Below are 72,089 nucleotides of genomic sequence, written 5' to 3'. Positions count from 1 at the left end.
TGCATCCGTATACATACCCAATATAGACTACAATATAGGCAATAGAATACAGAAGATGACGTAGATATAGTTTTATTAATATTAATTTATGTTAGACCGTGATCCTGATGATGACTCTCAAGGCGAGTCAATTAAAAATTTTATGTAATGCAAGAGGAAATTCCGTTCTAATAGAAGAATTATCGCCTTCTTTCAATCAAGCTGAATCTTACTTAATTTTCTTGATGCGGATATCGGCAAATATCAATCATCTGTAATATTTTGAAGCATCTACTGACTTAATTATCATGTGTAGTTTTTTGAAGCATCTACTGACTTAATTATCCAGTACAATTTTTGGACTGAAAGTATTAGGAATTAAACACTCTCACTCTGAACTCGGATGTTAATAGAAGGTTTTAAAGAGGACAAGTAATGGATATTTGTTGGTATTCAAGCAGCTCAATGGCCAGCTTAAGAATTCATTTGATAAAATTTTTAAACCCTTCTTTCATTGCTTGAATTTAAATATTACCTCACTTAGAAGACACAAAACCCCTGTCTACATAAAATATAAAACCATAATAAAGTACTTATATCAGTCTGTTGATATACAGACTACAGTCTGTTGGCCACTATGATTTCATGGAACGTGAAGTGAACATGTTCCAAATATTTATTATTCCGTTTTCACAAATTTGGAAAACTAAAAGATAAATGTTCTATATGCGTTATTAGTTTTAACTTTATATTAAAAAATTTAGTTACATATCAATTTGTTTATAAACTTTTGCTTAAAACTTTAGATGGAAACACACAGCATGAATAACAAAGTTCATATGAATTTAGTTGCCAAAAGAGACACTAGTATCCTGCGGAATACGAAATATTAATTGGAATACTGGTCATACATAAAACTAATTTTTAAAACATCCTGAACTGCAATGAATTAAATATTATTTGCTACTCTAACGAATAAACTTTTTCCACCTGATCTGCGCGGCTAGAAAAATTTTCGTTTGATATCAAAACTTTTAATGTTCTCAACTTCGATGCCCGAAAAATTCATCAAATAGCAAAAATATTGAAATAACATTTTCCAAAGTGAATTAAATATAATAGAGTTATATTTTCAGGATTGCAGTATTAATTAAGTTTCAATTGTATAAAACAATTATCAATAATTTACTATTTTAATAAACAAATTGGCATTTCAAAATATGTAAAATGTTTTTTAATAATACTAAAATGAATAATATATGTCATGTATTATATATAATATATATTATGATATTATGATATTATAATTCTAATTATTTAAACATATACTTTATATAAAAGAAAATATTTAAGTATATATTTACATTGTAAGGGGTCTTAAATCTTTGTATAAAAAGTATTTTCTTTCCACTTCGTATCTGTATCTCTTCTTCAGTCACCTGTATTAAAGACTATTATCACGTTTGAGAAGTAAACAATATATAAATTAAAAAGGGAAGAACTAATACATTAGTGACTATATTTATATAAGTAAAAAGCAAAATCCGAACTCTATTGTGCTTATTATCTTAAATACCATTTTACACAATATTTTTAATTTGACTGCTTTTTCGTGAAAACTTTTATGTTCTTTTAACACATCACACCATAAAATTTATATTTTATTAACCATTAAATAAACCGACAAGTTAGTTTGCGCACTAAAACACAAAACCAATGTTTTTACTACAATTTCATCGCCAGTTCTCAAAGGACATCGCATATCGCACATCGCACGTTGGAACTACTGACATTGACTGCACACCAGTCAGATCCTGAAGTTCGCAATACATTTTCTTGAAAATGTAGTGGTGTAGTGGTGGTGGGCTTGTGGACTTGTGGGCAATAGAACTGAATTCGAAAGAAGTCATAGTGGGATTGGTGTAATATATTACATACCAAATAGTGTGATACGAATCTATACCGTGTAGTGGTATTGTAAGTAATGTAGGGAAAATGCTGCTGTGCTGCTGCTACTTTTCAGAAGAAAAAGCGTTGTGTGCTGTCATAATAATAAAAATGCCAATTTGTTTTATGGGCTTTTTAACGACATTGTTTACATTGAGCTGTGTCAAAACATTGATTCTGCGTATTGATTAAATTTTTAAACTTTCTAACATATTATACTCACAAGCACAATGGTTTTAAAAACTTTTTAAAATCCACTTCACTATATCAGTTAAAAAAATATAATAAAATCAGTGATGAAATGAAATTGAAAGAATAAACTTACCATTGATGCATTCTCGACACTCTATTGATTAATAAATGATAAAAGAACTAAAGTGCAGCCTTCTATACTCGTATTTTATATCCTTAAAGGATTTCCAAAGTTATTCCTGTCTATATTACTTTATTCTATTCAAAATATGTAGAGATTACGTTTTTTTTATAATATTTTTTTCATTCCAGTATAAATATATCTGCTTTAAACTTTATCTACATGATTAAAATTTTGTGCAGAGAACATATTCAGAAGCCAACCGTCATGTTGTATGTCTTCTAGCATTCTTTCTGTATGAATGCAGTTTTGTAATATAAATGAAATGTAGAATTTTAAAAATTTTGTTAAAAAGTAAAATATTTTTCAATATACTATTGTACTCGCTTAGATAAAAAAGCGGAACGCTTTATTTAAAAACAATAATAATGAAAAAAAAACATTTTGAACACATGAGACCAATAAATTCATATTAAACTTCGGAATATTTATATTTATTGTTTATATTGCAACATATATATTCACATGATGCTCTTTATATTGCTTTCAGAAAAAACTCGAATTAAAAATTGAATGGTCATTTATTATATTTTGTTGTACTCGAAGGCATGCCCGTCATATACCTTCATTCACAATTTTTTATCTGTCAGATTTCTCTCATGTTACTTCCTGCAGTGCGATGCGATGTTGCACTACGGATATTAAAAAAAATTGAAATCAATTTAATTTTCTCTTAAAGCATAAACGTTACTAATCATAAAGAAGGGCTGTTCATTTTTAACATTGAAAATATATAATCAGAGTCCCTATTCCGGTTTTTAGTGCAGCGCTTTTTTATTATTTACTTACTATTATTTTTATTTTTAATTATTTCCCACTTTTTATTGCTGAAATTAAATTTTCTTTTATATGATTTAATTAGTTTAGTAAATGAATTTAAGGATTGTTTGATTTATTTTGCTACTCAAGTACTCATATCAAGATACGACAGCAAAAAAGTTTATTTATAATCTACTCTAAATTTAAAATTAGTGAGTTTTGGTTGAGCTATGCAAATATAGTGTAAATGCGATTCAAAGAAAAAATTCAAACCTTATTTTGTTATTTTTATATTCCGTATATAAAATTAATATTTAATATGACTATTGTTAATTACAAAAATAAGCAACTATATTGTTGCTTATATAGTACCAACTGCAGCATAAGGTATGCCCTATTCACACATGCCTAATCCTCTTCTATTAATCATTTATAATTAGCGCATTGTGTTACCCAATGTGCTTCAATTGCATTCTAAAACGTTACTTAAGACGCTCTATTAGGAAAGTAGCAAACTATCACCTCATACTATCCTCTTGACTAAGCCCATAAAAGCCCATAAGCCCATTTGCAGTTTCTCTAAATTTTTAAACCAATTTTCGATGTGATCTAAAAATTATTTTTTGTCAAGTAACTACTTAATTAATCCAAATTTTACTGAATGATTAAAAAACTGAATGGTTTCTAATACAAACTTTTCTTTGAATTTAGTATTAAAATGCATTTATAAAGAAGACACTTTTATAACTTATTGGAATTATTTATTTAAAATTGCACTTCCGTGTTTTTTCAAAAATAAAAAAAGCTTTATTATTCATCATAATAATCATTATTATCAAATATATGTATTAGAATTGAATAAATGAAATGTTGAAAAAAATTTTTGAAATTACACATACTCATTTTGTAGCAAGAAAAATTTTCAAGCTCTAGGGAACTCAAAAAAAGTTCTATTTTATTCAACTTAATATTTAAGAATTCATCCAAAACCGACTACATAAGAAACTTCAACTGATATAAGGAAATGAGAATACAAAAATTACTTCAAATACTTAATGAGTATGTAATTCCAAAAAATGTTTCCCAGCATTTCATTTCTTTTTAGCACATATTAATGGGGTAGGCCAACGATATCCTTCATGTCCTTGACTGTGCAACATTGTGATATGTTTGACGAGCCACTGAGCTCATTAATTAATTCTATAACTGTTCGAAATCCGGTCATGTATTTTTGCCTTAATTAAAAATATTTTGACTTTGTTGGGATTTATGCCGAAATTTTGGCTTCTGTGGTGATGTGCCGTGCCTTTTTGGTTCGCAAAATTTTTGGCTTGAACATTTCATTTTTACTGACTAAATTTGAAAATGGAAAACTTTCATTGATAATCAGAAAATCACAGAAACGAGGTATATAAACGGCTTAAGTCGAAACACGCACAATGTGTCGCTTATATGGTTTCATATATATTACGAGCATTTAATAAAATCACTGAAGTATGTTTTAATCTTATAAAAGCCAAAACGTATCCTCAATAACATTATTTTATTATATTTAAAAATAAACTTCTACAAATAAATTTGATCTTGATGTGCAACAAAACTTTCTAATAATATTTAAATCAATATTTTCCACTTAAAGTGAATATTTATCTTTTAAGCACTGCACGATGTATAAAACAGTTGCAAAGGAGTTTCCACATTTTCCAACAGCGGTTTTTTTGTTGGATGCAGTTGTCGTTTTGAAAATCCTTTTCCGAAGTTTTTGACATTTACATGTTTTGAAACAAAATTATTTTTCTCAAACTTTCACTGCAAACTGAATTTGTTGAAAATTTTTTGACATTATGTTAGAGTCAAATTGTTAAAACTATTTTTACAAAATTCAGACTATATTTTTAGTTTCTTAACAGCTTCCATGGGATATCATCTTACATACCATTTCAATACAAATATTTATGAGAATGACTTAGTTTTGAGATTGTAACTCTAACGTACTGTGAATACAAATAATTATTATTCTTATGTTGGGGCTAGTTGAGTCGGTGCACTTGAGCAGTGATTGTTTATCACTTCATCAAACTAAACAATAATTGACCTAAGATCTGCATACCTCCCCGAGGAGCCTGTAAACAATCTGAGATTCGATAACACAGTATTGGTAAGCCTCAGTTTTCGTAGATAATTTTAGGGCTCTTTCTAAATACAAATAATAAAAACTATTTATCAAAAGCATGCATTAACAAATTTAAAAAAAAATAGTCAAAATTAAGTCCTTATTGTTTAACACATAAGAAACTAAAAATTGAAATCATTGTATTGATTATAACGAGATTCTAAAGGATATACATGATAATGATATGTTAAAAAACTCAGTTATTCATACATTTATTAATACTTATTTTTACTGACAAACCCAATACCTTAGATTAAAGTACTTTTTAACTCATATGATTATAAAGCTTTATAACATTTATCTTGAATAATAAAACCTAGATTAGATTAGATTATCTTGGAAAGATGCATATATATCAATAGTTTCACTTGTATACATCTTTTGCCAATAGTGACGCCCTCAAAGTTGTGCGCGGGAGGCAAGCTACACTAACCGAAGGTGTGAAAGGGTTTTTGTAAAAAACCTGGATAAATTAAGACTGCATCAAACTGATATACTCTACTTTCACTGTAGTTAGGTGTTGACAGACCATGAAGAAGTGCAATAACACTTGATCTAACCTATAATGGATTTTGTCGTGGCTGTGGCTGCTCAGAAGAGGAGGAAACTGTCTCATGTGGTTAGTAGTATGTGGTTAGAACTTATCAATCTTATAAAGCTGTCATTCTTCAAAATAAGACACATAACATAACTTGACAGACCAATAACTTAATATTTTTTGATACACTTTCAGTCGTATGGGTGATTTTGATAGTCTTCTTGGTGGTGTGTTTTATCCGTATCACATTATGGTGTTTGTGTTCAAGTGGGCTTTGATGTGGAAGGCCGCTACTCTAACCTGACCTAACCTAACCTTATAAGTGTCGATACGTTCTTAATTAAATGAAAAATTAACAGCAGATAATATTAAGGGTACTCTTTAGTCACGATACTAAATTTGTTTTGTTTATCTGTTACTTAAAGCAATTTTGTAATAGTTCCCAATATTATTCCCAATAAATTGGCAATTATCACCGAGCTATTACCGAAGTGCATTTAATATAAATTTTTATTAATGCCGCCACTTCAGCAACTATAATAAATAAAAACTTTTGCGTTAGATTGCGTCGAACTCCTTCAACTGCTAAGAGTACCTCACTAGGAGGGGGGGCGGGTGGTGATATCTGAAATCTGATCCTGTGTTTTGTTGTGCATTACGCGCACTCTTAACTTTTATGCTGATTTTGTTAGATGGAATTCGGTTTATAACCAAATAAAGTGCTTGCATGCTTGCCAACTTTATTGTCTTCACTTGGCGCATTCTTGGCGTACACTTGGCCTGTGTGTGTGTGTATGTGTGTGTGTGTGCTTGCTTTTAGTATTATTGGGTGGTAATAAATAATTAGTGTCAATAATTGCCAGTCATTTGCAGTTAAAGTATTTAATGCGGTATTAAAAAGGATATAATTTACTTCTCCTTTTTGGTTACATTCTCAGTTTATGAATTTGTCTCCTCGCCCCCTTTCGAGTTGACTTCTTGGGTTGAAATTTTTAATGACATTCCTCCTATACACTACGTACCACATTGCCGTATGGCTGTGTATGTGTGTTTGTGTGTGCGCTTAGTAGATACTTCAAACAATTTGCGTGTATGTAATTATGTATATTCTTGTGCAAATGTATGTATATGTGTAGGTGTATATGCATGTTTGTTTTGTTTAATGTGATTTTTCGCTCCTTTTTTGATGTTAAAAATTACTGCTGATGACATGCTAATAAAATGACGAATTTTCTTCGTTTTTTATTTTGTGTGATGTTCGTGTCGTTGCCATCTAATAAAATTGACATATCACTGCGTATGAGTAATTTAATTTCGACATTTAATTTGATTATGCGCTATTGCTCGAGGAAGATTCGTACGTTTTTTAATGTTTAGGTGTACGTGACGTATGAGTGATATTTGTTATAATGGCACGTTTTCTACTAAATTCATTGGTATCAACGACTTTTTTGAAGTGCAAATTTATTTGTGGCAAATGACAGGATTTTGTTAATATTCCTTCAATGTAACTATGAGTGGGTGGCTGCTTTATGTACAGAATTGTGAAATATTACTTTAAATTGTTTATTATGACTTATTATTATAAATTCTATTAGAATACTTAAATTATTTTCAGCTACAAATTGTCTTAAGTTATGTTATAGTTCAAGAGATTACTGAAAACTACTCAATTTTATAAATTGAGTTGCATACAATATTTAAAAAATAATACCTTCTAAATTTTACTTAATAGAAATTATTGTCATTTATATGGAGGTTTCGAACAGTACTGAATTATAACAACAAAATTCTTTCTTTATTTTTAATTAATTGAATTTTTGGCTAACCATACAGTTGTTTCGAGTATTGTGAAATGCTCATGATCAGTGGTCTTGGAACTATTTTTTATATTAAATTATTTGTAAATAATTCTTTAAGATTGCAAGTTATAAGGGTTAATCTAGTATAGTACCAATTTTTAATAGTTTGAAGTTTTAAAGTCAACTAACAAGCCTAGTTTAACAGATAGAATTATAATTGTAATTAAATAGAAACAACTGATACAAGTTTGTAAACTTTGCTCGCACTTTATATATTCTTAACATATATATATATTTCATAATTACAAAAAACTATTAAAATTTTTTTAACAAATACGACCATCTGATAACGTCTGTTGAACCATTTTATTTTAAGACCTCTACCATAATCGAATACCAGTTGAAATTTTACAAGACTGAAAATACAACTTCCGATTCGCATACATTCTAATACGCCATTCAAAACGGAAATAGCAGCTTTCAAACATTTGAGTTAGACAAAAATGTAAGTTAAATTAACGTTGCCAAACATGCAAAGCTAGCCAGTATAACTATACATACACTAATAAGTTGGTTAAATATTTCAGCTTACATATTTAGATTATTTAAACCCACTAGTTTATAATAGGTATATTCACTACAGCACACTTGCATGCATTTGTCGAAATAGAAAAAAAAACATTTATTTTGACTGTTTAAAGTGTACTGACCTCGTTTCTTTACTGAAAGGCTCTACATTTGACATACGTGGGTGCCACCTACTCATATCCTCCAGTAATGATAGACATTATTTTGGCTGTATAAAAACCCAACACGTAAATTTCAACTATACACATATTACCAAACTGGATCATATATATTTTTAACCGACACAAGTTTTCAGCACTCCTTCACCTGCTAGTTAAGCAGGTTGGGGAAGGCTAACTTGTTAAGTTATTGCCTACTCGTTATAGTTTTAGTTTCAATTTCGAGTTATTTTCGGTATTATTATTGTTGTTTATAGTCATTCGTTCTGACATGTTCTAATATTTTTTTCCGTAGAAAATTTCGAACTACACCGAGTAGTTATAAATATTTATGAGCTCGCCAGGAGCGTTTAATTGTTGCTCTTCGGCATTTATTTAGCTTGTTGCATACTATTAGATGGAAACGAGCTGCAAAAGCTGCTTTCATGAAAATTTATATGAACAGGAAATATCTTAACTAGCATGAAATTTGTAGTACTAAACATTTATGAAAGAATTTATGCAGAATTTTAGATAACAGTACATAATTTCTATCTAGATTAAGTTACTTTAAATGAGCTTCGTACAAAGATTATTAAAACTTATTTTTTTAGAATATTTTAATTGGTTTTAGTAATTAATTTCTACATAACGTTTTTAAATCCTATTACAGCAGATGCTCAGTTTAACAAACGATATAATATCAGGACCTTAATTAAATGGAATGCATTTTATATACAATATTTGTTAATCAGCAGTGTTTTGGTATCGTTTTTTAATTACAAGAAATTCGTTGTTTTTTAATGAAAGGTTTCAGTTCGTCGGGTATTAATTAAACCTAGCATCTACTGTATTTTTCGAAACTATTGAAAATGTAATTAAATTTCAAGTAATAGCATATTTTATTCTCTACTTGCACAAGTCTACATATTAAATTTGAATCAAATACGAGTACCTATATGTCTTTCTGTATGACATTTGAGCAAAATGAAGAGGCAGAAAATATTAAATAATTCTGGTATGAGTTCCTTGTAATTCCTTGTCATTAATTGTTTTTCGAATTACAGTTTTGTTATTTTATTCTCCATTATCCATTGTTGTTGTTTTGTTGCCTTTAAAAGATAAAGTGTCATTTAATTGCTATGCAATGAGTATTGTTTCGGCTTAAGAGTGTCGGCATCGTATTTCAGCTTTTATTCCGAGTTCGCATTGCAGATATGTATTTTTTTAGGACTATGATATCCTCTCTGTGAATCCAACAACACGAGCAGCAGAAAAAAACTTTTGCAAAATAATGAAAATTAATTTGTGTATTTTCACTTCAATGCGATATTGTTATGTATTCAGATTACTGAATGTGAAATGCAGTACGTGTAAATGTCTCGAAACACTTAATTCTGATAATTATTTTAAGGCGAAGTAAGATGCACATTTGACAATTTATATAAATATTTGTAATACTATATATATAATTATAATGGCTTTTACATAAGAAGAAGAATAATTTGTATTTCCTAAGTAATTATTAATGACTTAAAATTTAATTGAATGAATAGGAAGAAATTATTTAAATTATGAAGTGATAAAGGTATTTATCAAATCCTTTTTTTTATGTAAAATTTACTAAATTCTAATTTAATTCATATTAAGTTTTATATAAAATTTATATTTGCATGTATGGAAAAACATAAAACAAAGAATGTCAACACTAACTCCGCTTACTGCCTGCACTTAAAATATTAATTTTATATTCGCTTGCTCATTAATATCCTGTGCTGTTATTATTTTATATGGTTTCATATCATAATTAATTTTGTTACAAAACTTTTATATTAAATCCACTAAAAACTCCTGTGCAATAACAAAGCACACTAACTACATCCAAGCCAATTTAAATGTGACCAACAAACTTTACACAATAAAGTCCACCCAACTTCCGCTCCAGCCACACGCCAGCTACCAAATAATTTATGTTCAGTCAGTTAAGCTCTCGCCACCGCTGCTCATTAGTATCTGTGTCTATGCATATAAGAAATATTAGAATGTGTGTAATAGTGTGGCGATCCTGAGGATGGGGGCCTTTATTAGTATTTACACAGTGCCGTGGTGCTTCCCTATGCCGGCTTCGGTATGTTTGAGCGGCTATACATAGTGCGTTTTGACGTGAGGTGTGGTCAACCGGAAACATAAAATTTAAGTGTGAGTTTTATTGTTGTTGTTTATACTTCATGTTCCTGCTTAGTAAGCTGTGGACGAGCGTATATATTTATTGCATACTTTTTGGCGTTTTATCATGAAAACTTCAATACTAAACGCTAGCCAAACAACATAAACAACAACTATAACTCGAAATATAGAATATAAAAAACAGGAAACACAAACAAGACAGTAAAATGGTAATGGCAAAAAGACGAGGAAAAACTCAACTTTGTTTTAAGCCAAAATTTCACTTAAGCTTTTTGTTAATCAACCGAAATGCCAGTTTTGTGGTTTTCATGTTATTTGGATTGCTACGCGTATTAAAGGAACCGTTTTTTGCTTCTGGATCATATTCTACTTTTTCCATGCCATTTTATTATTAAATTTAATTATATATTTTTGCTTTTGTTTGAGTTTTTGTGACATGTTATGGTTGCCATCCGCATGCTTGACACGCATAGCTTGGTGCTTTTCCAGATAAAAAAAAGCTTGATATAAATAAAAGCATTCAACATTTTCTGGTTGAAGTTAAAACAAGCAATTGCATGTTCTTTTTAAATTTTATTAACTCTTCTTCATTTTATAGTGAAATACTTTGATTATTCTTCTTCATCAGAAAAAAGTGCTAACCTCTTCAAATTAATAGAAACAATTATCCGGAAGATCATGGATGATGGAAAATCATACAGATTATGGATGAGAAATATTTAAAATTCTTATTTATAATATAAGCAATTATACAATAATGTGTGGTGTCAGTATAGGATTAGTGTATTCAATAGTTCTGGATCCTAGATATATATATGAAAGATATAATAAATCTCCCTCTTAAGTATAAGAGGGATATATATAGTACTGATGTATTTTAATGAAATTCTAGCGTTCTGTTTTGGTTAATGAATGTAAAATAAACCCATTTTCATACTAGAGTAATAAATTATTTAAAATTTAAAGAAGATCCCAAGAAGGCGCACGTACTCATACATCTTCCCAACTCTAGCGTTTGCTTCTATACATTACATATTGATATTTTCATTTAATATATAAATTTCATGGTAATATTGCAAACTCATCTTAATGCATATAAAGCAAGCTCAATTTGTAATGTGAAAGAAATTATATTACCTCAACTTTGCTTATTCCAATTCAATGCGTACCACTTTTTTCCTGTGATATACACAGCGTAATGCAGCTATTTAAAGAAAGCTTCCCTCGGTTGTGTAAATATCTCAGCTGTAAGAAATTACGTTAATATTTTCCTTAAGTTTTGCGTTCTCTCAAAGAATTTCTTATCACTGAATTTCACACTTTGACGCTTGCATATTTTTAAAAGCGCAAAATGTGGAAAAAGTTTTCCGGAGAAAGTGAAAGAAATTTACGCAAAATAAATAGAAAATTATTACTCGTTTATACACTGTTACCATACATTTCATATGGAACTCAGAAATAAAACGCACATCTCTCTATTAGTTAATATATGGAATAGTTTGAAACTTCTGAATTTAAGATAACAGTTTCGAAACTTAAACTCAAATATCTTTACGTGCAAATATTCTGAAAGTATTTAAAATAAAATGAAAGTGCATATATTCAAAATGACCCAGTTCGTGAAAAGTGCCGGAAAAGTGTCACACTGTGAATAAAACTACAACAACCATATTTGTTATTGTTTTGAATACGTTTCTATTATAAAATAATAACGCGTAGAAAATTAATGATACATTGCAGTGTTATATTTTTCTAGCTAATAACTCACATACAAGAATCACATCAACATCAAACTGATAAACAATCATGAATTTAAGATTGTCAGACTTTTTGAGATGGTCAAGTTTTCAAACAGCCCCAAAGCATTAATATTGAGGAATGTATGTATTTTCAAAACTAATTAGAATACCATAATGATGACTTCTAATTTAAATTTCAAAAATATAATAAATTTTAACTACAATAATAGTTCAAATATTGTATTATATCCTATTTTAGGAACATTTCTTTGTGCTAGTCTAATAAGTCATGAGATACTTACACCCACTGTGTGTTGCAGCCTTAGAATGTATGGTATGCGCTCAGCTCAATAGCTCAAATAATTCCACAAAAATATTATATGCGGACATACATCACACAATCTAACAAACCATAATACAGTTACGCTGATCCACATATAATCTTCGAACACTTTCTGTAATAAATCATGGGTTTCTCTGACAGTCTATGGTAACATGTAGCACTGTCTCTTTGAAGTAGAAGCCGTTGTAGTGCACAGCATTTTCAACTATACGTACAAAAATTGTGCATCGTTTTCATGGCTCACTGCGGTACGGCACGAATAATAAGCCCTTATTTTTCATGAAGTATGACCCTATTCTTCAGAATGCATAGATAGATAATGAATCACTATTGGGTCTTAACTACTATTGGGTCTTTACTGAACATATTTTTTGGATACACGAGTAGATATATATTTGTACGCGTTAGTTCTAATAAATGTTGCGTGAACATATGCTTTTCAATGATGATTTATCATATATATCATAATAAGAAGATAGTACAGTTATATTAAAAAAAATAGTTACCAAAAGAAAAATCTTGTGCCTTTTATGTGATATACACGTTTGGGAAATTCAAGCCACAGAAGTCGATCTTAAATTTTGTACAATTTATCTTACGTATCTTTCCAAAAGAATTGGGTACTTTTCTTAAATGAATTTTAAAATTTTTCTATATATTTAAAAGAATTTTCTTTATCAAAAATATGAAATATAAAATATGAAATTCATACAACCACGTACTGCATTCTTCCTTAACCAATCATTTACTGTACTCGAATATTTTTTAAATTCTACTTAAGTTTCTGGTGCATTGTGTTTCCTACTTGGACGAAGATTTAATTTACATACACGAATGGAAAATTTTTTTTCTACGAAATTCATTTTCATTTCCTTAAAATCCAAGGGTCTTAACATTTAACGGAGTTCCCTGAAGTGCACGTAACTGTAATTTGCATTTGTGGAAATATTTTTGAAATACTGCGACATTTAATATTGTCAAGAAGTACAAGAAGGAAAAGAAATCGTTCTGCATTCACGTGAACTCTCTACCTTAACAAATACAAATAAACAAGACTCTCAGAACTCAAAATGTTAAGATTTGCAAATTTCAAGTGGATGATAATGTATCTGCACACATGAGAAATAACAAGTGATTTCTCTTTATTTATGGATGTAAATGCAGTATAAATGACATATTAAAAATATTGTACTTACCTCCATATATTGTATTTTTACTTCGTTCTTAAACCTCTCTTCTTGACAACATCATTATATTGAACGAAACAAATTGTCGTGTTCCATGCCAGGTATACTATACCGTATATGAGTACACTAATAGAGTCATAAATATTCGTTGAAAATAACTATATTGCTTATTCAGATGATACTTCTAACATTTTAACATTTAAAATGTTATACGTATTGTATGAATAAAACGAGCTGTTTGTACAACATTCTTACGTTCTTTAGTGCAGTTAGCTAGCGTTTTTGTGAAATTATTCCATTTCACATGTCTGTTCATTTCCATGTCATGTTGAACATCGATTGCATGCTTAAGTGAAGTGGAGAGCTTTAGTTCGAAAAAAGAAATCAATTTGAAAAAGCAGATTACATGTCATATTTGCAGTTTTAGAAATGAATGGATAACTTATTGTTATCATTATTGATAACAAAATCACTGATAAATAAAATTTTAACGACGAATAAAATGAGAATTAAATGAAAATACTGACAACACAACTCCATAAAGCCTTTTCTGAAGATTTCCTTAATTAAATTCATGGAATTGCCTCACTCAAAAACCATTACCGAATGTGTTTGATTACAAAATACCATTAAAATAAAACAAATATCACAGTAACAATATCGAAACTGAAGTATTCAATTACTTAAAGATAAAATATGTTTTCCAATTTAAAAAATTGCCCATTGCTGATGAAATTCATTTAAATTGATGAAATATTAAATTAATAAATAAAATATTTGCATTCCTTGAATTCATTTTTGCCAACTTTTATACAGATGCAATGAATTCTAATATCTAATATTTTTATTTCTAAGAAATCCTTAATTTCTTACATATTTGCCTAAATCCGTTTCGATTGTATAGTATAAGTATATAAAGTAATTAATACTCATAACTATTATAAAGGATTAATTTTTGGTTCGGTTTTAGTTTTCTATTTTCTAAGGAAGTAAATGAATAAAATATTTTTCGTAATATAAAATTCAGATTCAATAAAAATTTAATAATTATTTATTATTATTAAATTTAATAATTATTTGGATTATTTAATTTCTTTAAGGATTTATATACCTAATTGCTTCGGATGACCTAATATAATAGTTGGCTTATTTATGTACGAAACATTTTTTAATTTTTTACTAAAAATAAAATAAATTTAAGTGCATTTAGCAAATATTCGATAGGCACTCCATATATGTGATAATAATAGTATTCTTTATGTACCTCTCTTAGAATTGGCTTGACGCCCGACAATTTTAGGCAGCATTTCAGCTTTTGCTGCCATTAATGGTTAAGAATATTTTATCGAAAAATACTATTTTCTGCTTTAATTTTCTGAATTTGAAACACAAAAATGCTAGTTTTTCATAGCACTAATTATTCTCGCCTTAGAACTCGCAATATATAAAATAGACTATCGATAATTTTTTATAATGCCTAGAATTTAGTAAATATAAAATTATAGTCCCATTGATGAATCTACCTCTAAGTATAATTCAGTCATCTGTGAACGCCTCTATTAATATTTATAACATCGTGAGGGTACTTGTTATGTTTTTGTATTTCTTCCTTATACATGTCCATATATTGCGTTCTCTCTATCCGTTATTTGTTTAATGTATTAAAATTTATTTCTTGCTCTATTATTCCTCCAAAACTCTGTAAAGTTTCTTAAGCGTTAAATAGTTCGTCTTCTTAATTACTATAGAAGCTAGTTCCATACTACTTAAAACTGTAAGCTAGTTAGTTTGTTTATAGCAGCTGTTAATGTGAGACTACCTCAAGTGCATTTAGCGTTTTTTACTATGGAAAATTCTTGTTGTACGCGTTTTTTTGACCAAACACGACACCACTGTCATCACTCAGGCACCATATTCGACAGATCTGGATCCGTGCGACATTTTCCTGTTCCCGAAACACAAATTGCCCCTTCGTGGTAAGCGTTTTGAGTCGATTGAATCGGTAAAAGAGAATTCGCCGAAGGAAAAACCATATCTGCATGGGCCTACGAAAAGTGTATGGAAGATTGGGTTAAGCGTTGGCATATGTGTATCGCTTCAGAAGGAGCATATTTTGAAGGATATAAAATAAATTTGGAATAAAATTTAAATACTTTTTGAGCAAAAGGTACTTTTCCAAAGAAATTGAAACTTCTTTAGAAACAAGAGTTTTTAAACATTGTTTTATTCCAATTACTTAACATATTTTTGGAAGTATCTATGAAAATAAATTTACTAATGTGATTTACTCCAAAAATGTGATTTACTCATAATGAATGATATTCCGTTATAAACATTTGGATTCCATTTGAAGTTTACTTTCTGCTTTATTGGAACTACAAATAAATACTTTTGACTAACTTATATTTTCATTAAAAAAAAGAAATTTAGCGTATACCGATTATTGGCTAAATATTAGCCCATCTATTTTCGGCATGGTGCTTTGTGACTTTGGCATGCAAAATAACAATTGTGCTAAAAATATGGAAAAAAAATATTAAGTAATCATTACTTCAGCTTTATGCTTTTTACGGAATTTATTCGGTATTTTTATGGCATGTGCGTTCGACCTGAGCTCATGAATAATTCAACTTAGGTAATCAAATTATTTGAGGTAGAAAAAATTATATACACTCGCAGAGATATTTAAATTTAGATGAAACATGTAAACATATTTTTATGGTATTTATCATATCTTGACGACATATTGAGCATAAGATACGGGTATTTAAAAGAAAAACCTAGAGAATCACTTTCAATATCATTTTATGTTTATTTATATAAAGCCATTAAGCTAATTACGTTTTATGTTAATTAAATCTTTTCATGCATTGAAAGTCAAAACCCCAATACTCCTGAGTGTGGGGAACGAAAGCCTTTCATCAATTTTTGTTGCGTGAAGTTGCGAGGCAATCTCTTATTTTCTTACTTTCCTTATTTTACGTTAAGTAAATGTATTAAATATTAATTTGCATATAAGCAATTTTATGACTTTGACACCTGCTCACGTAAATTCTTCAAGTTACACCATTTCACCATTTGATATCTACTCATAGAACATGGGGAGGTGAGTGCCTGTAAATAAATTATACGAACTTGCTTCACAAAAAGCTTTCCTATTCATGTTGAAGGATTTAAAGGCGTACTATTGAATTTGGTCTGAATACTGAAATTTTCATTGAATGTGTAATTTTCATATTTCCACGTAAGTACAACACCGAACTAACGACTGTTACTTTACGAGCTTCACAATATTGCATTCGAGTACGAGATGTACTGAGTTTGAGAGCAATTCACATATTTTCACTTCAAACAAAATATTCTGTGAAATGTATTTCATTTTCGGGCTTTTGGCAATTTTGTTTGGCATCGAGCCGGCAACATATGTTCTTCTTAATATGGCTGTCAGCCTTTCATTTTGTCACATTTATCAAAAGACGAAAAACATTGACACTTTCCTCATTCCTGATTTCCATATGGTAGTCGCAACTGGTAATATGTACTATGTTCCGGAGGGAAAAAACAGAGCAGCGATTTCATTGTATCCCTACATATTATATATATACGTTCATTTTTTTATTATATTCCTAATAAAAAGAATATACTTGAATGGTTACTTATATATATGAGGCGAATATATACCTGAATTTACTATTAATTTTTAAAAGACATGGAATGGTGTACGAATATTTCCTTTATCTTACAAAAACTTTTATATTAATTGCAAATATGCTAAAAAACTAGATTAATGTTTTAATCAATTGACTTAATAAAAAAGGTTCGAACTTTATAGTTCTAACAGAAATGTTAGAAACTATCCCACTCGTCGAGCAGAGCAAATTTACTTTATGATACGTTTTTATTTTTACTAACTACACTTTTTACCTCTGAAATTGATGTGGTTTTGTCAAAGAAAGTGGATGCATAAATTACTTTCGAATCCAAATTACTTGTCCTTTATAAAAAAATGGAAAACAAACTGTTTGATGAGTGATCAGTTCACAGCTTACTTTTTAGTCAAGGATAGTTACTTCAAAAGCTTCGGATGGTTGCTTTATTTAGTTCCACGACCACCTCGATTTCAACATTCTCCTGCCACATAAAATCATACAGTACCAAGCATTATCTGAGTCCAAGTAATATGATGTGTCAGTCTATCTTTCACATATATAAAGTCAACGAGAGGTATTTCCTTTTCTTTCTACCAACTCTATCTGGAATTGCTCTATACGCCTCCGACGATAATAGGCTTTTTGTAGTCAGAATAAAAAGTACAAGCATTAATCTTGGCTCATTGACTGACATTGATGGCTTTATGTAGTTTTTCGATTCCTTAAAACGTTTTTGTGATATCACTTAGCACTACAGATCTACCATTTGACGATCGGCTACTACCATCTGTCATTTATCTAGCTTCATTTGTATTTGAAATGATATTATAAAATAATTTAGATAAAAGTATTTACTCGTAATGTTCGAATATTTATCGAATTATCTGATGTATGCAAATACTCTCAAAGAGAGTACGAATACTTTGCGGGTATTCGAACTATACGAACTATACTGTATTCGATATATCTGAAAGAGAATAGCACTTGCACTCACACTTACACATATGAAGAATATATATATAATTTTTATAAAAATATATAATTCGAACACTTAAATGAAATTAAAATAAAATAATGAGCTGTCGTGGCCACTTCCGAAAGCAAAAGCAATTGTGTTTTAAAATGAAAAAGATTTTATTTATATATTTAAAAAATTAACTTTAATTATGTTAATGACAATATGCCCATTAAAGAAGAATGAAATAATAAAGTTATTAAATGGCAAATTGTTTTTGTACTCGTTTTAAAAATATTAATTTCAAGCAAATTTAATTGGCTTTGGTATGCAAGAGGAAATTGGCATTAAATGGCAGTTGTGACATAGGGACATAATGCTGAAGCTGCGGCTAAGTGGGTTAAATGCACAAAGAATGCAAGCCACTTAGTGTAAAGAACGATGTGAAATGAATGAATATATTTTACTTAAGTTTTTTTATTTAAATTTTTAATTTCTTGCTAACATACGTACATACACATAGGAGTTCTGTCCATTCATAAATCACATTTATTATATCACTGCTCCTGCACTCATGGCCCTTTCAACAAAAAAATAAGCAACGAAATTAATATCTATAGTAACTTTTGAGAAGATTCTTATTTTGCATCAGAAGTATTTACTAAATGATTACGCTTTGAGTGAAGGTTATAAAAACAATATTAAAATGTACCCTATTGTGTCCACGTGGAAAACTTCGGAAGAGCACCACTTACAGTTTTTATGACAATAATTGTAAAAAAAGCGCAGAAGATAAAAAGTGAATGTACTTATATAAATGAAAGGCGACTCCCCCACCGCAACACTTTCTTACAGCGAAGACAAACAGGATATAATGATTTTCTTGTAGCACTTATAATCAAAATAAGTACTGGAAATATTGCTCGAGGCCATGCTAAAAAGCCTATTAAGTTTGATAAAGACAAAACGCATTTGTTTAACGCAATTTCATTATTTTACAGACGATAAGCAATTTGGTTGAGTTTCAAGTGATAATGCGGCGTTAACTAAGCGCTGATTAGTTTAAGTTACTTTCACTTTCACTCACTTTCACCCAACTACAGTACAAAGGAAAGTTGAGGTTCAGTAGCGCGTGTTTGCACATCGGCAGCACTTGCCTTGCCGTACCACAGTTTGACATGCCGAACCATTTGCGCTTACATTAAAACCTCAGCCTTAACCGCGGCATACAAAATGAACGCCCACAACCAATTTAAGTTCATAATTTTCACTTCACTGTTCGCTGTTTTTTACGCAGCCGAAAGCTAAGATATCTGTGCCTTCTTATCCTTTTTCGAGCCACAATCAAGTCGATGGCTTTCCTGCTCTTCTTATTTCTTTAATTTTTGCTCCTTTCATATTGTATAGGGTTCTTTTTGTTCCCTTTTTGAAGTTCTTTATCTTGTTTAATAATTTTCTTCGGGTTTGTTTTTTTTGTTTTATTTCTTAAGATTAAAATGAGAAATTTTGGGTGTCGGATGTTGTACGTATATCATTGGGTTTAAGTAAAATTTGATTAATTACAAGGAAAAATATTTTATTTTATTTTTATTTTTCTTTTTATTTTGCTTAACTTTTCATACTCTTCACTTCACACACTTTCCTTTAGACTTTAAGGTGTTTTAAAGGATATAAGTAAAATTTATAACTGAATCACAGCTGTAAGATTATTATATTCTTCCGCATAATTTTGGAAAAAACTAATGCATTCACTGTATAACATTTTAATTACCTAATTAATTGCCAGCGGTATGAGTTAACAACTATTTCATGGAGTTGTTTAATTAATGATCTTTAATGTTTTTTAAAATGAGTCCTATGATGAGCTTCACTTTGCTTTCCAATTCCCTGTATACTGTTCTGTGCCACATCTTGGTTAGAAAGTCAAGCCGTTAAGGTCCCTCAGCATTCTAACGCAACATCTATTTTGCTATGGTCCTATATTTTAATATATATTTGATTAGAAATTTAATAAGAACTGAAGCATATGAGAACTGAAAAGGTATTTGAATATCTAGATGTTGGTTAGTTGTTTTAATGGGTGACTCAAACCATGAGTCTAATCTGCGTTTTCGTACCGTTTTAGTGCCACATCCTCTTTACTAACAGATTATTTGATTATTTTTGTCATATCCAATCTATGTAGTTTAGGAACTCTTAGAGTTCGTTAATAAGAATTTCTGCTATCCTATCTCCCTGTTTGCCTCTCCTCCAACTGCGACATCTATGACAGCATATGTTGTAAGTGATTCCCATTTTGAAAACTTGCGTTCGTGCATGCCCAGATACACTGTCAAAATGCTATATAATTAAAAATGAGTTTCAATTAACAATTAAAATGAATATATAATTTAAATATATTCTACAAATATTTAGTGTTCTTTCCATCGGGTAAACTCTATGTTATTTTAATTTGAAACCTTTTATAATAAATGCTTTTGCACTGATAATATTTGTTAGCACTAGTGATTAATTTTCTTTTAAAGACGAATCATTTTTATTCAATTTTATAGATTTATATCACATTTAAGCGTATCTAACTAATATTACTCCTTTAAATATAGAGAAATTGATTGTTACTTAAGTAATTTTTTTTTAATAATTTGAAATAAAAGTGAAAAATCAAATGAAAATGACTAAGAAGAAAAAATATAATATTAATTTCCCAGAATTTGAAGCATCGTGTAGTAAGAAATAAAATAAAAATAATAAATTTATTTAAAAGTGAAATAATGCAAATAAAATTTAATATGCAAACTAATGTCTTTGAGCTTATATACTCAAACGGAATCTTCCAATAGCAAACGCAAATACTCGTTCGGAATCGTATGTACTCGTAACTTAAAAGCATATCTTTTTAAAATATCATAATAAAAAACACATATCTGTGCTAGTAAAATATCATTTACAATTAAAGCAAAGAATTTCAATTTAAAAAGCAAAATCTTCGAAAAGAATTTCCATAAAATAAAATGAAGTTATCATGTCGAGTCCTGCTGCAGTGCTTCATGCTTGTAATTTTGCTGAACGCCACTGGCAATGACGCTGCAACACAGAGTAATGAAAGGAATGACAGTGAGGTGGTGGGCGATATAACGGAGCAGTTGTTGGATGATAACGTAGTACTTTATGATGATGCAAGTTCGAGTAATGAAGCATACATCCCAAAAGAAGTGAGAAACGAAGAAAGATATGCAACGGAAAGTCTTTTACTTTCTACTACTACACAAATGCAAAAGGCAGAGCTACGGGATAACCTACATAAAGCTGAGAATTTGTATCGTGAACCAGATAAACGCATAATATATAATAACCACAAGCAGCAACAGTATCAACATCATCGAAATTTTAGCAAACCAAACACTTCTTTAAGTAAACTATTTCACAAAAGAAAAAATTTCAAAAGACATCAGCGCAAACATAAACATCAGCGCAAAGCACAGCGCCATCAATCACACAGCAATAACATACACATATCACATGTGCAACATGAAAAACATACGAAGAGACACCACTTCCAACCACAACAAGGCAGACATCGTAAACATTCGACAGCACTACGTCAAATGGCACTGGACAGTTGGGATTATCTGAATGATGAAATTTTTATTCCAGCTGCTCCAACCATGCAAACAGCCACTTTACACAAATATACTAACAACAACGATAGATCCACTGAAAATGAATTGCAAAGGACAGCGGTTGAAACAGAGAATCAAGAATTAACGCTACATAAACAACTGCAGACAGATTTGCTATATGCAACAGATCAGCATGAATCGATGCCTCTGCAACATTATCATCAACATACGCATCACCAGTACCATCAATCTCATCATCCACACAAAAATTCAATTGTTAACAAGGAACAGCAGTTGCCAAAGGAAAATAGCGAACTGAGTGAACAATTTCTATCGATAGAAACAACACTTCCAGCACTTACTGCATATGATACATGGGATCTCGACAGATTTCGAAACATAACCAGCACAGATTATTTTGCTGCCTCGCCACGTTCGGGACGCCATCGTGGCCGGCATGTACCATTGGCACATACATTAATGCCATTAACTTCGGTAGGTGTTGGAAATAGCGGCAAGGTATTTCGTTCTCTGCCAGATTCAGAGGACTTTAACTATGATTTACTACATCGTCACACTATCGTGCAGCGCCATTGGCCTGTCAAACATGAGGCCATAGTTGAAGGAGATTTAATACTTGGTGGTTTAATGATGGTGCACTCACGTGAAGATAGCGTTATTTGTGGGCCTATTATGCCGCAAGGTGGCATACAAGCTTTAGAAGCAATGTTGTACACAATCGATCGTATCAATGAGAAGCACCTGCTGCCCAACATAACCCTAGGAGCACACATATTAGATGATTGCGATAAGGATTCATATGGCTTAGAAATGGCTGTTGATTTCATTAAAGGTACGTAATGCATTTACATTGTTTTAAATTTAAAACAGTTACTAAAATAGTAATTGTGTTTAACCACGCATAGTCGTCTCATTAAAGTGATATTTGCGGAATCTTAAAGATACACAAAAATAATTATTTTTACAAATTTTTTTATTCATAGTATCTCTCCTATTCCAATAAAATTAAATATAAATTTATTTCTTTACTTAGAGACCACGAGTCAAAGAACATTTGTACCATTTGCGATATGTAGTAAGGAGTTATGTTTATAATTGTTAGACATTCGTCTAATATTTCGATTCATGATTGGAAATTTTGTTTATAAGTATTTTTTATTCTACTAACCAAAATGATTTTAATCGATTTTTCTAACAAGTGAAAATAACATACTTTCATCTCCTTCAAAGTGAACTCAATGTCTTCTTGGGATTTCTATTCTATAATTAAACAAAACTTAAGAGAACACATCAATTCCATTCAAATGAACGATAAGAGTTAACCACGAAATTGGAACGAGTGGGGTAAGTGTCGGGCTATATAGCATACAGACCCTGATATGAATACAAACTCGAGGAATTTTTATTTAATTGTAATTTTTATTATTTTTATTTTTAGATCAAAAATTTTTAATGATCTTCATATAGTTGACAATATCAGTTTGACAGATATTCCTGTGTATAGTTAGTAACAGTTCAATCGCTTAACCGTGTATACATAGTTTGTAAATATTGACAAACTATTAAAAAAAATGTCTACTACAATATATTTTATTATTTTTTAACATATTTATTTTTATTATATCTTTTATTGCTATTTCAATTATTCGTTTTTTGTTAAAACGATGTATTTGCTTTGTGTTTAAATTTGTCAAATATTATTATTATTATTATATAATATGAAAATAACTACCTAAAATAAAGAAAATTTATTTTTTGTAACAAAGATCTCTATTGTTGAACATTTTATTAAAAGTGCACTTAAGTATTTAGCATTTGCATTATTAAAGACACTCAAGTACAACGAATTTGCAAAGAATTATTTCCATTCCATATGAAATCATAAAGAATTTGTTTTTAAAAATATTAAGTTTCATTTTATAACTTTTTTTCTAAAGCATTTTATCTTAATATGACTGTAGTAATACTACACATCATTTTAATTTCACCTTTGTAATCTTCAAAGAAAGAAAAAAATTCCGAGAAAAGAAATTTTATATGAAGTTATTTTATCCTAGTTACTTTTACTATTGGACACGAGTAAATACAAACATATTATGCGATAGACATAGCTTTGTAGATATATAAACAGTTTATTAAATTGAACATGGCTTGCTTAAAATAAATTGCTGTTCAACGAAGAAAAGATAAAATTGCATTTGTAACAGATATTCTATACAAGTACTTTAGATACATTAAAGAAAGGATTATTTTTATTACAGCTTATTCAAAAAAATTGCAATAATTATGTTTCTTTATTTTATTTTTTTTTTTGATTACTAAAGCATTTCTACGACGACGACGATTGCTAACAGTTCAAGTTATATATACACTTTTAGTTCCAACTATCCATGAATGGAAATAGACATTTTTTGGGAAAACATGTGTCCTAGGGGTAAGTTGCGCCTGTACATTTTCCAGTCTCGCAGCAACACCAAGCCACCGATTTGAAGTCGGTATTGTGCATATAAAACTTAGTTTAGTAGCATTTTAGAATAACCACCAGATGCTCTATATATTATATATAGCAATAATAATAACAATAACTCAATTCAACTTCGCAACAGTGTTAGCTACATTGCAAACAATCTTTCAGTACATAATATTTATGGTGAATAAAAAATAGATAGATTACTTTTTAATTCTCTACTCTAAGTGGACGACTTAGCTAAACAATATAATACGTTGTTAATATTTTGAACAATGATTGCACAAAACATATCTACTTCAAACTATTTTACAGGTAAAAACTTTTTATAGAAATGTAAGGTATATGTAAGGCATGGATATGTAATACAATATACTGTTCTGAAGATAAATACTATATATAATACTTTTAACTTAATAATAGACACAGTAATAAACAATATCTCCAACGGTACTTAAGACATTGCCACTACTAGTATTTAATTACCTAGTATGCTAGTATGTTTCTAAACTCAATACACTGAGTGTTCAGTATATAGTAAATACTACATTTAAATAGTTTCAGATGTTTTAAATTTTCTAATCATTTATGCATGGAATAATATACGCACAATATAATGGTCATTAGTAGAACTATCACTCGTCAAAATTTTATTTTCATCTGTGTTCCTTGTAATATTGTATATTGTACCACAATAAATCTTAACTTAAAATTTTTCATATTTTCTTTATTATTATTTTATATACACTGTAAGCCGATCACTACTCCTTAAGTGAAATTACGCTTTGTTATAATGAAATTCGCTTTAAATGCAGGACATCTAATGTTGTAATTTAACAATTCATGAACATTGTTCCCTCCTTCTGTTCTGTTCTGAGCCTTAACTGCCTTCAACTATAAAGAAAATTAATTTATATTACTTTTATTGCTTTTTTTCGTTTATATCTGCTTTACTTACACAATTAACCACAAATTTTCCCCTAAGAACTGGAACTAGTAATAAATTATGTAGGAAATCCCATATGCCAATAAAAAACTGAATTCGTCCCTGAACAAAGATCAACTAACAAACTCATGAAATTATTATTATCTTTGCCAAACATACTCAAACACAATGAAACATCCAATAATGTGCTGTGTGCGAGTATATAACGCAGAAAGTATCTATTCTTATTCCTTTCTCAAATATATGAAAAACGCAGATACTTTAAGTAAGATAAACGCGACCCCATAAATGTACGTAATACTGTGAGTTTGGTGTTCGGAGTACTCGTATGTGAAAGTATGTGTAAACATGCTTAGAAGCTGATATGGTTGAATGTATATAAAGAAATAAATAAATCATAAAATGGCATAAAAATCATTTTCAGTGCTAAATACAAAAAAAAAAATAAAAATATATTCAAAATGATGAGAAACATACTTCAGCTGTAGTAACAATGCAAACACAACTGCAAAAAATAAAATTTTACATAAAATTGCTTACTGATGCCGATGTGCGAAACAACAACAATCAAATTACAAACGCAAATGAAATATCGATTTATATTCAATTGAATGCAGTAACGAAAGATATAGATATAGATACTCTTATTCACACACGCAATATGGGCGTAGGAAATCAATATAAATACGACCGATTGCACAATTTCTAATCTCCATAATTTCATTATTTATGAACTGAAAAAGGATTCATTTGAACGTAAGTGCATAAGTGCGTTATTGCGTTCGTGCGTTCGTGCGTTCATACGTTCGTACGTGTTTGCGTTTGTGCGTTTGTGCGTTTGCCTAAGTCACAGGACGCGAGAACCATAGCCCGGCCCAATCCGTTTAACGTCAAAAAAATATAATTTTCCAAGTCAATGAATGATGTTGGCGGCGTATAAGGACACATAATGTAAACGCTTGATAACGCTATGAACAATTGTTTGAAAAATAGCACAAGTCCTTGTCTAATATCTTAGCTGTGCTCTTGTATAAGCCGAGAGCAATAAAATTAGCTTCACAATATCAACAGAAAATATTGAGTAGGACAAAAAAAATTGCGAATAAGAAAAGAAAATATGGTAGAGTTTCATAAAATTATAGGGGGACCTCATAATCGTAGTCGACGCATAGCACAGCATGTAATTTATTTGAGCCTGTATATTAATATTGGCAACTTACATTGTGCGAGTATACCGTTCTCAATAAGATAACAACAAATTCAATTACTCTAAATCAGCTGGGATTATGTGGGTGGAAAGTGTTGATTGCTAGCATCAAAAAAACATTGCACTTCCTCTCGGAAAATTTGCGGGAATGTATGAAAAGTCGAGTTGAACTAATGGAAAAATTGAGATTAAATTGAATTTTGAAGGGAAAAAAGTCTTAAATTAATTGCATAAACGAAAATAATTACAAATAGAATAAATTACTTTAGAAAGTTAAGGAACTTGGGGAATAAAACATATAGTATATTGAAGTCGGTTTTGACGTAACAAATCAAAAATATTAAATCAATATTATATATAATATATATTAAACTATTGAGTTGAATATCCCAATGTAGTATAATGTGCACCAGTATATAAAAGTAATATAACAATATACCATAGATTTTAAATTATATTAATTACTTTCTCGTTTTATTTCATCTAGAATAGTTACTCTTCTGTACTCTTCAAAAAGTACCAAAATAATAGTATTGATTTTACTTGAGTTTAGAACCAGAATTGAATAAGAATATATGTACCTTATTTCTAAGCTGGATATTTATTATTTAGAAAATTGTTTATTTTCAAATCCAAAAGACTTATTTTAATCGCCAAATATTGATCATCTGTGGTCTTTGAAAAAATCTTTTGCTGTACGTAACGACTGCAACACAAACCCAATGTAATGTTTTGTTGTATAAATTTTCTTATTTATTCAGAAGCAAGTATTCCACATGCTGTGCTATTATTTGAAACTATTTATGTCTAAGGGAATATAAAGGGAAACCCGTCATAGGGAAAAACATATATTTTCTCTGATAGTAAATCAGCACTCCTAATACTACACTCACATCGAGTGACATTAAAACTAGTGTGGAAATAACTTCTACTTCTTAAAGACCTTGCTGAAAGGAACAGGGTTCACTTAATATGAATCCCAGGGCACAGCGGATTTGAGAAAAACGAAAAAGCACATGAACTAGCCAGAAAAGGGGCGGTCTCATATTATATTAGGCTGCAACCATTCTGCCATCTTTTATGGAGCTTTTTCAAACATAAAATTAATGAGTGGCTAGAAAGAGTAGCTCAGACTATTTAGGAGGATACCATTGCATGCAGACAAGCTAAACAATCAATGCAGTATCGATCAAAACCCAGAACCAGGAAACTATTTATGCTGAACAGAAGTAGCATCCCACTTGTCACATAGTTTCTCACTGGGCATTGCGGAGTTAAAAGCATCTATCGGGTATTACTGAATACGATAGCTGCAGACTTTGTTACGAAGAAGAGGAAACAGCAGAACACATTTAGTGTCACTGTGATAGTCTTGCTAGACTCAGACTTCGGTCCACTTATAACGGAATTAGGCAACATCTATTCAAAGGACATAATGGAGTTCTTAACTGCTACTAAAGTGGGTATGTCACAATAATCTTCAAAGGATGCAGTGATGTGGTGACAAGTTCCACACCCGTTTTAAAATCTAATCTAATTTAAACATCCCATTTGCCTCACACAACAGCTACATCTATAAGATTTTCTCGTTATTTTTCTGATTACCCAATTTTGTTCTCTTCTTAATCTATTATTCAAATTAATTTATATTTATTTCTTAGAAAGGTACATTATTATCAAATAATGCTTTAATTTAGCCATAATATTCAAATAATATGTTCTTATAATAGTAATTAATAATAGTTCTTTAGAGAAATACTCCACAGAATTGTTACTTTTGATACATTTAATACACTTCTTAATAACATTATAATCAATTAAGTAATTAATTTAATAATATGTTAGGTTTCACATTAAAATCCAATTTAATAATTTAATTATATTACCGTCACACGCAGTAACCTTTTACATTTCTCTAGTTTATAACAATTATTCTGGCCTTAAACATGCAAATATTAAATTATTCACTCCAAGAGAAGCCAGAAATGCAAATTGGCGCTTTATTACGGTAAAAATATTTTACTAATTTCACTAATTATTTATTTGCATCTTCTAATCACACAAATTATATGTTAATTAAATTCCAAAATTTAAATGCACGCGGTTGTATTTGATTGCATTTTGCATTGAACGGATAATGCGCCCAAATATATGCAACGTAATTGTGGTTCGAGCTTGGAATTTTAATTTATAATTTTTTTTATTTAGTTTGAAATTCAATTGGGCTGCTGTATGGTAACTTGTAATACAACTGTGTGAATTGAATATACAAAAGCAAAAAAATTAATAAAAGCCGATTTTAACTACATACTTTTTGACTACAAATAAAGCCGATTTAATTGAAATTCTATTACTTGCAAGCTTTGATATTTGCCACATGAAACTTTTGTACTATTTTGTAGAAAAACCTTGTTTATTGTTGTGTTAAAATAATAGAAATTAAAAGAACAATAAATTATAATGTAACAATAACTCTTTGATTATTAATACATTAAAAACTATTGCATACTTTGATATTCGATTGTAATTCCATGATATGGAGTAACTGAACGGAATACATATTATATATAGATGAGATTTAATTCAAGGTTCGTGCTGTTTAACATTTTCGAATTACTTCAGCGCACATGGGACGAGCCAGCCTCAATAATGACATTTGGGAGTTATGATAATTGCGTATTGCATATTTTGCCAGTACTGTGCAATATACGGCAAAGAGCGTCGAAATAAAATTTCTTAACAGTGAACATTTTTTATATTTTTCTATTTGTTTTCTATTTAAAACTGGCTTAAGTCATTGACTATGAGCCATTAAAAATTCATGGCACAAACGAAACACATTTGTCAGAGTGGATTCTTTGAGCCTTTATGTTCTTTTTTTCTATCTCCTTCCTTATGGTTTGCTTTTATCTCCATTGTTATATAGCTTGCTTTTTTACTTCCAGGTTCCATCAGCAATATAGATGACGCTGAGTATCATTGCAATAAAACACAAGTGCGCAAGGTCATTTCCGGTGTGGTCGGCGCTGCTTCTTCTGTTACATCCATACAAGTAGCCAATTTACTGAGGCTTTTTCGCATTCCGCAGGTGAGTTGCAAAAATCTCTACTCCTTTTGTAGGTTCCCAACAAAAACAACAAAAATGAAATTGTTTCCTAGGACATTTAAAGAAAATGTGAAAAACTTTACTGTAATACTTTGAAAATAGTTTAAAATCCTATTATGGCGTACCTTGTATATCAGTTGGCATAAAAGTCGGATAAGCGTAAAAGTTAAAGGAAATAAAAATCAATTTCAATAACTCTTCATAGTTTTATATATATGTATATATATTACTTTTTTAAGTTTAAGATATATATATATAAGAAGTTGGTAAAGATATGAATAAATTGTGTGACCACAAAAACTGTTTATATTCCTGATCTGCATGATAAAACAAATCAATCAAACATATCTGACTCGTTTTCTACATATCTGTTTATTAGAAATTATCTCTTTAGGCAAAATTTAAACAAAGACTATTCCAAAGTTATTAGAAGATTATTTCAAAAAATTTTTACAGACGGATGTAAAAATTCCGTTAATTCGGTAAATACTTTCAGTTCGATTATTAATAAAATTGATTGACTTAACCACCAAAATAATTGTTTATAATATTTATAAATTAAGAACCATTAGACATTAAATAACTGCAAATCCGTACAGTCCGAAAAAAAAACATCCAAGATATCTGGGCTGCTTGTGATGAACTTGATATCACTATTAAATACCTTCTCAAGCCTAATAAGAAAAACTATAAGAAGTTTATGGATGTAAATATTAAGTACACATCATTAGCCGTAAATATGAAAGCATATCATTGAACATAATCCATGGGTCATAGTATTAATCAAATTGTATAGATTATCAAAATAATATAAATGAAACGAAAATATAATCTGTAGTAAATAATGAACTCTAAGCTATTGCTTTACATAATTCTAAAATTATGTGTTCTATATTCTATATTACTTCTTTTGTACATTCCGATTAAATAAAATAAATCGTCTTTTCGAACGTGAAATCTTTATCAGTTCAGTTTATCAGTTATCAGTATAGTATAGTAGTATAGTTACTTTTATTACGTACTTTTAATTTTCCCATTAACTTTTAGTTAATCATAGTTTTAATGTTTTATCAAGATATCAATACTTTTTTAAGTAAACCTTTTACTAATGTATTTCAAATTATTATTTAAGACAGGTCCTCGCTCTTTAAAATTCAAGGTTCGTGGTTTCATAAACGCTTCACAAACAAGATTCTGACGTCAGAGCTTGCATTTAAGCTCTGCATTTAAAACAAAGAGAACTACTGTTTTGTTCCTCACTTTAATTTTTTCTGAACTTATGCGGCTATAGTCAAAATTAAATTTTTATAATTTTTCCTTGTTTTTAAATCTCACACCTTCCGAAATACTTTCACAAACTTTAAAGTACTTTCGCTACCACTTTTTCAACACTTTTTCAAAATAAATGTCGCAGCAGTTGTGGGACGTTCTGCTTAGTTCAGTTTAGTGCACACTAAGTTTGGTGTTCGTTGACATTAATGCAACTGCAGTGATGAATTTGAGAGGAAAATAATGGAAGGTCATACACAAGTCACTGGAATATTTGGTTTAGAGGATTAAAAAACACTTGCTTTTGCCCAACATTATTTTAGTGTACTTGCATTCACAATTCACAAAAGGGTTTGTTACTACTAGTATATCTACCTATGATCACCCTGCCATATAATTTAGTTTAAATCCCAAAAAATAATAATTTCATCACTAAGTGAAGGGATGATTTTGGAAAAAATAAAAATAGAAATGAAACAATTTTAGGAATCAAATTTGGAACTGATGAATAAAGATTATTAGTCGTATACAGTTTTAATCAAATGAGGCATATATATTCAATAAACACTTTTGTATAAATGATTACTGAAAATGTTATTTAAAACTAGCTTTAACCAAGCATTAACAAGATGCATTTTGAAAGATATTATACTTCTCATCATCTGAGTCGAGTTTAATATGCATCCACTTTCGATATGAATTTTCTTATTCTTAATGAAATGAGTACAGAAAATGAACTTTTGCGTGGCAGATATTCAGGAATACTAAATACTTACACTTAAATGAAACTATTATTGTTAAGTACATCTTTTCTTGCCGCACAATGCATAGTGTAGTGTTCTAGGAGAGTGTCTTAGCCATTCTTGTTTAAATTTTAATCACAGTGCACACTTTACTTCCCTTTAATAATCATAAAATATACAAAATTGCAGCACTTTAATCAACTTTCGTATTTTTCTTGAAAATATTCTTGCTGCAGGCAACAATTTATCTACTTAAATAAATTTCAGAATGCACTTGAGCGCAGTGCAGTAGTGTTAGTATTTTTTATCTCTCACATACAGTGCTCAAGAAGTGTACTTAACTTGTGAACATACTTGAAGTGCGCTGAAAGAGACATCAGATACCTTATATATACGAGTATTTATAATAAATTTGTTGACTTGAATTGATTTACATCTGTTCCACTACTATCTTTACCTATGTGGAGAGTATATATTGATGGTGCGCTTAGATATAGATAGATTTTATATAGTCTTATGGCATTTAATCTTCGGCAAAGCCAAAACGTATGCATTTTCTTATTCTATTTAATTGGTTAGAAATACTTTTTTTGGTTTTTGTTAGCAGGAGGAAAATCAGGAGGAAAAAACTATAATATTTCTATAAATTAATTTTATATATTTTATTGAATTGTATCTGATTTAATTCAGGATGTCATTTATTGTAAAGGTCAGCATTGCTCACGCCTGTGAAATGTCATCAACTTTGGTGAATTAATGGGCAAAAATTGCTTCAGCAAAAACTATTAAGCAGGAAACTCTTCCTTCCTCTTCCTTCCTATTCTGTGAGAATATTGTAATACATTAATTTTTCTGAACTTAATGTTCTTACTGTTATTTTACAAAATGAATTAAATATTTTACAACTCAGTTGAATTTTAAGAGAAAATTCTTAAAATCTTTTACTGCCCTTTTCAGTATATTTTTCACTCAGAAAATGGCAGAAATTAATCGTTTCGAAGCAAACCAACGCTCATCGCTCGATTTTTAATTAAAATTTTAATCTGTGAAGCATAGTTTCAAGAAATCATTTCTTCAGAATTATTTGCCAAAAGAGATAATCAATAAAACTGCATCAATTGTAATTGTCTTAAATTTATGTAAAACTATGCATAATTTAAAGCGCGGCAAACCAATATTAAAGTAAATCAAATTTAAAATCCTCCATCACTTTGTATTCTAAAGATTTGCTTTAAATTCTTTGCTCAAAATTTATTCTTTTTTGTTCCGCAGGTTTCGTTCTTCTCAACAAGTCCTGAGCTAAGTAACAAGCAACGTTTCGAGTATTTCACCCGCACAATACCTTCGGATCATTACCAAGTCAAGGCCATGGTCGAAATTGTGAAGCGCATGGGTTGGAGTTATGTGTCTATTATTTACGAAGAAAGTAACTACGGCATTAAGGTAAGTGTAATGTTTTAGAATTTAGCTTTTTCCTTACCTTACCTACTAGTACTTATACTTGTACATAAACTCAGAGATGCAACGGGCAGACAAGCAGATAAGCAAGTATTTAAACTTTCATAATTTTTCTCTTAAGACAATCATGTCATAGGTCCTTGGCACTTTATACAACGATATGCAGCAGGTTAAAAGCGAATGTCTGAAAAATACGAAAAATATGTCACAAAAGAGCACTTAAAGTTTGCAAAGCTAACTTTATATCCTTGCTGGAATAGATTGTGTCTTGCGGGACAGCAGGAGTATTATAGAAAAAATGTTATCCTAATTACGATTATCTGTACATAGAAAGACAACTTCAGTTTACTCATCTTAAAAAGTTAAAAGGGATAATAAAGTTTTTCTTAATGACCAATTAATTAATTAAAAAAATATGACCAAAACTTGATTCTTGCTTGATTGCGTTACCATTTCGGTAGTACTAATGCATTTCACTTCATTAATTCCAAACCAATTCAATTTTATAATTCTCATTTTATGTTCTTTTCTAATCTGAAATTTCTAGTTAGATTTACTTTTAATATGTGTTAGTATATAAACCTTTGATTAACATTTTAGGCTTTCGAAGAACTGGAGGAGTTGCTTGCGCGCCACAATATCTGCATCGCAATAAAAGAAAAACTTGTCAAGGACTCGGGCGTTGCTGAGGAAATAGCATATGATAATATCGTGCAAAAGCTCTTAACGAAGCCGCGTGCTCGAGGTAAGCATACTTACAGGATACTTATACTTATAGTGGAACTATATAACTAAAAAGTCTGTGAAATCAAAAGAATACATGTATAGAAAGTACGTCAAAGAACAAGGATTTCGAAATTACTACTTTCAAAAGCACTAAAAATTGTTCAAAGATAAGAGATGATATGAGTTATTTATTTTTTAAAATAACTTTTAGTTTGATTTTTTCAAAATATGCAGGACCTTTAATTGGTATTCATGCACAACATTCACTAAAGAAATGAGAATTGAATCGAGTAAATATATACTTTTTATATGTGAATTAAAATATAATTTCAGTTTAAATGGTAATAGTTTAAATGAATTTACATTAAAATATTACATTAGTTTAAGTAGCACTATTGGCACCACTGAAGACCGGAGGAAAATGTACCTTTTCTTAAACGACTGTTTCCATTAAAGTGTCAGGAAGTACTGAATCCAAACTTACTATTATTATGACGTTCACAACTAATCATTGACTAAGATTATCATTAGGAACTTAAACATATTGAACATCCCTTCAACAGCTCAAACGTTTTGAAAGATTTGAATTTAAGGACACTGGACAATGTATTTATAGTAATATCAATGGATTATATTATATTCTCGTTACTTGTTTAATATATCGTTTACATATCCAAAATAAATGAAGCACTTAACATAAATATGCTTTAAGATTCAGCATATTCGTACTCTTGCTTGTATCCTTTTTTATGGTCTATTTAATGAAATTTTACAATTTGTGGATTAAGTTTGATTACTGAGACAGTAAAAAGGTTAGACACGCCCTTTAATCACTGCACTGAATGTCAATTTATGCCGCCTGATTACAAAATAAAAATTGGGTTTATTTAGGAAGGAGAAGCAAAAGAAAAATGAATTGGCTTCTGCATTTTTTAAAGTCAAGAAAAGATTGCCACTTTTGTACGTAAGCCATTTATTACATTTCACAAAAAAGGACCAAAACAACAATCCCAAAAGCTGAAAGCCGATTTTCAATACGAAGTCTATTAATCACAATGACAAAGCACTTCAACAATTTAAAATTGCGCCTTTTCGAGGCTGATTTTCACACGCTTCAAAATGTCCTTAGGTGTGTGCATTGTGGGGGAACTTAAGTACACCGAATTCAAGATTTTTCTGATTAATATTTACTTGGATTTATAGGTACTTAAACTTTCACATATACCACCAGAACACGATATTGAGTATAAGTACATTAAGGATTTTTCTTACGTAAATAAATTCGCATTTAATGAGTTGTGCTAAGCTTCAGTACAGCAGCTGCAAAGGCTTCTGGCGTGTTAAACGTTAATTAATTTTATTGAATTAGAAGAGAAAATATTAATGAGTATCTGTGGGTTGACAATGGAAACTTTAATAAGCATTATATTAACCCACACAGTATATTGAAATCGAATTTTCTCTCTATGGTTATTAACATAAGCTGATTACTATGTGAACATGTGTGCACATTTTATTCTACTCCAAACGCATCATGCCCCATTTATCTCAACAGTAGCTACCAAAATATTAGATATCACATTTGGTCACTTATTGTATAAAACGAACTAATTAAATCCACTACGTAACACAATTAACTGATTTTTTTCATTTATTCGTTCTAACCTGACTTGACAATCACTGTCTGATAATTAACATTAAAAATAGAGTTGTTGGCTTCGTGATTTTGATGTGGCGGCACTATTTTAGTGAAATATGCCAAACATAACTATCTTCCAAGACATCCGATGAAATTCACAAATCAAAAATCCATTTTATTTTAAAAAGTCACTGTATAGTGTGGCATTTAATCTGGATTAGGTGGAAGTGACAGCTCTGTGCACCTAATCTGATTTAAGTACATCAAAAGCATGGGTTATGTCACTATTTAACTATTTAACTATTTAACTATTTCTATAAATTATGTATAGAATTATGCTTATTTGGACAATCTGTAAACTCTCGATACTTTTGAAAATGAACACATACGTCCATTATGATCCAGATTAGAAGCTATATCAAAGGGATCGACTGGGATAAGATGTTTGAATGATTGCTATGCGACAGCAATGTCCAAACACTATAGTGCACTGATATATCTAGAAGCTTGAAAAGTATCTACATCACAACTGTTATTTACGTGTCTCTTGACAAAAATTAACTCAGTTCCTAACACCTACTGTAAAGTAGATTGCAGATGCTTTCACGAATATTTTTTAGAAGTAATTATATTTTATAAGTATATCGTAGTTATTGCAAAATATAAAAGTTTAATTATAAAACAATTATCCATCAAATTTGCTGAAGTTAAATTTTGAAAATGCTTATATTAAATATTTTTACTAATCTTATATCATGTAATTCAGATTTCTTTTTATCCGTACAGGCGAAACAAAACAAAACACATTTAACAAGAGTAAAATGAATTGAATTAAGTTAAATATCCTTTGTCAATCAGAATAACACATACTTTTCCAATTTCCTGTATAAGTTTTCCGTTTCAGATAAAGTTAAATGAATCTTTTATTTCATAAGAAATTGTAAGGTACGAAGGAAGGATGTGCTTCCTAGCGCCATCTGTGACAACACATGTTGTAACATTTCTTCGTGTTTTTGTTTACTTCTCTGACGTGCGGATGTTGCGTGTGTATTCACTAATAATGCCATAAAGTTTCCAAATCGACTATAGAAACCAATATTGGAAGTTCGCCATTTCCTGTTGTTTCCCAAAGTGAATACTTTTTGGATTTGCTTTTTAAAGATTTTTATTTAATTTTTTATTTAAGATTACAAAAAAATTAAAAATTTATTTTAATTTTTAATTTAAACTAAATTGGACATTGATTTCTTTACTGAATAAACGAACCGACCAAAATCGTCTTGTCTTTTTAAAATTTAACTGTTGACATTCAAGTAATATAATGGGATCGGTTACAAGCAATAATTTATCCCTTCGTCTGAACACATTTCGTTTGATCGACACTGGAAAAAGCTTCACCTACTACACTTTTCTTGCAAATCTTTTTTTTTATTTAAAGTATGACCCAACAAATATCGGTAAAGCTTCTCTCAAATGAAGCTTAAGAATTCTTGGAATGAATATTTATTTTACTAAATAGTAACACGAATAAACCTTTATGTATTTGATAATGGTTTCCATAGAGATTGCTATAAGTATTAGAGTTTCTAAAATATATAAAGAACGTCTTCCTTAGGGTGAAGGTTTAAAATGTTTGCAGGTAAATTTAGCTGCCGTACTATGCAGATGACCATTTCATTTTTCCGGCTTAATATTTTGTTTTTGAGGAAGACCTGAATCAGACTTTATAGTAGTATTCTATGCTTGCAGTTGCTTTATATGTTAAGTAGCAATATTCATCAAAAATAAAGTTATAACCATCTTTTGTTAAGTAGGTGTAGAGTAACACTTAAGTTCAAGATCATAAATAGTGACAACTACATGTGCTATATTTTAACCTTTAAAGTTAAGATACTACTATTGGATTCTTAAAACAAGTCTAAATTTTGAAAATTTAAGGTTATTCTGAGGAGTACATACAATATTTTTTCTCGTCATTATTTTTAACCATTACGTTATAATGGATTCACGAAAGATCCTAATGCATTATGTTTAGTCTGATAATTCAGAAATTGACTACTGATTCTGCACTTTAAAAGCAGTATTCGCTTTTTATGTTTTGTTTAATAGTCCCATCAGTCCTAAACGTGCCTTAACTTAAAGTTTACATCACTACAATATTCTTATCCCTATCAGGAACAATATCAAGATAAAAAAAGTTACAATATTAAGAATTGTATAATTCGACTTCGATGGTTGATTTGCTTCTGCCTCACAGTAAATGAAATCGATGAGTTTGCTTTTTATTAAAGACAAAAGCACAATACCAGTGTCCTAGCGGAAACAGCGGATATGAGAAATTCGTAAGCAAAAAGTAAGTTGTGTAATGAAAATAGGATGTGTCGACAGCAGCTGCTCTATGCCATGTTATTGACTCCCTGAATATCATCAGTGCTAATACAAACAACAAAAAATAGGTTAGAAAAACAATGACCGGAATTACAATGACCAGAAATACTTGAGGCAATAAGTTGGAGTAGAAGAAAAAAATACTCGTGTCTGTTCCTGCTGCTGTTGGTGCCTGTGCTATAGCGAAGGTATAAAGCAGTGCACAATGTAATAGCAACAGCGGACATCTTCAAAAGCAGCAACATCAGCAACATCAGTAGCATTCAAGGCACCAGAAACAATGTGGCCATTATGCCAGCTATCATTAGCAGCCATTCGCAACAAAGTACGTCACTTGTGCGAGTACGCAACATCTCAGGATGAATTTGAAATAAATGTGCAGGCATTCAAGTGGAAATGCTCTGCTGACCCATCTATCGCCTCTTGAACATATTGCTTGCTACTGATTTGGGTGCTCTTTCCGCCAGTTCGAATTAAGCTGTTGGAAATTGGCTACTGTTGCCGAAGTTGAAGTAAAAACCGCTGCCATCGTTGCTTAAGATTTTGATAAGAGGTTCTTAAATTTGATTCATTCTACTTTATAAATTCTTACTTACTTCTTATTTGCTTCAAATATCACAACAATAAGCATATTTGTCATTATTTATTAGTCAACATTAACAGCAGACGTTAGACATATCTTTTAACAATGAACTTGTATTTATGTATTAAAATGGAACATTTTCACTCTCATTTCAGTACGTCTTACTTTCATTGTTCCCATTTGAATTCAATTTAGGCCACACTACAAACTCCAAGTGAAGTCACAAATTGATTAAGAGTCCTTAAGAAGATGTCAATTAATACGAATACTTGAATTTAAATACTATTTGTTTTAATTCAAGCCCAAGTGTGTAGCAATTAAGCTTGTATTCATAGATGTACATTGATACTTATATGGTGAAGGATATTAAATTATTTACGCACCAGTACTAAGTACTACAATTATAGTATTCTTAGTAAATGACTGTTAAGTAATTTAAATTGTACTCCTAATAAGATTAATAATTAATAATGTTAATCAAATAGTTTGTTTATAAAATACATGCTTTGGATTAAATTGAAAACATTCAAACAATCAGCCATACTTTTGTGATAATAGAATTAGGAGAACACATTCTTTGAAATAATCAAAAGAACTCGCAAATATTATTTCAATCATTTATTCCTTATAAAGGATCAAGGTTTATTAAAATAACTTAATCATTAATCACTACATAATTCGAGTTATCACGCTTAAGGTAATAAATACTTTATAGTCTCGTTTGATCTTTAAGGAAAGTTTCCGCAGTCAAGTTTCATTCGATTACAAATTACAAAAATTGAAACAAATTGAAAGAAAAGAATAGTATCGCTATTTGTATCGCCAGTACCATTTTGTGGCTTACGAAGTGGTAATTTCTTCTGACCTTTTCAGAAAGAATGGAAGAAATAAATCAAACCTATCACAATCAAAGTTTCTTATAGGAGCCTTTAATCTAAAATGATTAAAGAATTGTATGTCTCTAAGTAAAAATCTTTATATACATTTTGAAAAGCACTGTAAAGTTAAAGAATGACCTTACAAAACTGGGAACTTGCTGGTTTTGTAGAAGTCTCAAAACGCATTGATTCTCGGCATTTATAAATAAGCAGAAAAAGCATTTAGATAGACATTTAGATAGATTAAGATAGGTAACACAATAGATCTTCAGGTCACAGTTTATGGTTTCCACAATATCTTATAAATATATATATTAAATATAAATATAAATTTCATCTACTTATTTTAATTACTATATGGAAAAAATATTTACCTGATTCTTCTTTTTTCTATTAATAAAATATATTAAATTATTAAGTTAAACACCAAATAAAAGTAGTTTTTTTATTCTCTAACAATTTCTTTTGGTTATTGCTTTTGAATCATATCCATCCAACCCTTTCCAATTATTATTTGGAAATGTGCCAATAATCCATGTATCTATTTTACTTGATACATATTTGACTCTGCATAATCTATTTTATTATTTACACCATTTTTAGGCGCCATTATATTTGGTTCGGATCAGGAAGTGCGTGAAGTAATGCGAGCTGTTCGTCGCAACAATGCAACTGGTGCCTTTTCATGGATTGGGTCAGATGGTTGGAGTGCGCGGAATCTCGTTTCTGATGGCAACGAACCAGAGGTACTTAAAATTTTAAACATAAAAACAAAATAAAATTTCGACCAAATTATTACCACAACCATTACCATAAAATTAATGATCTTGCTCCACGCATGTACAAATTTCCACCGCAGACAATGTAAAAAATTATGAACTTTGGTACGAACAAATTTGATAAATGATTCCTGCGAGAATATGCATGAAGAAGATAATAACTGCAAAATGATAGATGAAAGCTGGCGAATGAACTTTAAGCAAAAACTCAAACACGATATTGTGGGAAAACAGTACAAACATATACGAGGATGTGCAGATATATGAAATATATATGCTTGTATTATATACATACAGCTTATGCAAACTCTCTACGAGTATGTACAGAATGGCCATAAAACGAGGCAATGATTGATTATTAAATAATTGAAATTAATTGTTCGTAAAAAAATTTATTAAACTGAGTAGTCAACTTTTAGGCGGAAACAATACAAATGATTGGGTTGCCATTTTAATATGTAATATATCATTGGAAATAGGGAGTGTTGAAACATTAACAATACGCACCAGTAGATTTATTTTTGTATTTTTATATTTACAGAAATAGATTACGTGATTAAGTAAAATATGGCTGTGTTAAATGACTATTTAATCGAACATTGTATATTTTAATGAATAAAATTCGATGGACATATGAATTCAGTAGATTATTTCACTGTTTAAAATCGGTTTTAACAAGAAATCCATTAATATATACACAAATTATAAAAAAATATATTCATATTATGAGCTTCAATAATCTCTAGTTTGCCATTTTATTACATGTTATGCTGCATAGTCATGCTGCATTCTACTGCGTTCTACGAAGTGAACTAGAAATTAACCTTAGTACTTCCTTAATAATTTTGTACTGTGCATTAAGACCTACCTTTAAATTTTTAAATATTTATGTACTTATATTTTATAAAGCTTTCAATATATATTTCTGTGTTCGAACTGTAACTTACTATAGGATATATCTGTTAAGTGTCGGCGATACTCAATTTTTACAAAAATATACATGTATGCAATAATTTGCTTCTAAAGTATTTAAAGATTCTTATATTTAAAGCAATCATTTTTAATACCAAAGAAAGAATTCATAATATTTTGGCCTCACATATCAACTTAAGTAAATTTTTTGAATATTTATAATATTTTCCAGGTTGAGGGAACACTTTCCGTACAACCTCAGGCCAATCCAGTAAGGGGTTTTGAAGAATATTTCCTCAATTTAACTGTTGAAAACAACCAACGCAATCCTTGGTTTGTAGGTAAGTAAATTTATCTAAAACACTATTTATACAAGATTATCATAAAGTAATGCATAGACATGTAAGTATCAAGTACTTATACTAAGAAATGTACTAATATTAGAGACAATATATTTCTCGAAACATATTATTTAATTCCTTTATAACAGGTAAATTAAATTAATTAACCTAAATATTTCTTAAATATGTTTATCCTACAACATACAACATACAATAACTTATACAACATATAATAAGACATTCGCTTAATCCTTATGTTACTCTTAAATTATTTGTACTTTAAGAAAACAGAAAGAAAATAAAAATTTTAATTATTCTCGGTATCAATCTCTATCTTATCCAAAAAAAATAAAAGTTATTTATTATGTTTGGTATCTAATTCGTCCAATCTTATAAACATTTTCTTAATATATTCGATTATTATCAGGTTAGATTAGACTTTAAAAATCTAACTAAGTCACTCTAAAACAACTATTGTGAAGTCCTTGAAATTATCAGGAGGAAACGACCTATACTAACAATAGTTTCCAAAATGGCTATGGCTCCATATAATTCATTCCAGTACGTTCCCAGGGGAACATTGGGCCATAGAGATTACAGTTGTACCTAACGAATTGATTCTCTTTAAACGTAAGTTTCGCACCTCCAAATCCGTTGTGCGTGCTGTCGAAGTAGTTGGATTCGTAGTATCAATACGGGTACCAATTGAAGATTGTAATGCCATCGGGTTTAGCGATGCCGGCGGTACCTTACTAAGCCCCGAGGAAGGCTCCATATAATATCGTTATTAAAACATTTGATTTTTTAGATGTAGTTAAGGAGATCCAATAAGTTAACTTTCGCTGAATCTGCTAGGCCGGCAAAGAAACAGTCTTTTGAACATTGAAACTGCTTCATTTCTAGTCGTAAGCAAAGACATAGAAAGAGATTGATAGATATTATTTACTAATATGAAATATTTCAAACAATGTAATAATTATTTGAGCTTTTAAATAAATGTTGTTTACTACTCTCAAAGAGAACTGAATAATTTAAATCAAAATATTTCGAGATTATTCAACTTTGCTTAATTATTCCAACATAATAAGACAAGATTACTGATTCAGAAATAAATTACTCAAAAACATTATTATTTATCAATGTAAGAGATATAACACAAAAGATCAATCATGGTCGCGGTGCTCTGCTCAAATGGGAGCTAATACCCTGTTCTTTCTTATCTAAGAGATATAACGCAGCGTGATTTAATTCCTCAGATAAACCTACACTCCATCAAACTGAAAAATTTATGAGAAGTATTTTCTTCTTTTTACAATATAAGGAATAATATAAGTTCATTGCTAATGTTACCTTAATATAACAAAAACAATGCAACTCAAACAGTGCCTGATTCTAGAAAATAAGTTTGTACTCTAAATATTGCAGAATTTTGGGAGGACCATTTTCAATGTCGCTATCCAGGTAGCTTCAGCACACCATACAACAACTATAATCGTACATGCACCACAAAGGAGAAACTTTCACGAGAAAATACTGACTTTGAGGACCAACTTCAATTCGTGAGTGATGCAGTTATGGCATTTGCATATGCTTTGAGGTGAGTTACTAGAAGTCAAGAGAATATATTAAAGACTTCACTTAGAAATTATATGATTTGTCAATGAAAATAACTTTCTTGGATCAAATCATTAATTTACAAATTAATTTGCTCAAATATATAAACGGGGAAAATAAGTTCCCCTTTTATTAAAAAAAATAGATTGGTTTGAATAAACCTTTAGATTTAAAATGTTTTTATATAAAATATTGTATCAACCATTATACTTAATACAAAACAAATTTAAAATATTTTTTACTGAAATCCATATTTTACAGGGATATGCATCGTGCTTTATGCGGTGGCAAACCCTTGCTATGTGATGCCATGAAGCCGACAAAAGGTGCCGATTTGCTGAGATTTTTGCGGAAGGTCGAGTTTCAAGGTAAGCCAAGCTACCATGAAATAACGATTTTAAAAGCTTAAAGACTTTTCTTGACACCAAACACATTTCGACTTACCCAGTCACTTAGTTTAACACTGCACATTTCCACAAGCTTAGCTCGTTAAGCGTTTAAGTGAAAAATTGGCTTCGTTATAGCGTATTGGGAGCTGAGAATATAAAGTTCGAGAGTGCAGTTTCGTAGCAGAAATGCTTTATTTTTATACTTCTATATTAGATTAGTTTTTAATTTACACAAAAGTTAAATTTTAAATGATTTAGCTTATAAAATTTCAAAATCAAGTAAAAGTTTTGATTTGATTTAAATAAACTTTCCCACAAGACCCACCCACATACATTTTACAACCAATTTTCTGGAAATTATAAGAAAAAAAATTATTAAATTACAAGCAAGAAAATTTATTTTTCCTTAAGTGTCAAAAAAAATTAATATTTTTTGCATTACTTGCCCTTATTTATTTCAAGGACTCAGTGGAGATGAGTTTCGATTTGATATAAATGGAGATGGGCCAGCTCGATACAACATAATCCATTTTAAGCAATCAGCAGAAGGACAATATCATTGGGTTAAAGTGGGTGAATATTACGAGGGCGAGTTACGTTTGAATATGTCAGGTAAGATTAAAATTTATTTCATAATCGCATTAATCGCACTGATTGATTAGTTAAAAATCCTTGAGTTCCTAATGCCAACGATTTTCATACATTAAAATATACATTGGTATTGCCTAATTACAGAATAAGTTTAATATTTTAAGTTATTTAAAAAAAAAGATTAATTAACTTAACTTTTATAATTACTTTTATCAGTAAACAATGATTGTCATTTTACACACAATAATTTTATACCTGCTCTCTCACTATGACGTTTGTCTTAATGAAAATGAAGTTCATGCCCTAAAATATAGGCGAACTGATATTAAAATTATTTTAGCGTCATTCAACTTAACAAATTTTGCCTATATCTTTCTTCAAGGACGTAGACGAAACATTAACTCACTGGGTAAAGACTCAAAGGCTGCTGTAACTTGAGATTCTATTTATACGGATTAATGTGGCAGAAGTAACTACAAATAGAAGTAGAAGTAGTTAATAAACTAACGACTTCTAAATATAATAAACTCATTCCTATTTCTGCCAGTTTCATACAATGATTGATTTACAGATCTGACTTCACACTTAAACCATAGGAACATGATTAAAGCATCTTATATCATGACATATGGTAAATTTTTCCGAATAAAACTTCCACAGCTCGTGTTTGCAGGTGTACTTGACGAGATGCCCGAATATGGGTTGTTATACTATCAAAGCCTGTCTAGATCAATATTCAAACATCTGAATTCACCTTCTAGTAACTTCAAACTAGAAACCAGTTACATATTTTCGTAGAAATACAAACATCTACTCTCCTCTTTCTCTTAATTCTAAATTAGTTTACATGGCGTGTTTGCTTAATTCTACCTTAAGTTGAGCGCTATTCTTCTACACTTCCATATGACTGCAATACTCATATACTATGTTACCACATAACTACAATACTTATACTACTACAATATTTGTGTTCTACAATGAATTTTAAAACATCCAAATTTGCACTGAATTTACAGTGAATATATTTTACAAGGGCTCTCTAACTAAGCGAAGGAAGCCGACCTCATCCACTCCACTAGCCTAACAACTAGCGCTAAAATGAACGTAAAATATATGCAATTTGAAGCATTTAATGAGATTCTATGAATAAAATTTAATAAACCAAAGAAGAAAACAAAAAATAATATACCTATATAAAAAATCATTGACACGGACTCTAGAAATTATTCACAAAGAAACCCTGAAAAAACTATAAATGAACTGGAATTGCGGTCCACTGTGGAATAATTTTTTAAATAAATATTTATTGGAAATGGAATTGTGAACAAAATCAAATGAATATTAAATGACACATCAGTTGTGTGAAGAATAATGAATTATTAAATGATATTTTAATTCCGTTCGATGCTACTACACAAAAGAAATTAATTGACTAAAAAACAATCATGCAAATATATCACCGTACTATTTTCAGTCTGTATATATGGATATGTGGAGTGCTTTCAGAATATATACATACACGTCAAAATTTCATTATGACAAGCAAAATTTTCAACAAATTTATATGGAAATCAATAATAATCCGTCACTAATCTGTACGGTGTTAATTAAATATAAACACGTGATACATTTAAAGTTCCACAAAATCTGTCACAAAATGTGAATGACAGCACTCTATCCTGATTTCGGTGATAAAAGGATACGGCATTGATTTTCGCAACAATGGTAATTACAGCTGCTACAGTTCGGCTTACTTTAATTCAGGATATTTTATGTTTTTAAATTTCATCATGGAAAATAGCACAGCTGAACGGTAGCATTCTTCTGTAAATGCTTTTACATCCAATATACACATACATAGCATATGTATGCTATTATGGAGATATTTTATTTTTCAACAGAAACAGAATTACTCTCAGCTTGCAGTAAACATATTGCATTGATTAAATTACAAGAAAATCCTTTACGTATCCTGTATCGTTGCAGTTGAAATCTCTGTCAATGACTTCGTTTGTAGTTATTCGGAATTCTTCCATGTTTGTGACAATCTGCTGATGGCATGCCTGAACTGTTGGGAGAATTACACATAACACACATTGTTTATTCTTCACTTAGTTCTTGTTTCAATTTTTATTGTTTGTGAAATTTTCCGTAAAGGAACTTTAAGTGGATTATTTGGATTCTACTATGTACTTACAAGAATGTTTTAAAATTACTAGGCACAAACTTTATTTTGGATTGGATTTAATGACATATTCTGATTTATAATCAACTTTTCTGAGTTGTTAAAGAGAGACCATTAAAATCAGTTAATATATTTAGAAACATTTAATGAAAATTATTTATCTAGGTTTGTATTCCATTCAAAAAATCTATTACGTAACTTAGTTAGTGATATTTATGGCTGAAAAGAGCAGCTCAAACTGAATGAGATAATACCATTCCCTGCAGATAAGCTAAAGAATCCATGCCGAATAGATCAAAAGTCAGAACTAGGGAGCTACTTATGCTGAACAGAAGTGGTATCCGACTTAACACAAGGTTTCTCACTAAGCATTGCGGATTCAAAAAGCATTTATCAAACCCAGATATTACTTGAGGCGATAACTGTAGACTTTATTACGAAAAAAATTAAACAGCAGAACATATTCTGTGTCACTGTGATAGTCTCGCCAGATTCAGATATCGAGTGGCGTACTAGAACTACAGCACGCTGAGTGTGGGTCAAATTAAGAAATATTTAAAAAAAGTGTAGTTGCTCAGTTTCAAAAATAGTGCTTCAAACTATCCTTAAATTGTTTGCAGGTGAGTTGCTTACTTCAAAATCAACATAGAGGTTTAATTCCACCTGCTATGAAGAGCTATAGGTTAATACGTATTATTATTATTGTTGTCGGATCTATTGTGCTTTCTTCTGGGTTTAGAGTAGATCTCTAAGCCCTGTTGCGTCAATAAAAAGGAGTATAGAACCTACTTTACGGTAGGATAATACGTATCTCACAGGCGAATAAATTAGTAAACTTAGTTTTAGAATGACTACAAAATAAGTCAAAATAATTTTAAAATTAGCATACTTCAAATATTTATCACTAGAATCATATCATTGTTTTACAATCATGGTTAAAAGCATTATTTCTGATTTTATTAAAATTTGTGCATATTTATATCCGCCCTAGCAATACGGTCTATGTGTACCATGTACTTTCTAAGGCGTTTTTCGAGTTAATATAGCTGCTAGTTTAAAGTATGACAATGATTTCTTCATATCGCAGTATGTAGAGATATTAAGACTTACTTAACCGACTTAACTAATTTAAAATTTGTTCGATAGTTTCAAAATTTAATATGCATTTACGTTTATCATACGTAATTAGGTTAGGTTATACTGATGATCCTAGGGGGATCCACTTAGGCCCATAGGCACATTGTGCTACCGTATTATTGATAATAATCACTAACTGCAGCTTAAATGAGATTAATTTATTAGTTTATATATAAAATTTAATTAATTTTATTTAATTAATTTTATTTAATTAATTCATTTAAATGATATTAACCAAAATTACAATATGTACAATAAAAACTAAAGATAGTTATTCTCTTGCAATCTATAATTTCTTATATTTAACTTATATTATATTACATTATTTATTGTATTTAAGCTTAAAACGAATGATTTATTTAAATGTAAGCCATTTGTGATTTATATATGTGCATCCACAGAAGTGCAATTTAAACTGTTGCATCCGAAGCCACCTGAGTCCGTGTGCAGTCTGCCATGCGAACGTGGTCAAGCGAAAAAATATGTTGAGGGCGAAAGCTGTTGTTGGCACTGTTTCAACTGCTCCATGTACCAAGTAAGTGAACAGAATGAATCCAAAAGAAACCACTGGAATTGAATAACCATGAAATTCAATTTATTTGTGCAAATTTTTTTCACATCGGAAATTTATTTGAAAATTAGAATCATGAAAAGATTTTGCTGAGAACACAACAAAAGCTATATTATTGCATTTCTATGAGAATTCTCAGATAAATTGAATTTAAAATATTATTGGCTAGTGTTTTAATTTAAGAACTTCAGTACATAGAGAAACATTTAAAGAATGAAATACACATATAAATAAGATATTGTTTAATAAAATAAAATTTGTTAACAAAATTTTTTAAGTGTAAAAATTTAATATAAAAGAAACTTTCAAACGATATATAATAACACTAAGAATCTATGAGATACTTTACAAGTATCAGCTTATGCATTATCATTATCATTATCGAACATATCAACAATATTATCGGAATTATTGTAAAAATACAAATTTTTCATCATGCCCGTCTATTGAAGTGGACAACAAATCATTTTCCTCTTACTATAGCGAACTTATCCTTCTTATCCTTTACATAAAAACGCCATTATCGATACAATGTTAAGTAAATAAAGAAATCATTAGTCAATAGTATAAAATACGTAGTAAATAGATACGTTGTTACCTTGGAACAATAAAATACAGCAAAAGATCTGCTGACATTGACATTTTATTTGTGTTTTGTTAAACTGTTTTCCCAACTTGTTTATTTTTCATAGATACGACATCCAATGGATGAGACACAATGTCTTACATGTAAACTAGGCACCCTGCCCGATATCAGCAAACAATTTTGCCAGACAATACCGGAAGTTTACTTACGCCCAGAATCAGCCTGGGCGATTGGAGCTATGGCATTTAGTGCAACTGGCATATTGGTGACGCTTTTTGTTGTGGGTGTATTTGTTAGGTGAGTGGAAAATATATATATAACATAAGCCATAAGAAAGGATATGACAATCTTAAACAAATCTTGAATAAATTGCTTAAGTATTAAATATGTAAGTTATTTATAGATTTCAGTTTTACTCAAGCTTAAATACTTATTTTAATACCTTTTTATGTTATTTCAAAAATAACCCAAAATAACTGAAAACAAATTAAAAAGTTAACCAAAAACCATTAAAAATTTCATTTTGAAGTCAAGCAGCTGCCAGCAAAAATTTTAAATCTTCATTAGCAAATTTTTACGAGTTTTTGGTTAAGGAATTGGTTGGTTGGTCGAATATTGTTTCTTGCAGTTTAACTTCAAACTGCTACAGCGGCATTTTATGGCCTCATAATAAATTTGCCGGCAACAGAAATCATAAAAAATGCCTCTCGTGTTAATTCCGCATTTTTACAGCATAAAAGCCTGAATAATGGCGAACTTGTATACTTTTAGGCACAATGACACTCCAATTGTTCGCGCTTCTGGCCGGGAACTGAGCTATATTCTTTTAGCGGGTATTTTAATGTGTTATGCAGTTACTTTTGCTTTGGTGCTGAAGCCAACGAACATTGTGTGCGCTATACAACGGTAAGTAAGAGAAAAGTATTCATTTTTAGACTAAGTAACCTCAAATGTATACCTAAGCTCATAGGGACCTTTGGTGGTTTATAATAAAATAGGGCTTTTTAACTTCACACCTCGATATAACTACTTCATACAACTTCTTCATCTATGCAACCATCACCACAAGATGAAACTGTTTGAGATTGCAGAATGTCACCTCTGACGAAAGCGGAATAAGACTTCTATTCATATTGCTTGTAACTGTCTAGATTTTACCTGAAGAGGGAAAAGGATACTGTGGTGGGAGCTTCCAGTGCCGTCTGATATTAGAGAAATACTCTGACCTTTATATATATATATATATATATATATAAATATATATATACTGAATCTTTTCACTCCTAGGAGGAGCATAGGTCCGCATATTTATTACGGTATTCATATTCCTTGTGACTGTCTAGATTTTACCTGAAGATGGAAAAGGATGCTGTGGTGGGAGCTTCCAGTGCCGTCTGATATTAGAGAAATACTCTGGCCTTTACTTAAGTATATACAGATATATATATACTGATTCTTTTAACTCCTATGAGGAGCATAGGGCCGCATATTTATTACGGTTTCGTTAATCAGTTGGTTTAAGATTGATTGGTTCTGGTGTTGGTGCTGCCAACTGTTGCCTCCAGATCGACAGTAAATATTGTGACAGTACTTCTTTTGAAGGTATACGAGCGCCGTTGTTGACCAGTTACGGTTGCTCCGTCGTCATCTCTTTTACAGACTCCTGTCTAAGCATGTAACTCTATCCGCAACCTACCACCTCAAAATATCCAGTGGGTAGCTTGCAGGTAGGGGTTTTTAAGGAAGTGACCTTCTTCCAACTGTTTGGTCCGCGGGAGATATTTTATTTCCCTCCTGCCATCCGATAACGGGAAAGGTATCCGCGACGCGTCCTCTAGGGATTACAGCCTCCCCCGAGGAAGGGGGAGGTGGCAAAGTGTTTTTTATTTAACTTTTCTCAGCTGTAGGATGAAAGATCTATCTGAATCGGTTTGCATCACTGGAAACTTAAAGTAACTTCGTAGTAATGACAAAGAGAAAAGCATTTAGTTTATTTTTATAGAATTTTTGAAGATGTCAAAGCTATTAATAAATAAAATGAAAATCGAAATTAAAATAAATAAGCAATTTGTTAAAAAGCAATTTAAGAACTCTATGCCCTTTTTCCAAAGAGAAGCCAAACATTATCTCTTGTAGTTACAATGTACAACGGACTAAACACATAGATATAAATATATATAATAATATATAGAGATGATAGTGCCGATTTCTAATGCAATTTTTATTTAAATGACGTCATGATGTTGTGATTTTCAATAATTAAAAAATTTGTATAAAAAATTAAAATATAAAATATGGACTCAATTCAATTTTATTTATGCATCACTCCTTTCGATATCAACAGTTTCAAGCTGTTATAAAAACATTAATATTATAAATATGCGAAATTTTATGTTATGTTTATGCAAATTAAACATTATTGAATCAATTTATAATTAATTTTTTTTTTAATAATTTACTTATTCACAGCTTCAGCGTGGGATTCTGTTTCACGGTTGTCTATGCTGCACTACTCACAAAAACGAACCGCATAGCTCGAATTTTCAAAGCTGGAAAGCAATCTGCGAAGCGCCCTTCCTTCATCAGCCCAAAATCACAGCTGGTTATTTGCTCGTTTCTAATATTTGTGCAGGTGTGAACAATTTTTCTAATTATTTTATTTATATATAGATAATATAAAATTTTATAAATATTACACAAAAATAAATATAAAATAATTTGAAATAAATTGAACTATTGTATTTCACACATTTAATGTTTCTGTTTACAATTCGAAATATAAAAATGAAAAAAAGTAAAAATGAAAAAATAAAAAACAAAAAATGCCAGAAGCACTTAGATACTTTTGTTCTGACCATTTCCCAGATACTTATCAATGGCGTTTGGATGGTGATTGCTCCGTCGCATGCCATGTACCATCACCCAACGCGTGAGGATAACCTGCTTGTCTGTGACTCGTACATTGATGCATCCTACATGATTGCGTTCTTCTACCCAATCGTGCTAATTGTGATTTGCACTGTTTACGCAGTGCTAACACGTAAAATACCAGAAGCATTTAATGAATCAAAACATATTGGTAAGTAAACACAAATAATACAGAAGGAAATGTATGATGTGCTTTTAGTTTCTAGTTCATAATAAAGCATTGAGATACTTATCTACACAGATTAATTGAAGCGTTAAGTGAAATTTGTCAGAGAAATTCCTCATGCGAGGAAAGTAACTACATTAATTTTAGGAATACTTTTAAAAAATCCAATATAAATTAATATGTATCTATATTAAAATATAGCTGTGATGATAATGCATCTTTTCTGCTTTAGACTTAGACAAATTGATGTTATATTAATAGCACTTAAACAAGTATCTGATACATACAATTTTCTTTATTACTCTATTCTATGTCAACTTCAAATTAATTTGCTTCAACAACATTGCGGAACATTTATTACGTCTGCACACATCAATGAAATTAATGATGGTACTAAAATACTTCGCTCATATGTACCTGGAATTTGTGGAATTTGTGGCTACGACCAATTATGTTCAACAATAATGGCGACCATTCTATCCACACTAATGGCAACAATAACGAAACCAAATGTTAATAAAATTTGTTATATGTTGTACGGTTGTTCGGTTGTTCGTTTGTTCGGTCTATGTCTGCTGTCGCTATTTTGGTTAATGTTCCCACCGTTCCTGGTACTGCCGTTCATGCTGGCGCTGGTGCTGGTGCTGTTGCTGGTGCTGGTACTGCAATCTTTTGTAATTGCTTTATCGTTTCCCTCAAAGGATTTACAATGTACACAACATGCGTCATTTGGTTAGCATTTGTGCCACTTTATTTTGGCACTGCTAACCATGTGCCTCTGAGAATAACATCCATGTCGGTTACCATCAGCTTGTCGGCGAGCGTAACAATAGCGTGTCTGTTTTCGCCAAAGGTAAGTGATTTACTCCGCACTCAGTCGTTATTTTTAGATATTAAATAATTTAAACTTTATATAAAAATTTAGATATTGTTCCTTTGGGAAATCATATGTCATGCAAGTTGATGTGGTTTCCAAAATTACGTTATTAAATATAGTTAATTTCCTTAATTTCATTGTTAGTAAAGAAATTGTTGATGCGAACAATAAAAGGAAAATATTTTATTTTATCTACTTAAAGAAATTTTATTATACCTCAAGTGGTATATCTTAACAACGGAACTATTTTAATAACATAAAATGAAGACAATTGTAAGAAAGTCGTAGAGCATTGTTTTTCAGTAACATCCTTGATTATTTCAACTTCTCACAATATGACTTAACTAATGATAACTCTCTCTCATTATATCATATTAGCTAAAATGGTGACTTGTGTTTATAATCAATGAAGAATATTGTATTTAAAATTAATCCGACTAAAGGTTATTACATCGAATAAAATGTGAAGGAGGAAAATAAATAATTTTTTTACAAAATATTTTTTACAGTGTGTCATATGCATATTCCCTGCAATTAACTATAAAGTGAGCTACAAACTGAATTTCAGACACATTTTAGATTTAGTTTCTTAAACCTACACACATAACCTGTCCCAAATCCGATCTAACAAGTTCTAGAAATACTCTTAACGCAGACATATGTTGGTGTGCACTTTCTTCTCTTGCGTACTTTAACTTAAGCACAAAGTCGTCAACTTCAGTTTGGGGTGTAGCCTGAAGTAGCATAGAGACAAATTAGTTAACTAGGACGGATGATTAATAAGAAAGTTTCCTGTTTTAGTCAAGATTTCACATACCATTTTTCACACAGTTTTGTGCAAAAAGAATCAACAACCTTTCTCGATATTGCGGTTGAGCTCATCAAATTCTGGCCATACAATAGATATAGATATAGATAGATAAATAGCATCTTACGTCGACTATGTGACTTTTTTGAATAAATATACTGTACATGATTCTCTTGCAGTCAAAGAAAACAGCCAGCCTTGTATTGATTTTGCTCTTAAAAAGAAAAATTTATTCTCTTTGGTGTTTCTAATGACTTACATCCCCGTGTGCATTCTTGCTCACCAGATTCCTCTTCGAACAAAATCCGATTAAAAGTGTTTTTAGCAGTTATAATCGATTATCACTACGAAATCGACTAAACTAACCATAGAGTTACAAAGGGAAATGGGTTATAGTATTTTGGAGGTAAGACATGCCTGTCGTAAGGGGCGACTGATACTTAATAGCCCACACCCATTAATATTTTGAGTATAAATGTTAGTGATTGAGTTTCATTAACAGCACGCAACCGGAGGTATTAATCTAGTAACACAAGTGTCAGGACCCACAGTGTCAGCCGAGCTGAGTAAATGAGATTGGCTTAAATAATTTCCTTAAATAAGATTATCGTGGTGGCTGTGGTTAGAACTCAAAGTTATGTGAGTAGAATGGCTGTATTCAATGTTTTCATTCCATATGGAGTTGCCAAAAAAGCAACAGAAGTATTAGATCTGCCTCGCTCCCTTCCATGTAAAAAACAGTCAAACGTGTAACTTCAATTGGTATTGGTGGAATTCCCATTAATTTTTATGGCAGTGTTTATCGTTACGTTTTACTGATACGTGTGTTAACAACACCGTGGTATTGACCTCTAATGGCAGGTTATTATAGTAAAAAGCTATGAACTCTGTGCTTGTACATATTTTTTAGTATTTTATGTGTGTCTTTACCATTTTAACCTAATTTAAAACAAATATTATGTTCACTCCTGTGGCTCACTGAATTTTCTACTGTTGTATGTAAACTGACTTACATGAAATGCCAAGTCATGATGAAATGGCAAGCGACAGTAAATCTTAATAATAAATATATAAAGTGTACACAATACACATACTATTCACACACATACTAATTCATAAATGTCACTACATTGAACATTTTTACATGTCTAGTTCCATTGAGTCTAGGAAGGACTGAATATCTCATTATTATCGATACGATCTCACATTACAATTCAACATAAACTCACTCTCATTTATTACTTACTACAATAATTCTCTCCTAAGGGGAGCATAGGGCCTCATTTATATGACTGGCTTGAATCGCTGTATCATTCCATCTTATCTGCAATAGTAAGTGCTACATATAATACACTGAGAGCAGCAAAGAGAGAATCTAAATCTAGAAAGATAGATCCTATTTATTATGTTGTCTCACAAAAATTGTGTTGTGTGTGTGCCTATTGTACCAACTGTAGCGCTTGAATTGGTCGAAACGAAGAAATAAGTTATGCTATTTTGCAGTACTTTCTGGCACTCATCCAGAACATTCTTTACATTTTTTTCAAATAAAATTGATTGCGTATTAAAAGAATGCAATTAGACTTTTGGCTTTGTAAAGCACAGTTTTGTGTGCATTCTACGAGCAAATCGTTTATATCTAATAGTCACAAAAACTAGATACAATTACAGCAAAAATACCAACCCACAAACCTGTAAACTTGTGCAATTGTTGCTGCTTCATGGAACGGACGGACCACAATATTGTCGGCTCATGCTAAAGGCACTGTTGTCATTCGCCTGCAGCAGCAATTACTCCCTGTTGTATGCAAATGACACTTTGATATTGTTAGAAACCTGAAAAAATATTTATACGCATGGACACATATGAAGGCACATATGTACACAGAACATAAAGGCTGCACAGAGTGGTTTTCGCATTCTGCATTTCTGAAGCAAACTACACATGCTGTCACTGCTTTCGGAACAAAAATTTCAAATATTTTTAGAACTAAAGCTTTCACATTCAATTTTAAACAGAATTTTGTATTGATTTGCCTAGTACTCTAAAATGTAATTTTGCAAATTGGCTACAAAATGAAAAAAAACCAACTTAATGCAAAAGATTAGATTCGCATTTGTAGGGCTGTTTACTTATTTAGAAATTAACAAGCACCGTATCAAATTCAAATCTCATCCATTACTAAATGAAAGCCTAGCTTTGAATCTACAAAATAAATATCAAATAAATCCTGCTTTCTATTTGTTAATTAAATGTGTTTGCAAATAATAAACTTAGATAAACTAAGCATTTAACTAAATAAAAGTGCTTTAGAAGCACATTTGTTTTATTTCCACACTCAATATCCGCACTTTGACTGCATTTCGATGTTTTCTTTACGTTCTTGCAGCTCTATATAATACTCATACGCCCCGAGAGAAATGTGCGGCAGAGTATGATGCCCCCACGTTATGCGAACATGCATCGTACCGCTGGCACCGGCCCGTCTTCAATGATGGCAGCGGCTGTTGTAACGGCGGCAACTTGTGCGCAAGAAGAGAAAATACAAAAGCATATCACACCAACGAACACAGGTAAGCATTGCACAAAAGACTTCTCAGAAAATATTGATATTCAACTATTTAAACTTAACTAAACTTAATTACTGCGATTAACTTAACCAATCTATATGAAATTTTCTCGTTAAGAGCACAACTGCAAGGCGAAAAAACTCTGTGAAATGGCGACGCAAACCATCGCCATATCGAATATATTTACCAATATAGATAGCAGTACTTACAACCAAATACCCTATGCCGATCAATTTGTGCCAACAAACCACAGAGAGGATATACCCTCACACAAGGACAAAGAAAAGCATGTAATAATACAGGAAGCGAGCTCGCAACAAATTGTTGTTGCAAACAATAATAAAATAAATCAGCAACAACATGGTCAAATAATTGGAACAGTGGCAGCAACACCTTCAGCCACAATAGTGACAGCAATAAATGGTGCTGCGTCTATTACGCCACTCGGTAATCACATCATGCTACAGCAGCATACAACAGCAACATCTACGACAAGTTGTGACAATGATTGTAATCGTATCCAAACAGCAACAACGAGTTTATAGCCAAGGGCACAACAAAGCACACAATCGCAAACCGCCAGCAAACAAATTGCTGCGAGCATGAAATGCAGCGATAGCAACAGTAGCGGCATTAGTAAGTGCAGTAACAATGGCAACGGCAGCAATATGAGCAACAACGAAAACGATAATGGCAATGTAATTGCTGGTATAGTCACTGCAACAACGGCAACAACGGCAACAACATGGCAGCAACGGCAACTGAGAGCAGCAGCAACAGTCAGAACAGCAGCAGTAGCAACAGTAACAATAGCAGCAATAATAAAAAACGTTGTGCCATCGCCGTTTAAGATTCCAAGGTAGGTGGGGTTATCTTACTGAAGATAAGGAGAGTTTGTTCCAAACAATACTCAAACGACTGCTTTGTAATTGGTACTTAAAAGAAATATAATGTCTTTATTACTTAATTTAAAAGAGTTTGCCCAGTGTAAGACTTAAAAAAATTAACTGGGCTACAAATTTATATGATAGTTAGTCTTAAAGGTCAATCACTCTCTTGGCAATTTATAAAAATTTATTGTGTGTTGTGCGTTATAAGAAATATCAAATATCAAATTGTTATATATATATGAGTATATGTACTTAAGCATATAGGTACATATAGTACTCGTACATACAGAAAAATGTAAATATATGAGATGAACATATGTACAGTTACGCTGCTTCCGGTTAAGACTTATTAAATTTAAAATATTTTCTCTCTATAAAATGAGAGAAAACTTTATTTATTCTTTAAACTTCTATGCCAAAAAAATAAATTAATTAATTGAAAGTTTTGATTTTTAATATTAAGTTTTAACAAATATTATAATGGATTTCTTGGAAGACATATTATAAATTATTTATATTAAATATTAATTTTTTGTCGAATGTGACACGTCTTATAACGAAAAAAAACTAAAAGGGTTCGAACAGTAATGAAGAAATAACAACAAACATTTTTAGGTAAGTTATTGAAATTTATCTAGCCATACAACGCTATAATACTATACATATTACATTATGTTATATAGTGCAAATACTATATACAATATACTCAACACAGCGTTTTGTAGTCAGCCAAATTTTAATAAATTAACTAAAAATTGTTGCTGTTATTTCTTTATTACTGTACGAACCCTTTACGTTTATATTAAATTCGTGATATATTGAAATAAATAATTTTTTTTATTTATTCTAATGTAGCTAATTGAAGTATTTCAGTTAATAATTATTATATTTATAATCATAATTATTATTATAAATAATCATTTTTAAAAATTTAACAATTTCGATAAAACTACAATTAAGACAAATAACAAAAAATTATTTATATGTAATATATAATTGTTGCTATAAGTTTCCAATGAGGTGTAGTACAGTTCTTAATTTGAATTATTAAACATTTCTCTAGGGTAATAGAGATTCATCAAAATTAACGTGACGTATGAATCATAGTTTGTATTTTTTGACGAATTCTTTAGATACATTAGTAACGGTTGTACCAATATATCCATATTGATCCATATCCATAATCTAGATCCATAATCTATAAAAATCCATAATCTATATTGTAATATGGATTAATTGAGTTGAATTAACACAATACTCTTTCTACTAGCACACGTCCACAGTGGCATATGTCCTTATATGTCTAATGGGTTTTAACATCTCTCAATACAAGGAGAGTTTGAATTGTATTTTGTAGAACAATTTTTTTTTAAATTTTTTATTAATATTTACTCTTTGAGTTATATCTTATGATTTTTATTTTATCCCATTTATTAATGTTTGAGTATTTATTTCAGAAAATCCTTTTCTCATGCTTTAGTTAGTCTAAAATCACAAACACCAGCTGTTATTTTTAATTCCCTCCTTTGTTTCCATTCATTGATAATATGATTTTTTAATTTATTAAATTAATTTAATATATTTCTTTAATTATAACTATTTTCGTAGTTATTTTTATTATTTTACTTTTATGAATTTATTTTATATTTAGTTTTGTTATTTAATATTTAATAAGAATTTATTATTTATTGAATTCATTTAGTTGAATAATTGTAATTTAAAAGGTATTAGTTAGTTATTATATATTAGACTAAAACAAATAATATATAAACAATGTTAAAATTATATATTCATTCATATTTATTTTTGTTAATAAAGTTTTTCTACTTAAGAAGATATTTCCTTCCTTTTAGTTCTATAATTTAGACTGATAAAACCGGAAGTGTACTTTTAAGTACTAAATTATAAAATAACAAATTTATAATAATCCTTTTCAATAAAGTTCTATTCAGAAGAAAATTGCAATTTTAAAACTTTCTTCTCGTCTATTGCAGTTAAGAGCTTCTCATAACAATTTACTTATTTTTAATTAATTTTAGTAAGAATGCATTTTGAGATATTTAACACTTTTCACCTTTTTTGAGTTTTTCTAATATTACTTATTAAAATATCTTATACTTACAAATATTTACTTGTCTATTATAAGATATGAAATGTTTTTCAATTAGATTATTTAAAAAAAAACATATTACATATTTAGTACACTTAAACTTAGCAACTTCCAAGTTCCTGCCAAGTAATCCATTATTTAAAAATCTTCTCTAAATTAAATGTATATAATAATTTTAATCTGGTTTAATTGAACATAACATGTGTATGTACTTACTTATGTATAAGTAACATATAACGTACTTAAGAGCATTTCGGAAGAGAGCAATTAAAACTTCAGAAAGACAAGTGTGTGTTTTAAAACTCTGAAGTAGTCATTGCTATCCTTTTATACGATGTATAATGTAAGTAGGGATATAAGTTTAATTGTTAGTAATACTTTTAGTTATAAATTAAATTCAAGTTCGAAAGTTAAAATGTGATATTATTTGAAAAATTAAATTTGTTATTTTATGCTATTGAAGAGTATATCCTGAGTAAATAAATACAACAGTTAATAAAGTCATCAGACTAATGTTACTCTAACGATTACGTTTCAAAAGGGATTAGAAACTATGAAATGATATTTAGAATTAAATTACTATACTATATTAAATTACTATATAAATAGATACTATGAGTGAAGATACTATGATACAACTTTATCCCTTCTGCAACCTAATCACCCACAAAGCAAATGCATCCTCACCAGTCGTGGGTGGATGAAGTGCGCTTTGCTAAGTGCTTTGTTGTGTTGAATGTTGAATGAGCCCACAACATTAACAAACTAAGAAATACCAAAATTATTAACTTCGAACGAAAGTAAAGAAAGTAACTGAGCTTTAAAAAAGCACTATTTCGGTCAAGGATATGCCATCAACAATTGTTTATTTATAGTCGTAAGGATTTTTGTAACTATAATCTTAAGCTTCAAGTAACGTTAAGTCAGTGTTTATCGTTATATCGTTAAACAGATATGTCATTGTATAAAACTAAGTTTGTTCATGTAAATATTGGTATCTAAATGTTTATTGAAATAAATGTAAAATAATTGCACTTCTCACAACATACGAGTATATACTATATACCAGTAATAATGTAAGTAATAATAGATAAGTTTTTGTATTGTATATAAAACTATTTTTAATGTTGTTTATATGCTTCGTTGTGTTAATTGAAATAAAATTTGAAAACTATAATTAAATATTAAATTTAAAGTTAAATATTAAACACATATTTTATTAATATTACTTCAACTAGCCAAAATGTTAAGAAAATTTTCAACAAAATATCTTTATGTGAAACTTTTATGTATATATACATATATATTTATGTATTCATGTGTACATAAATATGAACATATATATAACAAAATTTTACAATTTATGCAACTGATAAATGTATTATAAAAACAAATCAATAATATTAAAATATTCTGAAATTTAAGAGATAAATAAAATAAAGGACAAAATCTGAATCAAAGAAGTATTATATTTGATTTATTTAGTAATTTTTCCTATATGAACTTATAATAAAGAATAAGATTCTTTCAACATTTTCAGTATGTTGTGATTATAGAGATATATACAGCATATCGGTTGGATTTTAAATATTTATAGTGTTAGCTGAGAAATTATTAGCTGATCTGTACAAACGGTTTAAAAAATACCGCTCAAACGAAACATTCCTAATATAAGTTACTCCACCTTTTTAAGCAGTGCTGAGAACTAAACCTTCTCCAACTTCAAGAGATATATTGTTCAATTGTAACGTGGAACTATAATAAAAACAACGTGGTTAGTTTATTAAGTATTAAGTAAACATCTGCACATATTTTTAATCCTTACCCCTCAGTTTTCTTCGAATCAACGCTGGAAATTTTTATATTCATGGTTTCCGGTAAGGTTGTATCAAAATTTGTTGTTAGGTCTATCGTTTCTGCACTATCACCCAAATTTGAGATGTATATAATTGTTTCTGAACCTGATAAATATCTGCAAAAATAATGTCAATTAAAAAAAATAATACTCTATTTTGTAAAACAAATAAAAAATTTTCATGATTAAGTTGGTTGAGCATATTTGTATTTATATAGATAAGAAGACTTCCCCACATAAGGAAACAATCTTCCTCATTCAGCTAAGAAAGCTATTGTTGTAATAGAGCATATTAGAATTGCTGAACTCATTGAGAAATACGTGTATCTGGTCAATTTTAATATCGAATATATCGCTAAATTGAAGAACGGAGTACTTATTTGTTTAAGCCTGCATCAAGATAAGCCTGGATAATAAAACAACAGCTGTTCTGTTAGATAGGTAAATACTACCTGGTAGATAAATTGGGCTGGTAAACACGAACTAAACAAAAGTTTACATTGTTAAAGATATGGAGTTAGCTTAGTGTAAGCGAGAAGAAAACATATGGTTTGGGACAAGGAATAGATGAGAGGGTGGTGGGTTTAATAAAAACTGGGCTAAATCGAGGTAGAAATCCTTCAGTGCAAAAAATTAATAGGACTCAAAGTGGTGTTTGCATTAGGCAATAAAAATGAATAAATGACTCACTATCGTCCCATAGTCTAGTATCTAGTAAGAACTGATACTATCTTTAATACCTTCAACCTGCTCCTCTTTTTCTCTATGTACAGTATGTCGACCATGGTCAGGCTGCTAAGAAAATATTGAACAAATTTCTGTTAGCTAAAAATTGGAAAAACTTTGCTTAATTTTACTTTTATCACATTCACAAGTGCCTTAAACTGTTAATAATAATAATATATTTGATTCCCTATACTGTACACTGAAAGGATCACTTAAAAGCTATCTTAGTGATTCTAACAATGGTTTAACAGCAATAAAATGAATCGAAAAGGACTGATAATTGTAATAGCGATACTGCTAGGATCATTCAGTATCACAATAAGAAAGTCTGTTCGTTTTAAGACAACTTCAAGCAGTTCACTTTTTTATAGAAATGTTTGCAACATTAAAGTTAACCTTTCATTCAAATTTATACTCGTACTAATTTTACAATTAAGCCCTCCTTATCATTCGCGAATATTTTAATTCTTCTTTTATGCATTCTTATCAAACTTACCTCTTTACAACAAAAATGTTTTCATTCAGTGCTTTATATTTCCAGTCTCCGTACTGTAGAGTTTTTGAGCTGTCCCGAAGTTCCACCAAAGATTTGTAGACTTTTATATGGGAACGATCTGCAGCTAACTCAACTTCTACATTAACAGTTTCATAGTTATCGGCTACTGGTAGCCATGTTTGAGTTGCTGTAGAGAAGCCTGAAAGTGTTCGAAAAGAAAGTGTTTGTTGAAAATATAAATCAAAATAAAATGGAATACTGAAATAATTATTATTGAAATGCATACCCGCGTTTTTTTCGGTATTCCATTGGAAAGGTGTACGTTCTGGATCACGGCTATATTTTTGATAAATACTGGAATTAGTATTGCATGCAGCTGGATCTTTTGACTCTTCCCAGGATACATCTCCATCGGTCATGCCAATTTCGTCACCCTTAAAACAGTTGACAAGAAAAATATTTATGTTTTAATTAATATTAGAAATACATTTTTAGCTATTTCTTATATATTGAATATAATATATTAACCTTACCTGGTAAGTGACACTCGCACCAGGTAAAATCATAACCAACATATTCATCGCATCAACCCGTTCCGGGCCAAATCTGGTTGCAGCGCGTCCTCTATCATGATTTCCCATCTATTAAGCCAAGTTTATATTTTAAATACTTTTATATGCTGTTTATCCTAAAAATAGTACTAACCACCCAGTTGGCTGTTCTTCCAGCAGGCATATTCAATAGCCAATCATCCACCGCCTTCAGTACTTTAGTTGCACTGACTCCATTCTCCAACTCAGTGATTAAATTAAAATTAAACGGTAGGTGAGCACCTTCAGTTGTACTATTTCCATACATTTGCATAGTATACCAAGCCGGCGCATAAGTTTCAATAAGCAAAACGCGAGTATCACCGCCGTATATACGTTGATGATCATCCATCACTTGACGCCATTGGTATATCATATCAATTGTTTCAGGTTGATTTTCAATTAAATCCAATTTTAGATATGAACGATCATCAGGGTCGTTTGTTAAACCACTTTTCTCCTCATCCGGATAAATACCATTTTCATCTGGCAGCACCTCAAAAAGCACAGGTACGGCATCACAACGAAAACCAGCAACTCCTTGCTCCAACCAATAACGCAAAATTCTTTTCATTTGGTTAACGACAGCAGGATTACGATAGTTTAGGTCTGGCTGTTGCACTGTAAATTGATGTAAATAATATTGCTGGCGCTGCTCATTCCATTCCCAAGCACTGCCCCTAAAAGCTTGTAACTACATATGAAAAAAGCATATACTTAAACTAATGTTCTTTTCTCTTTTTTGTGTTACTTACCCAGTTACTTGGAGGGATGCGGTTACCATTCTCATCATACCTTGCGTCTACCCACACATAATAATCTTCGTAGCCACGTTCACGTGCAACTGACTTTTTGAACCATTCACTCTCATTACTTGAGTGATTTGGAACGAAGTCCAAAATTATTTTTAAGTCTAACTCCTTAGCGCGTGCTATCAGCTCACGAAAATCATCCATAGTACCGTATTCAGGTTGTATATCGTAAAAGTCAGAAATATCGTAACCAAAATCTACCATTGGTGAAGTAAATATAGGTGAAAGCCAAGCTGCCGTAACACCTATGTCCTTCAAGTATTCCAACTTTGAGGTCACACCTTTCAAGTCACCTATACCATCGCCATCGGAATCCATAAATGAACGAGGATAAATTTGATAGAACTGTCCGGTTTGCCACCAGTCCTTCTGTTTCTCCTGTGCACCACTGTTCAGTGTACATGCCCAATGGCTTCGAGGCAAACAGAAGATTAACAACAGAGTTGTAAGAATATATCTTCTCAATTGTGAAAACATGATTGCTTCAATTTTCACACATTACTAACACAAAATTAATGTTATTCGCCCTATTTATGATGTTTGAATCCACATCTGACTGAAATATTTAAACAATTCAAGTCACTATCTCGAAAGCTAACACTTCATGTTTCAATAACAAAATTTTAAATAAATTGCCTAACATTGTTCCTCAGTTGTTTATCGAAAGGCAGTTAATTTGACAAAAATATTTACTCATTACGATACAATCTCTGAGTAGTTTGATAAGTTTGTTAATAACAGTTTAAATAAATACTAATAATAATAATTAATTAGTCTTCATTTATAATTAATTTCAATAACAAACAACTATTAAAACAATTTATAGCAACTTTTACTGTCACAAATATATCAAATACTTTTACATTATTTTAAAAGTAGATAAAACTATAATCTCAGCTATATTATTAATATTACTATGAATATTTTATATAATGCAAAAACTCACTGATATTACGACTAATATTGCCACATCAACCCAAGCACAATTTTGAAAAGCAGATACAGAATTGGAAAACATATTCATGAATGATATATCTTCATATATATCTTCTTCAGTAATCTAGATAACTGGATTATTACACTATTATACCAGTCACAAACATTCATCTTTTATTGGGATTAGTAGAGAAGGCCGTATTGAAATAATAATAAAATCACATATGTGAGTCCCCGTATCCTTCTTTAAATATTTTATCAAATATAAAACCACTGCAAAATGAAATAGTTGTGATGGTTGAAACAAATCTGATCCACATAAAGCAAGCATTCCTTAGGTGGCCTGCTTATTCGCTGACGTCCAACATTACAGGTACTTATTTGATAGGTACACGAGCGGATACATTGGTTGCTAGTGGTAGGAGCTTCTACAGGATACTACTTCTACAGGATACTGAAAGCTTAACACAGCAAGGCTCGACTATGCCTAATCAAATTTATACGAAATGTTCTTGATACCAGATGATTTGCTAAAAGTAATTGAGAAGGTATCAGTGATCTCACTACACCCTAGAAACCTATGTGAATATATATATTTTTAATATTATATATTAAAAAAAATAAAAGTATTAGTTCATTAAAGTTTAGTTGTTTCGAGGAACATTCATAAGCCAACTATTGTACACAAAGTACACTACACACGAATCCGCATTTAATACATATTTTGTTCAGAATGCCTCAGAATGTGCGTGATTGCAATCAATTAATGATATTAATTATAATTATATTTTAAACCACTTCATTAAGTTGATTTATTTAGGTAATACAAGACATTTTGAATTAGTGAAAACAAGCTCATTAAGCATAAGTGTATGTGTTCCGATTCAAGTTTAATGCAAATGTTATATATAAATTATCTGAAGTGCATATAAATTACGTTTGAGTTCTTACTTTGACGTGTAAAACGTTTGCACTTACCATAACAAAGAAAAAAATTATAAACAAATAAAAAGTTTAACGATCGATTCCTATGAAAACGCCTAAAATGGAGTAAATTGAGAAACGGAAACTCCAATTATGGCATACATATTTAATTATGTTTATGTATGTTAATTTTGATGTGTACTCGTATGTGTGAATAAACATTAACTCGGAAAACAACGTATATACGCATATACCAGACATGTACACTTCCGCTTTGAGCACACAATTCGACAGAAGATACATTCACTTAAAGATACTTAACAGGCACTGACTACGCCAAGTAGAGATGAATTGCCAGCACAGAATCCATAAGGCTTGGATGTTTGCGTACTGTACCTGTGAAATATTTTACTTAAATTTAAAAAAAATGAACAATTTGTTTATTTCTGCAAAAACAAAACAGTGAATTCCCTTGTTTTCTTTAACTTATGAAAATGTGAAGCTGTTTGCGAAGGATATTTTCCTTTCATTTAAAGGAAATAAAATTTAATATTTTAATATTTTTCTTAAAAAATACATCTAAAAATAGAAGCGGAAAACACAAAATAACAAAAATTTTGATTATATTTTAGTTGTAAATATTTCACATTTTCCTTGAAGCTGCTAACTTTAGTTATCAGAGCATGCCATTTTCTTCTTCTAAGTACCTTGTGAACAAGATGACATTATTCTTGCTTTTTATTTCTCCACAGCTTCAAGAAACAGCGGATTGGTGATTTTACTGAACTTGTGTTGTAGATGCCTAACCTACAATTCATTGAACTCTGACATTCATGATTAACTTAAATTACAATGTGGCCTACGGTCCAAAAATCGTAGTCTTCTGAATAATTTGAAATACTCATATGCTCAAAGTATTCTGCTTTACCTTATTCTGACACTTGTATCGTAAAACATTTCCACAGCTTCAAGAAACAGCGGACTAGTGATTTTACTGAACCTGTATCGTAGACGCCTAACCTACGATTCATTCAATTCTGTTATCCATGATCAACTTAGATTACAATCTGGCCTAATTTGAGATACCCAAAGTGTTCTGCTTTTATCTTATTCTAATCTAACACTAATATCGCAAAACTACAATTAATTATAAATGTAACATGTAGTACTATATACTATATATATTAGAGGTCAGTTGTTCTTTATAATTGAACTCAATCTACTAGCGCAATTCATATACCTTCTGATATGATTTTATTCTCTTAAATAAATGAATTTAAAAATATTGTATATTGTTGGAAACATCTTTTCACTAACACAAAATTTATTGAAAACCATAGGAATCTCCTAAACGAGTGGAACCAGCAAAGCACAAAAAACTTTAATTGATTATGAATAAAAGATATTCTGTAAAAACAAAAGGAAAAACTACATGGCTTTAGTTCAGGTAGGTAAAGTTATTATCTGCATTCGAAAAAGTGAACTAACAAATTTCATAGTTTAAATTGAATCAATTATATCCAGGAAGGAACTTTACTCAAACTTAACCAGAAAACATACCGAAATCCTTGCACAGAAAAGTTTTCGGCTTCAAAAATTTAAGTTCCCACGAAATTTGAGTGGATCTCAAGGATATCTAAAGTATTTGTGGCACAATTTTATTGGAGCAAGTGAAGAAAAAACTCGTTAAGTATTATCCTATTACACGAAATGGAGAACAAATTTAGTTTGTGGAAGATTCTTTTCCTTTTATTGCTTTTATTGCTGCAGTGGTAAAAAGTTTAAAAATTACTTAAAAACTGTCCTTAATGAAATAATGTGCAATTGAGAATATCAAAGGGAATTAGCGTTAAGAACAGTAAGTCTAACAGTAAGTAAATTTAACATTTGTAATGTAAAAACTTGTAAAAAATTATAAAAATTTTGCTTTCACTTAAAACTTTCACGAATAATTGTTTAACCGCACCAAGAATGTGAGTTTCGTGTCCTTTCGAGTCCCATAAAATTATCTAAATGGATGACTAAAATAATATTGGGTGTGCTTAAGAAAGAGATTGCAGTCTTATGATATAAAACATTGTCAAGATTATTTTTTAGTTCGTAATAATTTAATTCCACAACTTGTGCCGCACCCCCTTGTACCCCTCGGAACGCAATGAGCATTTTAATCACAAATCTCAGAAACTTAAACCCGTGCATTTTCGTTTTAAGGAGTAATAGCAAAAAACTAATTTCTGACTTTTTACCTCTTGTCAGTAACTCTAAGGACGTGACTTACATTCCAAACATTTTTAATTCTTTTCGCAAGCTTTCAACATTTACTTTCTTAGTTACTTTTCACTTTTTACACTTACATTTTGTCCTAGTTGCCTAAAATTTTGACATAATGAAGTTAATTTTGTGAACTTCTTTTAGGGCCAATGAACAAACTACCGTTGAGTAAATGCTACAGTTGTACAGATAAGAAAACAAAGGTTTTAAATTTTTTTGCCTTACTAATTTTGAAATTTCCTGTAAATGGAATAGAGTTTTTAGAAGAATTCATCACCTCCAAATTGTTGTAAAAATATGTTAAGCTTTGATTGAAGTGCCAAGCCATGAAAAGTATTTTGAAGTCTGTTTCATACTCATACTCATACTATTTAGTCTTCACACGTCCAAATAGAACTATGCAAAGTATAAACAACCTAACAAATACCAAAGCCTCATTGCATTGAGATTATTGCAAAAGTGTTCAATGCAATTATTGGAAGACACTGCGGAGCTGCTACACTGGGAAGATGTAGCAAAGTGCAGGAATCCTTTTTTGCACTTGTGGTTATTGCGTGCAGGCACTGGCAGAAGTGTCACATTTGTATAACTCGATTAAGTGGTGATTACTCTTAATACTCCATTTACAGCTGTTTCCCACCACAGCAATTTTAACAAGTGCAACCATTCCACTTTCATTGCTTATGGTTTTTGGAAAATATGTTTCGATGATAGAATGAGTATTAGGGTTTTCTTGACTATTGCACATCATTCGTATGAGTCGTTTGTACATAGAATAAGTGACATCGAGGTGCCAAAAATACTAAATTTTTTAACAACACACCATCTTGTTAAAGTCTGTCAAACAATCTTTCTTGACTTTTAAAATAATATAAAATTTGTGCTGGAACTGGAACTATTCGGAAACAGTGATTCGTGAAATAGACAAGTCAAGACCAAAAATATCCAACCAAATTCATTGAAAAACCGAAGTCATGTTAACAGTTTTATTCGTTTATAGTAATTGTGGTAGGTACATTATAAATTCCTTCTGCTAGTTTAAAATATTACCAAAGCATATTACCTGAGTGTAAATCAACGTTAACGTGAAGTGGTTCGCAATAAAAGACCAAACAATTCTTCGGACAATTCTTGATTTTTGCATACTACTCATATCGTTCCCCAATATTCTCAAAACTTAATCCGAGGACACTGACTTATATCGGGAACTGAGTAATTTGAAGGCGATAACAATTTCTATAAACAATTTCTAAGTATTTTTCGATCACAGTGAAAGACCGGAGAAAAGCAAATTTGTATGCCACTTTTAAAAGAGATAAGTGCTTTATCGAATTTCTACCAATTTTTAATATAATGAGAGTTAAAACATTTCTTAATTTAGTACTGCCTATTCGAAAAATATTGGACACATCGGTTACATCGGCTGCTCACAGAACCAATATTTGCATGCTTGAGAAACTAAATATCGTAAGAAATCTTATAAAACTGATCTCTAATATAGGTATACTTACCTACCTCACTTCGGACCTACCTCACTAAAAATTTAGACACAATTACGATAGTTGCAAAAAAACAATATGGGTAGAAGTTGTAAACAAGGAAGATCAGATGGTCTGTAGATGGATCAATTAAAATTTTTGCTCTAGATAGTAATTAGAATCATTTCAATGCACAAAGAGCAAGATTAAAAAGAACTACTTATCATTTCGGTAATATTAAACATAGCATATATCTGAGTTCTTACTGAGTCTATAAACGTTTTAGATGGTGATCTCATTGTATTCTTTCTTGAAACACTTTTTAAAAGATTTATCAGGGAATTTAAACAGATTAATTGAAAAAGTTAGCACTGGGCTTAAATATCTTACCAATATATGAACTTACACCTAATAATGAAACGTCCATTGTGTGACTTGTAACTGAACTAAAGTCATTCAATGTTTCTAAATTTTTAAATTAATCAAATCAATGAAAATTTTATTCTATTTCTGAACTAATCTTAAGCATTTGTGAATCTGAAGTACATGTTATACAATTACACTACATATATCATACAATATTGGAAATATAAATGTACAAATAATAATCAATCCATATTTCATTATTTTCTACATTATCTTATCATATATAGTGTCGATTATAGGTTTAAAAGTGTTAACTTTATGGAATGTCAAGATCAATTGTTATTTGTATAAGGCTTTGTAGTTGATGAAATATTCTTAGGTATCTATTTGATTTCATTGAATAACATAAGTTACTTTGAATTTTAAGTTCCTATTTCAACTTTAAAATTCCCTTGGTTACGTTTTCATACAAAGGAAGTTGAAAATAATCTGATTAATTAGGGATAAAGACTACCAAAGCTAATGCAAAACAATAGAATTCTTGGCAAGAAGCAGAAAACGAATCAATATTTTGATACATATGGAACAGGTAAAGTTTTCCGGAAGGGACGCTTAAGTGTTGCAAATGTTTTGTTTAATGAAAACTGTGGAAACAGTGTTAAAACATAAAGAAGTGTAAAAGGAAAAATAGTAATTATATGTAATCTTTTAGCAGCAGCAACAGTTTCATCCTCGCTCAAATTGTGTTGGGAGGTTGAAACGTCACAAAGATTTTCATTTCCCAAATATTATCTCAAAGCGGTAGGCAGGCTTTTTGCGTGGCTGATATGAATTTTATTATTAAATGTGCCGCACTACGATATAAAGTTCGAAAAGTAACACGGTCTTGACAGACAATTAGTGCATGTCACTGACAAAATGAATTCCCAAAGGCATTTTACGCTTTTTGTGGAAACACATGTTTCATTCCAGCGATTTTTCGGAGCCAGCAGAACACGTTACCATGGCTCTATCGGTGCGCATTTAATTTCTGTATTAACTAAGGAACGCTTTTTGTTCGCAGCTTCCATGTCAGCTTTCCATGTCTCCACCAGGTTTTTTGTATTTTTGTTTTTTGTCCTCTTGATATTTTGACTTATGCCTGTTAAAGAACGCTCAGCAGCCGCAAAATTCGACTCTTGTTGACGACGGAAGTTGCTTTTGATTGGTGTAACCACAATTTAATTTAACTCTATCTACTAAGAAAAATGCTGAAGACATGTACAGAATAAGGTTAATTTTGTTGAATCATGAAATATTTCCTTCTAATGTAGATAAACTGATTGCATAAAAAGATTCTTAAAGAAAGTGTTATTCTTCATCAACTAATAATACAAATTAAGAAATAAATATAAAAATTGAAAAAAGGTTTTCAAAAATAAATGTTTCTCTTAATGACTATAAGAATTTTTCAAAATTTTATTCAATATATTTTGCATACTTCTTTCTACTAGAATAAAAGTCTCTTTTGACATCTACATATTGTTCTATATTATACAGATACATAAAGATACCTATATGATTTCTTCAATCTATAAAATTTAAAATTACCTAAGATGTATTATTCTATTATTATGTGAGTTCTAAATGCAATCTAGATGCATTTGTAGATAGTTCTAGATCCAATCATTTTACAAATTACAATAGTGTTCACACATTATTATTATCGTAAAATGTTATTATTATTGCTATTGTTATTATTGTACAATATTTGTAAAATTTAAACATATATGCTGATGTTAGCAATATCCAAACTTTGACTTTCCTTTGCATTATTTAATTTGGTAAAATGCAGTGGCACTGAACTTGAATATTTGCATTATATTTTTTGTTAAGTGCAGTGGCACTGAACTTTGAATATGTAACATATATCAAGGCCAGTGCATTGGCATTAATTCTTGGTTGCTAGACACAACAAAGAATTTGGTTGCATAATATATGCTGAGCTTGCACTTTAGGCAAGAAGACGGTAAAGGAAAAGAATAAAATTTAGATATTGTTATTGTAATAATTTGTAATAATTTAGTATTTAAGGAAAAATTTAATTTAATAAAATTCAGATTGAAACCAAGATTCGATCTCTCATTTTCATTTTCGAGAGTTTCAGTTCAAGTGCTGGAAACTCAGCTTTACAATCAGGAGTTACAGTTTAAGTGCTGTCAACTCATTTTCTTAAGTGTTATTTCATTAACATTTAATTTGGTGACCCCGACGTGATTGTCAGGTGAATCGCTTGATAATTCAACACGAAATTTACGTAAAGGTGTCCTACGATCACATCAATACAGGCTTTGGTGTCAGCATCAACAGAGGACAAATAAAACAACTTTAGTTTCACAAGGTGTGAAATTGGCTGTTAATCAACAAATCAACTAACTGGATAATGGGTTTCAGTTCGCTAGTGGATCGCCAAAAGGCATTGGGCGACAAAATCAAACAATTTATTGGTAATTGCAAAAAAGCTGGAAAACCTCGCAGAACTTCTCAATTCTATACAGACAAGATTCAAGAATTTCAAAGGTTGGGTGACGAATATCATGAAAATCATCAGGAAATCATGGCTTCAGTGGACAAGGTTGACGACCATGAATACTTGGTGAACAAAGAGTATCAGAGTATTCTTAAAATGATTGTCGATTACAACAAGGTTCTAGAAATTGAAGCAATAGAGCTAGAAAAATCATCTTCAGCAAGCAATGGCACAACAATTGAGCAAAACAATCAGATAAATGA

General features: G+C 30.4%; 2 protein-coding genes across 2 annotated transcripts; one reads left to right on the top strand and one right to left on the bottom strand.

Moving 5' to 3' along the window:
- Positions 1–21,368: 21,368 nt before the first annotated feature.
- On the top strand, positions 21,369–56,419 carry LOC119684232 (metabotropic glutamate receptor 2). Its single transcript, XM_038098236.1, has 17 exons — positions 21,369–22,830; positions 29,564–29,706; positions 33,009–33,179; positions 33,795–33,939; positions 40,012–40,154; positions 41,332–41,440; positions 42,866–43,037; positions 43,316–43,422; positions 43,906–44,055; positions 47,758–47,891; positions 48,620–48,810; positions 49,285–49,419; positions 50,983–51,145; positions 51,379–51,592; positions 52,309–52,460; positions 55,683–55,866; positions 55,981–56,419. The coding sequence occupies exons 1-17, from the start codon at positions 21,369–21,371 to the stop codon at positions 56,406–56,408; spliced, it is 4,203 nt and encodes a 1,400-aa protein (XP_037954164.1). The 3' UTR covers positions 56,409–56,419.
- Positions 56,420–60,312: 3,893 nt separating this feature from the next.
- Positions 60,313–63,858, bottom strand: LOC119680384 (maltase A3-like). Its single transcript, XM_038093170.1, has 7 exons — positions 63,286–63,858; positions 62,646–63,224; positions 62,474–62,581; positions 62,227–62,374; positions 61,941–62,139; positions 60,689–60,835; positions 60,313–60,618 (listed from the first exon to the last, which is right to left on the bottom strand). Exons 1-7 carry the CDS (start codon positions 63,817–63,819, stop codon positions 60,552–60,554), a joined length of 1,782 nt encoding a protein of 593 aa, XP_037949098.1. The 5' UTR covers positions 63,820–63,858; the 3' UTR covers positions 60,313–60,551.
- Positions 63,859–72,089: the final 8,231 nt, after the last annotated feature.

The sequence above is a fragment of the Teleopsis dalmanni genome, chromosome 2 (assembly GCF_002237135.1).
Source record: "Teleopsis dalmanni isolate 2A chromosome 2, ASM223713v2, whole genome shotgun sequence".
Classification (NCBI taxonomy): Eukaryota; Metazoa; Arthropoda; class Insecta; order Diptera; family Diopsidae; genus Teleopsis; species Teleopsis dalmanni.
This window is presented reverse-complemented; position numbering and strand designations above follow the sequence as displayed.

Bases quoted from the DNA above. Each gene is read 5' to 3' on its own strand.
- LOC119680384 (XM_038093170.1), bottom strand. From the start codon at position 63,819: ATGTTTTCACAATTGAGAAGATATATTCTTACAACTCTGTTGTTAATC. The intron at 63,225-63,285 runs GTAAGTAACACA...TTTCATATGTAG, and splicing joins GCATCCCTCCAAGTAACTGG to TTACAAGCTTTTAGGGGCAG. The intron at 60,619-60,688 runs GTAAGGATTAAA...TTTTTATTATAG, and splicing joins GATTCGAAGAAAACTGAGGG to TTCCACGTTACAATTGAACA.
- LOC119684232 (XM_038098236.1), top strand. From the start codon at position 21,369: ATGAAGTTATCATGTCGAGTCCTGCTGCAGTGCTTCATGCTTGTAATT. The intron at 40,155-41,331 runs GTACTTAAAATT...AATATTTTCCAG, and splicing joins CTGATGGCAACGAACCAGAG to GTTGAGGGAACACTTTCCGT. The intron at 55,867-55,980 runs GTAAGCATTGCA...TTTCTCGTTAAG, and splicing joins TATCACACCAACGAACACAG to AGCACAACTGCAAGGCGAAA.